Here is a 72089-nt window from a genome sequence, read left to right as displayed (position 1 = left end):
GTGTCTGGATGCACGGACTGTAAACATGTACTTTTGGAGGATGAGGTCACGATGATGCTCAAGGTGACTTCGCCGCCGCCGCACATTCATCGTACAGCTGCTGGTTTGAATCCCTGTGGTTCCGCCGAGCTGGTGATGGATGGAAAAGTTTGAGTCGGCGAAACTAGCTGATCATTTAGTGTCTGGTGCGATGGAAGCGCTCATACATATTTATGGGAAAAAAACAAAACACCAGTGAGCGAGTAAATGTATTTTTAATTATCATGATGTCGCTGTTGATGAACGGTTCATCCTAATGAAAACATCTGTTCCACTTATTTCAGGTTTTCTCCTTAATGATTCTGCACATAGAGCATCATTTATTTATTGTTTTTTGCATTTTACTTTAAAAGGAAATTTAGGAAAAAATATTTTTATACCAGAACTTGGACCATAAAAAATAACTACAAATATTAGGGGTGTGAGAGAAAGTTGTATCAATATTTTTCAAGATGTTGTGTCAATATTTATTATCACTATTTTTGTGTATATACAGTGTATAAATATATATATATATATATATATATATATATATATATTTATATTTATATTTTTATTAATTATTTTAAGTGTGTTAGAATAAGAAAAATGTAATTTTTTTCAATGAACAATTAACATTGTTCATTTATGTGTCGCAATTAAGCTTCACAATATGTTTTCAGAATACTGTATTTATCAGCACTGTATCTGCTAATAATGATATCCTGGCGATGACTGAGGACGAGAGGATACAGTGGACTCCAGCCAGCAGCTTTTAAAGCTGATGTTTTGACATATTTTGGTATCAAAACAAATGAAATCAGTTACGACTTTGTCAAGAGTCATGTGTGTGTGTAAATTCTGCAACACCAGAGTCAAGTACTCGAACAATACTACAAATATATTCCTGTTCCGACAGTATCACAATATATCGTATCTTCGCTCTTGTATTGTGATACGTATCATGAGATCCTTAACAATACAAAACTGTAATAAATATTATTCTAAGTGAGTAAGCTTTATTTGTAATCGTGTGTATTTACCTGCTAAGCGGTAAGTGCTAAGTCCCATAATGCACTACAATAGTTTAAGGTCTTAAGGGTTCAATGTCCCATTGAATTGGAATTATTATCCTTAACTAGTCTAAAAGAAAGAATGGAAAATAATCAGGTCTGTCCCTTTTGAATATGAATTTAAATTATTGTCTTAAGGCTATTTGTACACCTTAACTAGGTGTTTCCCGGTAACAATTAAACTATATTTACATGTTAAACTACATTAGCATCTTTAGCGTAAGCTGCATTAGCTACCATTTAACTATCACATAGACGTTATTAGCATTCTAGCGTGAGTTCTTGCTAGCACCTAATGGAAAATAACTTCGTAAGAAAGTTGATACAGTTTCTAAGTCAGTTTAAGGTTTAATAAAACTTAAAATTGGATCACAGAATGGGATCATTTCAGTTCCATATTGGAGACTGACATATCTATTTGTGTTTGGATTTCCTCTAAACAAAAGTTATTGCTATATACGTCTCCAGAGGTGACGCTAGCGGAGGTGGAAGACAAGTGCTCGGATTGTCTTCTGCCGCTTTATTTTTTTTTAGTTACCAGACAATGTGTTGCATTTTCCTAGACGCGCGGCTCATTATGTTATTTATAGCCGAGCGCTTCCGGGCGTCACGTGTTTTTTTTTTGTTTTTTTTGCTGCACGGCGAGCGAACGCTGGTGCGTGACACGAGAAATGTCAGGAGTAACGGCGGTGTCGACTGCGACTGGTTTACAGCCCCCAGGAAGCGGTGGTCTTTGGCTGCTAATGAGGACAAATCCGGGGAGTGTATCCTCCGCGTAACCCCTCCCGGGGAAATGATCCCGATACGACCAGAGGTGGATTAAATATCAGTGATGTGTGTGTCAGGAAGGAAACGTGTCTTTGTCATGCAATAAGACAGAATTTTTAATTTCTTAGTGAAGCGTTCTTTGTTGTACACGAGTCTCATTTTCTGTCTTTTTTCGTTGTGTCCCCCAACAGTGTAACCCAGGTGACCTGAGGGCCCTCAAGAAAGGGATGACTTTGTATCACTCCGAGTCCCAACTGTCGTCGCTACCGCAGCGGCAAGAAGCCATGCACATGGTACGTACTTCGACATCCGTCGCCAAAGTGTTTTTTTTCGCTGTTTCACCTTTTGAGAAATCGCAAATAAATAAATATTTGCCGTAAAACGTTTTGATAGGGAGGCATACGAGACTTTTTCGTATTCAAATCGATCCCATAGTTGCCATGGAAACACACATTTCACGTGACGAACCGAGAGAATGTTCTTCGCGTCATACTTGTACGTATAGAAAACCATTTTAAATGAAAATAAGGGAAGTAAATGAGTTTAAAAATATTAAGTACTAGGTATGAAAATGCAAAAGAGCTCACACAGGGAGTTGCAGAACATTTTTGTGTTGTAAAAAGTATATGAAAAGTATACGATAAGAAAGAGGCATAAGCTAATAAAATGAGGATTAAATTAAATCATTTTTTCTTTATAGATTTGCCTAAACCATTTCTACACTTTCATTGAGAGGTTTTTGATGACATTTTTATTTCAAAATTTTACCTAAAACTGCCATGACGTATCTAGTCACATGACCAGTCCAAAAATACATGGCTCAGCTAACGTGGAGAAATTGTTCTTGGCGTCATACTTGAGGGAAAAATAACGTGTAACTCAATGAAAAAAAAGGTGTAAATAAAAGGGGAAAATATGTGTTAAAAAAAATACATTTTCAGGTATTATAAAGCAAAAGACCACACACAAGATTTTATTGAGAGTAGTTTCAGAACATTTTTGTGTAGAAAAAAACCCCAAAAATGATAAAAAAGGAGGTATAATAGAACATTACAATAACATTAGCAAGGACATTTATTGACATAAAAATATAAATATGTTACAGTAAACCTTTTATTTTTGGTTTGCCTAAAACTTTCATGAAGACAATTTCAGAAATGTTTATATTTAAATTCGACCTAAAATTTCTATGGAAACATAGTTTTCACGTGATGTATATAGATCAGACAAAATTTGGACAGAATAAACCTCTTAGCGTCATACTCTGGAAAAATAACAGGCATTAAAAAAAAAAAAAAGTATAAATAAGAGCAGAAAATGTGTTAAAAATATAAATATTAAGTATAATTTATTGAAAGTAAAAAAGTACAAGATTAAAAAGTAGCTATAAGAGAACAAAAAAAACACCATTACAAAGAAAGTTTAATTGCAAAAAAGAAAAGAAAGAGGGAAGACAAGAAGTGACGAGGACCAAACAAGTATAAACTGTAGTTTTAACGGAGATCATACTTTGACCTCACTCGACCTAGCCTTGGAAATTCAGCGTCCCTCAAAGACATGAGAAATAAAGACGTAGAGAAAGTGAAACAGACCCTGAGAAGAAGGAGAAGAGAAAGGAACTCCCTGTGTTCCGTCTTGCTGCCCCGAAGCCTCCTCCCTCCTGCAGTCCTGTCTGAACCTGCTCTCGCTATGAAAGTAATAATCTTCCGAAAATCCCGCTCCACCCCTGACCCTGCCAGTGTCTGCCCAGAAGAGGCCGAGTAATTGTTTTGGGACTGCTTAAGGGGAGGTCAGCGCCGGGCTGTGCCTCCGCTAAACCGTCCCAGTGTGAAACATCGATCCGTTGTTTTAATCAGGGACGCTGCACGCCGACAGAGTTCGCGGCGGGTCTCGCAACCCCGTGAGCTCGCGGGTCAAACCCTGTCTCTTGGTTGGAGGAGGATGTTTAATAACCTGTCCCTGAACTTTGACCCTGTAAGATCGTACAGTAGAGGGAGGATCAACTGCAAATTATATTCTGACGGCGTTTTCCTCTTCTTGGCGCCTCCTAGTGAGGAGGCTCTGACGTTGGTTGTGGATTTATGTGACGACTCCTAAGTGCGTCCATGACTCCACTTAATCATCCCTTCAACGGTACCAGCCGGGTATGCGTCGACTTTAGACATCGACCTTGAGGGAGTTTAAACTGGAGGTTTGTTTGGAAAGTTTCCATTTGGTCCCTCACACTTGGATTTGCAAACATATTCTCATAAAGAGTGTTTGCAAACACTTGGTTTTTCCTCTACAAATGACCAAACCATCATACAATGTAGCCCCCCCGAGTCAGGATTACTGGTCCTCGTCCATCGAGGGCCACTTTCTGAGTAGACCCTCTGAATAAAGGCTCCATATATTCAAGACTACTCTGGTGTCGCGATTGTCATCAACACTTGTACGAAGACTGATGCATTCACATCAAAGTATGCGACAAACTGTTGTGCTACGATACGAGATATTAAAACTTTTGGGGTGCGATGGCTGGCATTTTTTAGCGACTGTACGGTCCCAACTTGAACTTTGGTCAAACCAAATCGGAGCCCATGTTTGACCTTGACCTTCGCAAATTAAGTTAACAAGAAGAAGCAAAATGGAACTCGCCAATCTGATTTAAAGGTCGGCGATGGCGTCAAATCCTTTTTTTTTTGCTTGTTTCTTACTTTTACATTTGATAATCGCATCACATTTTAACTTTCCAAAAACTTTAGACAGAGCCCCAGCAAAAGTATCAAATTTTTTTTTTTAGATGCGACTTGTTTTGTCTCCAAAACCAATGACTTGCGTAAGCATTAGCGATTGGATGTGAACGCCCCCTTAGACCACCTACTTTTTGGGACGTACCTTTTAAATGATACCCCTCAAAACATCCACCATCCACTAGTCCAGGGGTGGGCAATTCTAATTCTTCAAGGGCTACATTAAATTATGTGAATGTTGTTAGGGGCCGTCAAGCAAAAAGAAAGATGAAAAAATCCTTAAAAAAAAAAAAAATGTATGCGTCATTAGGGCCGTGACTTTTATCAAGCTAAATAAGCTGCAGTTGTATTCTTGTATATATAATTTTTTTTCCAAAACATTTCTTTAACTAACTTATAAAAAGGTTTTGAGTGATTAATATATACTCGAAAAATTACACACAAAAAATAAATGAAATTAATAATAAATACAAAATACATCTGTTAATGCATTAGAACCATTTATACATGATCATACTTTGACATTACGAGGGCCGCAAAAATACAGTCAAAGGGCCGCATGTGGCCCCCGGGCCTCACTTTTCCAAGGTCTTATGATTTCATAAAACCCATCGACTCAGCGCAAAGGTTCAACACTTTTTTTTTTACAAGCAATAGTCTGATATCTTTACGCTCCCTGTGCACTAGACCTTAACTCGTCCCCGTGATACGTGCGGCCGATGATGGCTTTGTCGTCGTGACAACTCCGCGGCTCAGCTGCGCGGTGATTGATTAGCCGCACTCCGGCGGAAGACCGAGCTCATCCATGTGTGAGCGAAAAAACTGGGCGAGGAGGGGAAAACGAGTAAAAAGAGGTTGAGAGATGTGGACGGGTCGACGGCAGAACTCCAGTGAACTGAACCCTGCTTCTGTGTCGCGATCCCGATCCAATCGGCTCATCCTTTATTTTCGCCCTCTTTTGTCTCTTTTGTTTCGGGCCCCCGGGTTTCAGGTCAGTGAGTGTGTGTTTGAGAAGAATAGATGGATACATTGAGAAAGGAAATGTCCTCACTCACAGGAGTAAAAAAAAAAGAAAGAAAAACCCAGCTCTGATTCCGTTCATCTTCAAAAACGATTCTGACAGTGTTTTCGTTTTTTGTAGTTGTTTTTTTTTCCTGTAAGTCTCGTGAAGAACAAATCTGTTTCTTCAAGTCTACATTCATATGAAGTGTAAACATCGCCGGGAGCCCCGGCTGTGTCGGAGTCCCTTTCTTCTCCAAGCCAACAGGAAGTGCACATATTTACTTGCGCAAAAACCTGCACAACAGAGCGTCAACGCTTGGCAAACGATCTGACGAAGAGCCGAATATCTTCAGTTCGGTAGCTGCCAACGCAAAAAAAAACAGCTGATTCTGTTGTATCTTTGTAACGACTAACAAACAATGCTATGTTTTTTTTTTGGTGACAAATAAAGCAAGACTAAATAATTGATCCCCTATAGCTACTTTCCATAGAGCAAACACATCTTCCCTGCTCTCAATAATCACTATTCGGTCATTGCAAGATTGAGCGGTGTTGTGTCTCAAATCGCGCACTTCTCTAATTGCACTTCTTTACAGTACACTGTAAAGAAGTGCACTTACTTGCACAGTACGGCCGTTGGAAGCGTATCGTCGACACTTGACAGCGCTTTTCGCCGATTGAAACGAGTTATTAAGTTGTGTTTCTTTTTTTATTACTGTTGTTTTGTGGTAAAATGTGTGTTTTTTCGAGACATTTACGCCGGTATCTTTTTCGAAGACGCGTCATCCGTGGCGTAGCTTCTGTTTATCGTCACCTACGTCACCAAGATGGCGGCCGTTAAAGGTGGAAAGTGTCCATCGGTCCACACTATTTTTCTGGCCGTTTGAGTGCGCCAATTGAGTTCTTATTGCGCACTACATTTTCGCACACTGCTCATCGGGGTGCACTTGTGCACTCAAAATATTCATTGCAGAAGTGCGCGATCTGGGACACACCCCAAGTAAAATCTTGGATTACCAGAAAAACAATGGCTGCCCAATGATTAGACGAGGGTTTAGAGGTTGATATTTACAATTAGCTCAACAACTACCATTGTTGTAAAATGAGTTTTTTTCTGGACACTAAAGTGACGGGTGATGTTTTTGTTGTAGCTAAGCCTGGTAGGTAATTTTACACAATCCATCGCAACACTTGAAAATGAAAATCAACGTAAAGTATCGTTTCCAGCAGTGGATTGTTTGAACAGCAACACATTTTCAACTGTTGACATGTAAACTAACCTTAAACGTCAGGTTTAAATAAAGGTTAGCAAGGTGGCACTTAGATATAAAAGTTTGCAAAAGTGTGAAACCTTTTTTGCAATTATATTCTACTGTACTGTTTTGTTTTAAAGACATAGTATCTGTCCGTACATTAAAGTCGATAAAGACCATCAACAGGAGGGTCGGAACAAAAAATAAAATCAAATTAAATGGACAATATTCCAATAGGAACTCCAACTGAATGTCTTTGCCTCTTATGACTGGGGCAGTTCTTCATACAGAACTAAGAACTATTTACTAGCGAAGTAAAAAATGAATTTTCAAAGTAATGTTTATTTAAATCTGAACTAGTCAAATGTATAAAGAAAAAAAGTTTCAGAATGTTACTTATTACATTTAAAGCTTGTCTTTGGTCTGATTCCTACCTATACCTTCGACATGTCATGAGTCCACTCTTGGTCTTCGGACCCTCGGAGGAGACAAGACTGAGTCTGTTTTTTCTTTCAAATCTCTTTTAGAAACACACTTTTTAAAGACTAGCTTTTATGTTTTTGAATGATGAATGATGTTTGTTTGTATCTAATGCACCATGTAACACTGGTGTTTTAAGAGCTAAAATTATTATAATGATTATAAAATTGATTTACGTAACTATAAACAAACAAAATCAGATAAAATCTAAAAAAGTTGTGTTGTATTATGGCAAAATAAATGGAGTCTCCTTGACAGGGACTCCAACCAGCAATAGCAGGGTACGTCATAAACACTCAGCTATGGGCAATATAAGGCTTTGGAAGTAGAATTATTTTTATTTTAACTTATTCTGAAAGGGCTGCGGCTCAATCTGTTCCTTGTAAAGGTAATTGAAATAATAATAATAATAGGTTATTATGCTAACAAACACAGAGACAACAACACACCTTCTTGGCAGAGGTAATAGTTTGTCTTTCTTGTACACAAGATTCAAGAATACTAGGTGTGGAAGGTGTTTCTCTCAGTCTACTGTAGTCCCATTTAGTCGCAGCATATATTTATAAACCGGAAATCCTTCTTTTTAGGCTGTTTTTTTTCTCACAGGAAAGCTGATGATTCCCGAGCCGCTCTATATATTTTTTGGTTGTTATTTTCCCTCCTGACCTCAACGACCCCAACAAAAAGATGAATATACATGCAATATTGTCGGAGTGATGGGCTTAAAATCCTTTTTACACGTGCTTGATATGAATAGATGGTCAGATTTTCAGAGAAAACATCCCCGATTGGGTGTGGATTATTGTTTTATCTGAGGGGGGTGGGATGGATGGATAGATAGATGGATGGAGGGAGGAAAGAATGGAGGAAGGGATGGAGAGGAGGAGGAGGAGGAGGAGGGAGGTATTATGCTGCACGAGCTCATCCTGGCGTCGGAATGAGGCCAGTGGTTGACGGCGAGAGCAGAGTTGAACCTGCTGCTATCAGAGGCAGAGAGCTGTGGCTAATGCACGACTGCGACGCCAGGTTACACAGAATGGTGCTATTGTGTGCAGCGCTCATCTGCACCCCCCCCCCCTAGAAACCCCCCTATCCTTTTGAACAGAGAGCTACTGTCTGGAACAAACCAGGGGGTTGGGGTAGGATGAGTCGACACCACCTCCCCCCAGGTCAGGAGCCTTGGCTTGGCTGCTTCTTTCACAGCAGGTTCCATCAAACTGTGCACAGTCAGTGGCCAAAGCAACTCGTGTCAGGAGGGATAAAAAAACATTTGTTGTGTTCAGGATCTCATGTTTTTTGTTTTTTTTCCTGCCCACAGGGTCGTCTCCCGAACAGCGAGTCCTCCCCGGCCACTGGCTACTTGTCCTGCGTCCAGAAGCCAGAGGCGGTGGTCCATGCCATGAAGGTAGTCCACCTAGATTCAAATGATGGACCGATCGATCGATCGATACACTGTATTTTTGTAAAGTGATAATAAACTGATCAAGATCTAAACTGCGTGACACACGGTAACACGGTTAAAGGGCAACTTATGTGTAGTTTAAGTGTGTCTTAAATAAATCTTTAACCTCTATTGTATCATCAGTATGTGTTTGTTTGTAAAAAAAAACTCTCTTTTAATTCAAATAATTACATTAAAAAATTATCTTAAGCCCCGCCCACTGAAAACACTTTGTTCTGGAGGTGAAATATTGTTCACCATAGCCACGCCCACTATACTCTTATTGGTCACTGCATGTAATTAATCTCCGCCTCCAAGGGACTTGTTTTAGAAACAAGGCGGGGCGTGATTACAGCTAGCTGGAGGAGGAGTGAATCCATTATTATGTCATAATGGGCTGTGCTCTTGTAACCTCTCGTGCGCTGAGATTACAGACTTTATAAAGTAATAATTTCAAAACATGGTCATGATGAGGGACTTACTGTATTTTTGAGAGGAAGACATTAACATTTAAAACATGTGAGTGAGTCAGGAGATAAAATAACAAATACATTTAGACAAAGATCTTCAAATTCATAGTGAAACCACGCAAAAATCCATAAAACATACACAGAAATAACAACAAAATATAAGACAAAGGAAGACAACAAGAAATCCTGGGGTAAAAATTCTTAATTATTTTATTGAAACATCCAAGAAACTTGTTCTTAGGTCAAAATATAAATCATTAAAAGATATGTTATAAGACGATGAAATATAAAATGACAAATTATTTTTATCAGAGGTATATGAGGTGTATCAGTGGCAAAAAATACCATTATTATGGAAAAAAAAAAAAGGTACAACACTTTTTCACATGAGGAATGTTGGCACATTTTTAAAATAAGTTATTTAAAATTAAAAGCTAAATAAAAGTATTTTATACTTGATAAAAAGATAATAAAAATAATTAAAATGAGGGACATAAATAGAAATGAATGTTAAGAATAAAATGTATTTATAGAATTATTTACATTTATTATGTCGTATAAAACATGACATAAAAAGGACAGTTAATAAATTTAAATAAACTGATTTAGTTTGTTCAACACTGTGATAAGTGGGTTCTGGATTTGACAGAAAGTGAATCCGTTTCTCGTCAGGTGCTCGAGGTCCATGAGAATCTGGACAAACAAGCGCCCGAGGACTACGAAGATGATCTGAGTGAGAAAGAAAAGGCCATCGTGCGAGAGATGTGCAACGTAAGTATATGTTTCCACATCATTCTTTCTTTAAATAGATATTATTTTTGTCATCTTATCATATATAAATAGAGTTATTTTTTGTATAATATTGTTTGTCAAAAGATATTATATATATTATAACACAGCCTTTTTTTTCCTTAAATTCTACTTGGGAAGTTTATTAAAAAAGGAAATCTTCAAGTGTAGAAACAGCATTATATTTTATATATATATATTTATACAAATAACTATTTATTAATATGATTAATAGAATGTGTTTCTATATAGTCAAATACAGGGACAACTTAAATTAATGTTTATTTAATTTAGTGTGTGAATCTCAAGTTTAGTTTTAGTTTAAACAACATTATATAAAATAATTTAAAAGAACTTCCCAGTGAATCCCATGAGCTACAGTAACAAGGGGGAAAACTCTGTTTTATCCGGCAGAAACCTTGAGCAGAACCAGACTGAAGTGTCCCAAACTCCCGTTTCTTACCTTATAAAGTAAAACCTGTATATAAAATGGTTCTAAGATGAGAGTGGAGGAATACAATGACAGAAAAATAAAGATATTAAAGTGGTGCTAAAATGAATTTTAATTTATTTGCCATGACCACATAAACTCACAGCAATAATAATAAATCATAATAACATATAAATGAGTCGTAACAAACCTGGTATTTTGCTAAACATTCCCACAAACTTCCACATAAAACAGAGGTTTTTTCTTGGTGGTCAGTTTTATATTTGACTTAAGTTTTATAGTCGACTGAACCTCGGGCCGTACTGTCCACCTCTGGTTTATCCCGGTGATCCATTATCACGTCGTCGTCTCACTTCCCTGTCGAGCAGATAAAAGTTTCTCATTACACGGAGATGCTTAAACTGCAGCGTCCTGAAAATAAACACGGATGATGATTCTCCGGAACATTCTGTCCTGGGTGGGATTCTTTTTTTTTCCAGTGAAATCAGGTCACTTCATGAGCCGCTCTAATGAGGTCCCCCTCGCTCTAGACTCATTTGGTTTGCGGACCGCCACAAACTCCTCTCTTATCGGTGCCGTCCATCTCGCCCTCCTCCCTCCGTCCTGCTGCCACAAAGCTCTGGGAGAGAAGAGGAAGAAGCTCGGGGTTGAGCTGTCAGAGCAATTAAAGTGGAGCCGGGGCAGGAAAAGAGCAGTGTTTCTGTGGTGCTGAAAAGGGCTCCGGGAATAATAAAAAAAAAGAAAGGGGTTGATGATTAGAGTGAGGGACGCGAGGCCTAGGTATGTGACCGACCCAGGAATCTAGGGGAGCGCAACAATTGCACCTCTGTGGTGGCCAGGAGGTCCCCCGGGGGCCCCCTTTTTCTAAAGAGATCCCGGCACTGAGGGGAAGAAACAAACTTCAACAGCACTCGTGTTCACTTCGGGCCACGATGGTCACATGATCTAAGGGAAATTTTTCATGTTTTTGATTTTACTCTTATATTGAAGTATATCAGTGGCATCAAATTATTGAATAGTTCAAAATATAAAATGTTAAGCATTAACGTATATTTATTTTTTAATGATTAAAGTATTTGAATTCAGAAAATAAACGTTATATATTCTATTTATTTATTTTTTGTAGCCGATAAATTCAATATAACTCTTTTTTTTTTTCAATATAACTTTTTAATATTGAATTTATCAGCTACATATTAAAATATATTTAATTAAAATACTTTATCTTTTTGTCATTGGAATGACAATATCAAACTCAATGTGTAAAAAAATATTAATTAAATTAACTCAATATTAAATTCAAATTTTTATTTCAATACGTACAAAAAATGCAACTCAACCTCTTAATGAACAAATTATTGTCTTATTCCATAAAACAAATACAACCTTAAAATTTAAAAATTATGAATACCTAAAAAAAACAAGAAAGCAAAAAGTTTTTTTTTTTTAAATAGCAACATTCTTGTTTTGACAAAAGAAAGATGCAAAATGTAACGATGGACTGATTTATGAAGCATCGTCCTCATTTTCTCAGCTCAATAGGTGGCGCTGTAGTGGGAGTTTCATTTTTAAAAAGTAGGTCAAAGCCATAGGTGATACAGCGAAGAGTGTCATCTAGTAGGCTTAGATATCAGAGATAGTGTTTCGGCAGCCCATTACAATTACTACAAATAATAAACAAAAAACACGTTTTTGCTCAACATTATTGCATTATACTTATATATCCATATATATATATCAATACTTTTTAAGCATTTGAAAATGATGAATCATTGATGGATGTGAGCTCAGTAGTGCCGCAGGTGACAGTATCATTATGGAATTTACTATCAACACAATAGGCGAAGAAGAGTTGTTTGCGCTCATTCTTTAAATTGTCATAAGAATGTAATTTAAATCTTTTTTATAAGTTGTTGTTTTTAGCTAATTTTCCCTAAAACTTCATGGCGGAGGTAATAAATAAAATAAAATACAGTAATTGCAGGAATTCATTTGTAAATGCTTCAGTACCAACAAATATACAAATAGATAAAATAGCTTGGGTTTGAAGTGCAAACGAATGAAATAAAAGGCGACGCCAAGAAAGTGGAAACATTTTAGAAATTTGATAGTGTTTTTTAAAGCTCTTTTGCTAGTTTTTAACCGAGCTAGTGGCATGCGCGGTATTTTACAGCCACACAAGTTCGTTCAATATCTTCCTAAATCCTGATGTAACCTCAGAATTCCTCCGAAATTGGATCATCAGTTCCTTATTCCCATTGTTCAAACAGTTGATGGAATCTTTTTTTTGAGTTATTTTGTGAAAAGACAGGTTCAGTTAAACAAGACTGTTATTACACATCTTCTTATGTTCGTGGATGTTTTTTTGGCATGTATTTGTCTAAACTTGAAACGTTCCTTCTGTCGTCAGGTGGTGTGGAGGAAGCTCGGCGACGCCGCCGGATCAAAGCTGTCCATCAGGCAGCATCTCTCTGGGAACCAGTTCAAAGGGCCGCTGTAGCGCGACAACCACATCCACTGTAGCTGCAGCGTTTCGCCTGGAAACACCTCAAGCTCCCTCCATCCTCGTCCTCCAAGAACACACCCCCCTGGAGGCTTCACGTAGTCCGCACCGCCATCCGTGTGCGTCCGGTTTTTAACGGAGAATCGGCAGCTAGTTTTACTGATATGCCACTTCTTTTCTGTTTTGTTTTTTCTTTGGAAATCTACACAGTGAAGCCACACTATGCTAAAACCACAACATGGCTTCAAGCACAGGACGAGAATTGCGATGTGGACGGACTGGAGGTGGTCTCTGAAGATTAGAAGCGCCTGTAGTGACCCTAACTCCTGTCACACGTGTCACCCTACTAACACCCAGCAGTCAATATATAGCGTTCTGAGGTGTTAGCAAAGCCCGCTACATGCTACATGACGTTTTAAAACCAAATCAATCGCACTAGCTGTTACTAGTGATGAAGCTTCGTGAAGCGTCGTCCTAAATTTCTGGAGCCCAATAGATCCAACAGCGCCCCCTACTTATAATGAAGCTTCATGAAGCATTGTTCTCAACATCGTAGTCCACTAGATGGTACTTTTCTGCTTTAAGTTATAGCCAACAGCGCTATCTACTGGTGAGGCTTCATGAAGCATCGTTTCCAATTCCAGAAGACTTTATGCAACTATTTCAGAGAAACATTACATTTTCTTTAGGGCAACAGCGACCCATTTTCAGAAACGATGGATCAATGAAGCTTCATGAAGCATCGTCCTTAATTCCAGAGCCCCCTCGTCTTCTGTCCTCTTTCTAAAGAAACATACCTTTTTATTTTATTTATTTTTTTAAAGAAAAACATCACCGCTTACTCGATCCATGAGTGATCATTAAAACATAGATGAAGCTTCATGAAGCATCATCCTTCCGGAGCCTGATGGCAGGTTGCACTTACTCGTCCAATCAATAATAACTAGGGATGGATCGATGAAGCTTCATAGAACATTTTCCCTGATGGTACTCTTTGATGTATATCTTAGACTTTGAGAAATATACCTAAACAAAAACTTTGATAATTTTTAAGCCAATAACGCCACCTTCTCTACCCATCAATAAAAACTAGTAATGGATTGATGAAGCTTCATGAAGCATCGTTCTCAATGGCTACTAGAAAGTCATGTTTGCAATACAACCTTTTGGCTTAAGAATTATTTTAATGAAACCTCCCATTGTTTTAAAGCTGATAACGCCATCTAATGGGCTCAGATAATGAAGACTCAGCTTCATGAGGCTTCACGAAGCTTCACAAAGCTTTAAGATGCCACAATGCACCAGTTTCTCCCATCTGTCGTTTCTGGCTTTCAAGAATTCTTTCAATAAAACTTTCCCATCATTTTAAAGCCGATAACACCATCTTTCGAGGTTGGTTAATGAAGACCCGGCATCATGAGGCTTCACGAGCTTCATGAAGCTTTAAGAAGCCACAATGCAACAGTTTCTTCCGTCTGTCGTTTCTGGCTCTCAGGAATTATTTAAATAAAACCTATCATTATAAAGTCTACAACACTATCTTTCGAGGTTGGTTAAAGAAGACACGGCTTCATGAGGCTTCATGAAGCTTCAAGAAGCCATAACGCACCGTTTTTTTGCCGTCTGTCGTTTCTGGCTTTCAGGATTTCTTTTAATAAAACCTCCCATTATTTTAAAGCTGACAATGCCATCTACCGGGCTCAGTTGATGAAACTTCATGAAGCTTCATGAAGCTTCAAGAAGCCACAACACACCAGCTCTTTTCATCTGTGATTGACAGGCTGTCATGTAGCATGCGGCGGGCTGCCGTGAATCCCACTGTGACCTAGCACCTTCTGCTCATAAAGTTTATGAAAAGTCTAGAGATCACTGTTGAAAACTCGTGTATATTCTGTACAAACCATAGCACTACTTCATTGTTGATTTACTATCATGTCTTTTTTGTACTCTTAGCGTGGCCACGTGATCAAACATTTTAGCGATCGGACCCTGTGCGGGAGGTCCTGTCCTTTTTCTTTTTTTTTTCTTTCTTTCTTTCCCCCATTAACTTCTCTGTAAACTGGATATATATCAAGACCACTCTGAATTAGTGAGTTTACTGTTCTTAACTGTATGCTGTGTGCATGCTCGACAATCATTCTCTCAGGTTCGGAGGGCTACAGCTTTACCTTTTCCCCCCAACGTTTGTGTGCGAGCGCTTGGAGAGATGAATGCTCCTCAGTCGGCTGTAGCATCGACCTGTGACTCCTCTTTCTCGAACACACAGTCCAACTCCGCTCGAAAAAAAACACACTTGCTGAACCGTAGACTTGTTACATTTTTTTTTTTTAGATCCACTCCTCTGTATATGAAGTATTTTTTTTTATCTCTACCTTTTTAGTTTTCAGCACGTGTGTCGACGCGGCACATTGCTTTTTTGTTAGAATGTAAGAGAAAAGTCTTCCTCTAGATGTCTCATGAAAAACAAAACAAACTTTAAAAAAAAAAAACAGTTGATGTCAGAACAGTTTGTCCAAGTATTTATTCTTCATCTCTACCCATAAATGTTCCAAATTAGAACATAAGCGAGGTGGCCATCTCTCACCAAATTAAATGTCTTTTAAAAAGTGTCCTTTTTTTCTAGGAACTGATTGGAAGCCATGTCACAGTTTTTTGATGACTTTTTAAAATCTATTTGATTTACAAAAAAAACAATAATATCGTGCCACGTTTCTCTGCATGGTGTTTTGATTTGGAACCCGATTTGTTTGTTTTTTTTCCAAGTGTTTTACTGCAGAATCCTAAAATCTACAGTATTAATAATTCCCTGTAGAATTTAGCACGTCTGTACCTTTATAATGTGTTTCACTTGCAGATTATTGTTGGCAAGTAAGACAAATAGGCCACTTTTAGAAAGAAAATACAATAAAGCTGATTTTATCGACGACTTGTTGTTTCTCGTGTGGGTTTTGTGATCGGGGGGATGCTGCCCCCTTTTGGTGGAAGAGTGAAGCGACGGATAAGTCGTGTTTTTAAAACGTGCAAATAATTCTATTCATCAAAACATTTACTAGAAGTGAATTCTAAAAATAATATACTTGTACTTCCCAAACCTGCCCCGTTTGGAAATTTTACAAGGCTTTTCTACTTGTAAATTAAAAAACATTAGAAGAGTAACAGGAAATTTCAGGCTTCAATCTGAGATTTTATATCAAATTGATTCTTTCAGTGCATCCTGGAAGTATTTGTAGCGGCTTGATTTTTACCTCCAGACCTGAAGATAGATGGATAATTTCGTATACCAAAATGATTCATTAAAAAAAAGGGATAGTTTTGAATGACATTTGTTCAAAATAAAGAGTAAGATATTGTATTGCTGAGAAACCCTGGGTGTTGTATTAGATAAAGACATGTCTCTTGTTCAACACTGCAGAAAACTGACCAGAAACTGTTTTCTTCAACTGAGAAAAATCTCTAAACTTAGGAAAATGTTGTCACAACATGATCTGGAGCTTATAATCCATGCACTTGTGTCTTTTCGTCTGGACTATTGCAACTGTTTATTTTCATGTCTAAACAAGAAGGAGCTTTCTCGCCTGCCTACAAAACTCTGCAGCGAGAATTCTGACCCGCTCTAGTAGAAGAACTCACATTTCTCCGATCCTTAAAACTCTTCACTGGCTGCCAGTTTCTTTCAGGATCAACTTTAAAATTCTGGTTCTTACTTTCAGAGCTATTCATGGTCAGGCTCCTCCTTACATCACTGATCTGATCCAGCCTTACACCCCAGCTCGGGCTCTGAGGTCTGTGGATCAGAATCTACTGATGGTTCCTGAACACGCTTCTGGACCAGAGGAGAGAAATCTTTCCTGGCTGTTGCTCCTAAGCTTTGAAACAATCTTCCTCTCCCTCTGTGTTTAATGGATCTACTTTTCCCTGATTTTCTAGAACTCCTGTTGTGTTCAGTTTTATCTTTACCTTTAAAGTATATATTTTATTGAGTATTATTTTGGTTGTTTAAGCGCTTTGTGACCCTGGTCTGGAAAAGCGCTATATTAAGAAAAAAATTACTTACAAGAGCATGGAAAGATTTCTGTGGATGTTCATGGAGTTCATTGAGTGAATGAAACCTATTTTAGATTTTCAAGTTTGTGATTGCGCAGCAGAATATTATGGACCAGTCTTAAAAACTAAACCAAAAAACTTTCACGTTTGGTAGATTTTATATTAAAAAAAACAAACAACAAAATACAAGAAATTCTTGTTTTTTTTTTATAAAGCAAGTTACAGGAATGAAAACTTCACATGATTCTCTGCTTTAAAATGAAGGTATAAACTAGAAAAAGATGGGGTGACAAAAAAAAAGAAGTCTGCAGGAAGAGTAAAATGGTCTCTACAAGTCTTTGTGATGAGTGAAAAAAACAACTGAAGAAGTTCCTGGTTTTCCACCTTCAGGAATGAACCGGGACTTTAGGGAGACGTCGCGCTCCTGCGGCAACTTTTTTAGTTTTTGTGCCGATGGCGGCCTCATCTCATCCACCCGCCGCGGTTCAAGGGCATTCCGGGCGGGGGCAGAGGCACCTGGGACTGCCCCGGCGGTGGCCCCGGGGGAGGGGGGTACCCGCCGGGAGGAAGACCTATTCCCGGAGGAGGCACGTGTCCCGGTGGCATCCGGGGTGGCGGCGGAGGGTAGTTGTTGTAGCCCGGGGGCGGGTACGCCGGAGCCAAGCTCGGTGGCGGGTACGCGGATGGAGGAGGGGGTCCGGGAGGCGGGGCGTTCGGGGGGTAGACGTGGTGATAGGGAGGCATGGGGGGTGCGTAGGTGGGAGGCATCTGCGCGTACGTCGGCCCTTCCGTCTTCATCATGGACTGCAGGCTCTGGTAGCCCTCGCCGGACATGTAGGAGCTGGTGGTGGACATGATGTAGTTGGAGGGCGGCGGCGGAGGCGGGCGATGCGGGAGAGGGGGCGGCTGGTGGGGGGGCGGTGCGTGTGGAGGCGGGGGGGCGACCTCCACCGGTTCTGCTTCTGTGGGCGGAGCCGGCGCCGCAGGTTTACGCTCTGTCGAGAGAGAAAAAATAAAGAGTTAAAGAGCTGAGCCAGGACGACGGGTTCCTACCGCAGACGGACCCCCGGTTACCCCCCCCCCAACTCATGATCGGGCTCAAGCGCTAATCAGATTGGTCTGGGAGTTGTCGGAATAAGTCCAGACGAGCGGCTGGTTACATAAGCGGAATCGTAGACTTTGGGTTGTTTATCGGAGCGTAGACCCCACCCCCGGCGGGGGGTCCCGGCGGCTCGTTAGGTGGCGCACGCCAACTGACAGCAGGGCGTCGAGACGGCGCTCAACATAGTTTAAGGATGCAAGCAGTGACGCAACAAACACGGTTGTTAGCAAGAGAAACACTATCTTATGCAACATCTTTGACTAGAGCGGAGGCTAAAATCATCACCTTTAATTCAAGCATTAAAAACGGGGCTAAACGAATGGAAATCTTCATTGTTTTAGCATTTGTTTTGCAAAACAAAAGCAACATTTAGATTGTAAATTGAACGCTAAACCTTAGCTTGTCTAGTAAAAGCATTATTTTAATTCCAAAACAATAAAGACGGAAAGAACTAGGACAAAATACAGTGGTCTCACAGATACACATAGGCTCCTCGTCATCGTTCACACTCTTACAAAAAGATGATAAACTAAAACAAAAAACCACATATCTTAGTTAGAGCCACAAAAACAGCGAATACCCATGATGCCTTTCTACACATTGATGTATCGAGTGACATGGTCGCTACAACACCCTTTTTAAATTCCAAGTCTCTGTTGCTATGTCAAAAGGGATCAATTAGCCATGATTGGTTGGCTGGGCGGCAAAGCATTACGGGAAATGTTCAGGTTTCTGTAACCGAGAGGGTTGTTGAGAGGGGCGGCACCTCAGAATCAGAACGTTTTATAGCCAGACATGCAAAGTTAAATTTGAATGTTCGAGTAAAAGGTTTTTCATTCAAGTTTAGAAAATTGTTAATCACTAATTTGTGGATTTTATCTAATTTCGTGAGACCACTTAAGAGGTTCACTCACCTTGAGGAGGCTGTGAGGTGGGCAGCGGGGGCAGAGGGCTCTCCAACCGAGGAATCTTTGAACCAACTTGTTCTGGAAACAAAAGGACAAAAAAAAATGAACTCAAAAACATGTTTAAATAACATTTTCAAAAGATTCAAATATACCTGGAGCTTTTGGTTCTTCAGTTTTCGGAGAGGCCTGCAACACGGATGAAGATCCATTAAAAAAAAAAACATTTACTAGGTCAGGTTGTTAAAAAAAAAGAACCTCACATGCGAGCGCTTCAACTGGCGTGCAGGGCTGCCCCCTGGTGGTGAGGTCTTTTTAGGCGGCGGCGGCGGAGGAGGGTTGGCGATCTGAGGCGGCGCCTGAGGCATGGGGGGCGCGGGAGGGAGCGGCACCGACGCCCGCTCCTTCTCCTGGATCTGCTGAGGGATGGGCTTGTTGCCGTGAGAGTACAGGTCGAGGATCTGGTGGCAGATATCTGGAAGAAAAAAAAAAAAAAGTATATTTTTCAGGATCTTTTTTTTTTACGATCAGGAAAGTCTCGATTACCTTCCAGCAGCTCCACCGGGACGTCCTGGACAAACTGCTCCCACCAGCGGCGAGACGACTGCTTGGACGTCCACTCTTGGATGTCGAACTTGCAGAGACGGCCGGCGAGATACATGACGGCCACGGCGATGATCTCGGGCTCCCACTGCAGGGACAGCATGGTGCACAGGCTGGAGGAGGAGCAGAGAGACGAGGTCAGATTCCCCCCCGAAAACCTTTGAGCAAAAACAACTTTCTGACGTCATCCCGAAGTGCAGACAACCAGATTTTTTTTTTTAAAAGGACTCATGGGAACAAGAGTTTTCATGGCCGCCCCTAAGGTGTGACACTCGAGTCTCTGTTCGCTGATCTGAACACGTTTGTCGTCGTCACGCCACGTCACCCGTTCTCCCGCCGGAACCCGCTTTGAAGCTTCTGCCCACGTCAAAGCCACGGGTTCGGCAACCGGTTGCGTCGCGCCTGGTGCTCGTTGGGAGTCGTGATCCTCTTCATAATTCAACTTCTCTGATGGGATTTGCGAATTTGACGGCGGTTAAATCCCAAGATCAAGTGTTCTTCTCCGGCTGTCGCCCATGACTCGGAGGCTCGATGACGCACGAGTTCAGATGATGTTCATAAAAGGGCCTTATTGTTAGCGGTGACGCTTCATTACCAGTGTTATGTTGTTTAGAGGTCAGTAGGTGGCGCCTTTAGTTTAAAAATGATGTGATGCTTCATTAGAACAGTTGTTCAAAACCAAGGGCAGAGACCGCCATCTAGTGGAAACTGACAACAACGACACTGTTTCATGAAGCTTCATCAGACCATCACTACTTATCGTGTGACCATTCGTGGCCTTCAGTGTCTCACCTGTCGTTGACAAAGGTCCAGGCCATCTGCAGCACCTTGCAGACTTTGTTCTTCTCTCCTTCAGAGACAAAATGTGACAATTTTCAAGCACGATCGTTCGTCGCCGGCAGCTTTTTTTTTTTTTTAAAGCGTCCTCACCTTTGAGCTGCTTCACGTAGCGCAGCAGGAACATGTAGGGGTGCTCCACCTGCAGGTCGAACTTGATGGTCTGCAGCAGGATCCGCTCCAGAACCATCACTTCTTCCTGTTGATAAGAGACAACGATGCCGTTCGGATGAGACAGAAACTCATTTTTAAATCATGTTAATGTAAACATAGAAGCTTCCATCAATAATATAACAAGTTGTCTCAATTAGTCAAAGCTTTTATTGCTCCTCGTCTCGGCCTGACCTCAATACTTTGTCTTCAGATATGATTATATTATTGTTATTCACAGAAAAATTAACTTTAAGTAAGAACAGAAAAAACAACTTTTTTTTAAGGAAATAATTAAGAAGGGTTGAGTATTTTAACTAGAAAATAAACCTACATTAATAACCCAATATAAATTGTGGTAAAAGAAAAATGCTATAAGGTATCATGTGAAAGAAGTAAAATACAGCAATAAAAGCTGGTCTGGAAAAGCGCTATATAAATACAAATTACTTACTTACATGTAAAAAAAAAAAGGTGAATATAATCTAGGTGGCATTTAAGAAAGTAAGGCAGAAATACAAATACAAAACACACACGAAAAAGCAATTATGTCGGAATGAAGAAAAAGTAATGCAAGAAATATATAATTTATATATGATGAAAAGTATTCATGAATATAAAATAATTAATAAATCTTTACTGAATGTGCAGATACTTAGACCAACATGCAAGCTAGCTTACCTCGCAAAATTAGCTAGCAAAATTGCTAGCTAACAAGCTAAAAACACAGAAAGACAGACAGCGAGATGTATTTGCTAATTATTTAAAGTTTATTTTTTATACAGATAATTTCATAGCAGACCTAGACAAAGCATGGCTAATATGGCCCTCATCACATAAAAATAGTACTGTGTTTTCCACTGTTTTATTGTCTTAATTACATTTCATTATCTACAATTAAGACCTCTTTATATTAATTTCCGTTTTTGGTAATGTATACATTATTTTCCTGTTTGTGCAAAAATCTTTTAGACAAATATTTACCATTATAATAGAACATAATCATTTATTTATATGGACAAGCTTAAAATAGATACTGAAGTATATGGTATATCGATAGATAGAAAGAAAGAACTGAAATAGCCTCCTGTTCCTTTTTTAATTTTAAATCACACTTTTTGATTAATTATTGGCAGCATTTGATTGTTTATCTGAAGAAATTCAGGATGACAGCAACTTCCAACGTTCCTATTAATTATCTGGCGCTTTGGGAGGTTGATCGAGTCAGTAACGTGTTAATAATAATTGATATTGTTAACAATTATTTCAATAGGCTGTAAAGGAACATGTTTTAAAGCTTGATCGCTTCAATAGGATAACAAAAATGTTATTTTTTTTACCTTTGGATCATCTCCAAACTGGGCAAACTGCACATCGTTCAAAAGGCTGCGAGCCGTTTTGATGATGTCTTTACATTTCTTCGGGGTTTCCTCCACTTTTCCGGCCAGGAATAGACAACACGCCCCAGTCACCTGTTGACGCAAAGCCGCATTAATACACCATAGATTAATATAAAAAGTTAAAAACTTACATATCTGGGGAACTGCTTGAAGGAATGAAACATGTAGAAGCGATGGAAGTAGATGATGCCGGTTGCCAACGTATCATAATGTCTGCTGAAAGTCAAGGTCATACCAGATCACAAACTTTCACCATTACGACTGCAGATAAGAGTAAATATCTCCGATTCAAGGATACAGGCCAAGTCGGGTCCCGACGTCAAATATAAACCGTGCGCCTTCTCTCCTGTAGCGGGCCTCCGTGCCGGGGTCCAGGCCTTCGGACTGAGAAGGCGTGTGGGCCAAGTCTTTCTTGTCCCAGTACCAGCAGGGCTTGATGTGGTCTAGAACTGCCTGGCCGCTCATCGTCAGGTTGGATTCCTTCATTGGCAGATAAGAGGGAGTCGTAGATGGTCCTGCTGCATTGGACTGAAGGGAAAGAAAACAGATGTTGAAGGTATTACGTAAATCATGACTACATAATAACACAGGTATTACTTTAAAACAACGGGATATTACAACTCATGAAACAATGGAATACATTGTAATGTAACTTATAATTCTCGACAGGCATGTCATTGGTCCTCTAACATACACAGCAACCCATTTTGTCTTATAACTTTTCTATATATTTTAAGATTATACAAAATATTTAAGGAACCAGAGTGCAACATACTGAAGGTCATAGGTAACAAAAATAAGTTAGAGAACATTTTTTTTTTTTTTTACAGCAAGTTGTATAATTCGCGTGCACTGTGTTAGCCGCAGCCGTTAGCTTGTGGTTTAAAAAGGTGCTCAGTCTGTATTTTTAAAGGTTAAATCCTCACCTTTATCATCGAGTCCTGTGCGTGTGAGTCTCAAGGGCACGCAGGCGAACTAATACAACTGAGTTGATTTAAAAAGAAGCGATAGAAACGAGTGGATCAGCGATTCACCCATTGTAGAACAGGCACCGCCATTTTGGAAATACGTGAACGGGAAACAAACCCCGTGACGTCACCACGCCCATTCAGTGCCAAACTATATTTGATTTTTGGAAAAACATAGTTTCTTACTAATAAATGTAGAATTAATTAGAATATTATTAAGGAAACTGTGTATGTCAATTATTTAAAAGTAAACACGAACATATTCCCCAAAAAATGTTTTAATTCCCATAAACAAAACAAAAAATACTTTGTGGATTTAGAGGTTTTTATTTTGAGAAGTATTATTGTTAATGCAAATCCAAAATTCAAAGACCAATTTTGTATCGACACCAAGATAAACATTATCAGCATCTTACGCATTTTTAAATCATACTCAGCAAATATCACGTTATCAACAAAATAATAAACAATATTAAAGGTTTAATTTGCGAATTCAAAAAGTATATTCAAAGAATTTAATTAATCAAGAGTGGAAAAAGAGCGAATTATTCATTTGATTTACTCACTTATTTACTGCACAGCAACTTGTAATATTTCCGTCGCTTTGTTTTTTTTTGTGTGGATTTGTTCTGTTGTTGGAAAACCTTTTTTGTGATCGAATTTAAATGTGTCTTTTATTATTATTTATTTTTTTGCTAATATCTTTCATCGTGTGGTCATTTGTTCGGATCTGGTCAAGGTATACATCTCCTTTTGCATATAACCAATTAATGTTTGTCTTTTTTCTATATTTAATTGAAAAAAATAAACTTATTTCCAGCATATTGTCAGACTATTTCCTAAAATAAATAAAAACTACTACATATAAACACAGTACCTTTATTTTTACCAAAAATATTGACTGTGTTTCTAGGATAATCCAGTAGATGGCGACAGAGAATCAGCAATGATACCTGAAACAATCACCTGTTGTGAGATTATTGAATCATTATTTTTTTAAATCGTCTGTCACAGCTGGTACTTTAATATTGTATGTTCGTGTTTGACAGCGACTTGATAGAGAATATTCCATGTTGTAATAGAGGCGCTTTTATGAAGGACGCGGCTGATTGTGGCTTCAATAATTCCTTATTATCATTTTAAAAAGATGATCTGAAGTATGCCCAGGTAGTGTGGATGAAGATGACCTTAAAATAATCTGAATTTGATGGATCAAATGTGTAGGAATATTGGATGATATTCTGATATTCTTCCCTGATTGGAGTAGCCTCAGCAAAAGGGTTTAAACATACAGTTCATTTAATATTACTAATAATTACAATAATTATTATTACAACAAAAATAAACAGTAGAATAATAAAAGTCCAAAACTTTCACTAGATTATTTTATTATAAAGCACCATTTCTAGACATTCCATCGGAGGAGTTAAGTTTAGGTAATGGTTTGTCTAGTAAAGAATGAATGAGGAAAAAGTGGAACAAAAGCACAAAAGGAAGCGATTGTTCGCCACACTGCGGTTAAAGTAGGAGCCGAGCCATGAAGAAAGGCCAATCACTGTTAACTTCCTTCCATCACACTAAGAAGATCCAGATTATAAATTCAAATTAGAACCCTCGGGCAGGTGGTGGGTGTGTTCCTTTGAGAGGCAAGAAGACTCAGAATGTTGCTTCTTCTACACTCGAAAAAAAAAAAAAAAGCAGCAGCCTAGGAAGTCTGGGCATCTGCTTGGAACGTCACCTGACCTACTTGGGGGGTTTCTTAATGTTGCTAATAATTTACAATCTTTCGCCCCTTTATAGCGTGATAAAGACATCCTTGTATGTTGTTAAAATGGCTGTTTTGTATCACCTCGCTCGTCACTTCTCCCCGGGCTGCGGGTGGGGTGTTTGATAAAAAATGGACGTCGACTACCTTTTTTTTAAAGACGCCACGGCTGAACGGAATTCTAACGACTTGTTTATCGTCAGGATTTTGCAGCTAACGGTTTGAACACAATGCAGTTTTTTACAGTTGAAGTGGTAAATAAAGGGGTCGGTTAATTGACCGAAGAGCTCGTCTCTCTCTCTTTTCTATTTCAGTCACACTTTAGAGGTGACGGCTCTTAAAACATTGTCATTCTGTTTTGATCTGCACAAACGTACGAATCCCGTCTGTTTTTTTTTTTATTGCTGGGAGCGCGGGAGGGGAACACTGTCACTCTTGTGCTAGTCAAAACACAAACTCTCTCTCACACACACTGCAGTAAATCAGCTTATGAATAATATATGCGTGTACCTTCTTTATTAATATTAAACATTGCATAATGAAGCGCCGACTATAAGCAAATCCCACAGCAATATTATCACGGGCTGTCCTGGAGTGGACCTCTCATTGTTTATGTCAGTCACATCACATCGCGGTTAGACACATCAAAACAAAAGCTTTTAAAGGCGCCGTCGTCTCGGCCTGACCTCGATACTTTGTCTGCGGATATCGCGCGGAAATGCTGCTAATTGACAGGAAAGTGATCAAGTATATTTGATATTCTTCTTTAAGAAGGACTGTAAATAAATAAAAAGGGAGAAAAGAAAGAAAGGTTGGAAACATCACATCAATAAACAGAATGAAATACAAGGTATCATGTGACCTGAAAGTTAATATGATTTTTTGGCGGGATTTAAGTACGCGAGGCAGAAATAAATACAAAACACACACAAAAAAGGCAATTTTTTATAAATTTATGAAGAAATAAAATGCAGTGTTTTGATGTATGATGAAAAAATATTGAAATATTTAATGAAATATTAGAAAAACCTCACTAAATGTGCAGATCTATAGACCTGGTTACTAGCTAGACCTGAAAGCTAGCGAGCGAGCTAGCTCATAGGCTAGCTAAATGCTATATAGAATGTAAATATAGAAAGGATGGAATGGATGGATGGATGGATGGATTGGCAAAAGGCAGAAATACAGAGTAAGATATTTATTTGTAATACAAAAAATATTGACATATTTAATGAAATAGTTGAAAAAACTTCACTTAATGTGCACATACCTAGACCTGGCAGCTAGCGACATGAAAGCTAGCGAGGTAGCTAGCTAATTAGGATGATGGATAGATGGATGGATGGATGGATGGATGGATGGATGGATGGATGGATGGATGGATGGATGGATGGATGGATGGATGGATGGATGGATGGATGGATGGATGGATGGATGGATGGATGGATGGATGGATAGATGGGTGGATGGATGGATGGATGGATGGATGGATGGATGGATGGATGGATGGATGGATGGATGGATGGATGGATGGATAGATGGATGGATGGATGGATGGATGGATGGATGGATGGATGGATGGATGGATGGATTGATTGATTGATGGAGGGATAGATAGATAGATAGATAGATAGATAGATAGATAGATAGATAGATAGATAGATAGATAGATAGATAGATAGATAGATAGATAGATAGATAGATAGATAGATAGATAGATAGATAGATAGATAGATAGATAGATAGATAGATAGATAGATAGATAGATAGATAGATAGATAGATAGATAGATAGATACATACATACATACATACATACATACATACATATATACATAGATAGATAGATAGATAGATAGATAGATAGATAGATAGATAGATAGATAGATAGATAGATAGATAGATACATAGATAGATACATAGATAGATACATAGACAGACAGACAGACAAAAGGCAGAAATACAGACCATGATATTCATTTTTAATAACCTCGAGGAAGTAAAAATGTAATTTATTTAATCGACTCCGATCTGACCAGTGAGCGACCAAGAAAAAAGTTTCGACACAAATCCTCCGATGTTAAATTGATGAGAAAAGCATTAAAAACCAGTCGCGGCGACATGTTCCATGTCTGGGTTCGTACCGGTGGTACCATTCCTCGGATGACAACCTTCCTATTACTCGTGGACTAAACTTCCTGCTCAGCCTGTCTTGTCTTTCGGGTCATGCCCTGCGGTGGATTCAGGTGTCTCCCATTCAAACGTTAGCACTTACCACGGCAACCGTTGGCGTCGTCTCCTCAGGGGGCGACACTCTTGGACTTAAAACCTTTCCTGTGTCCACGAGTTGTGGGTTTATATTTGCGCGAAGGCTGGCCCTCTGCAAACCCAGCTCTGCCCGGCAGCCAGCAAGATACAAGCTATAATGGAGAGATTGATGTATTATTGAACACCCATGGGTGAGTATCAGGGAGCCGCTCGCAGGGAAGGCAAGCGAGTGTGTGAACTCGGGATAATGTTTTCCTTCAACATCCGCCCGTGTCCATGATTGCCGTTGCAGAAAAAAAAAAAAGAAAAAAGAAGACATTTCATGTGATATATGACAAATTTATGCGCTCAAGTCAAAGCAATATGCTCGACAACATGCTCGGGCTCTGGTTGAAGGGAACCAGCCGCCGTGCTGTGTTTTCCATGCACAGTCTGCCGAGGTTATGTAGACTTGAGCCAGAGCCGAGATGACATTTCAATTATATAAATAATTACTGCCCTGGAAGTCCCCAAGGCCTGCCCCCGAGCAATCAAACTTCTAATGCTCTTAAAATTGCTCGCCATCTTTTATTAATGGCCGACTATAAAATGTGTTGCTCTGGCTGCTTACTCCTCTGCTGATCCGCCTTGAAACAGTGTCCACTCGACATACATCTGGATTCGGACTTTTTATATTAAATAAACAAAAACAACCTGGATGGTTTTAAAGTTTCCGGTTTTGCGATTCATCTTTAAAAAAAAGAAGCTACAACTATATCATCATTAAGGGGCTTAACTATTGTGAGTTGTGTGTGTGTGTGTGTGTGTGTGTGTGTGTGTGTGTGTGTGTGTGTGTGTCAGGGTGGATAGTTCCACTGCAACCATAGCATCATTTTAGTTAGAAAAACAACATGTTCCTTAGCCAGAGTGTAGATAAGACCTTACACTGGAACCGCAGATGATGGATGGTTATTTAAAAAAATGTTGAAGTGTAAAGTTTTTTTTAGGGGAAAAATAAAATGTAAATTAATATATCCACGAAAAAAATAGGCTGATTTTTTTCATTAGGTTTTCTAATTTGACAATTTACAAAATCAACATCAATTTTTGCTTTAAAAGAAATGTGTGATGTATACAAAAACACTTATATGTTGTTACCAACAAAATACATCATAAGGAAAAGGTGTCATTTTTATCTGAATAATTATTATTGATAAAAGATATTATGTGCAAAAAAGTGTACATGTAAAAGAAAAAAAAAACACAAAAAGTGTGACAACAAGACAAAGACATACTGTATATAAAATGCCAATTAAAAAATAATTTAAAGTTTAATTAAAAAAGATAGATACGTTCATATATGGATGAATTAAAAGAAAAATAGGGAAATAAATAAAAATGAAAAATCTTAAAATTTCTATGAACAGATGTGGATACTGACAATCAGATATTACTTAATATAAAATGCAAATGAGATAAGTCCAACACAATTCATTGAAATCCTCAAAAAGAAAATTAAAATGTTTTTTTTTATGAATCTACATTTAAACAGATAAATGACGACTCCAGGCACAGATTCAAACGCTAATACTTCTTGAACTATAACTTGTTATCGCTGTTAAATACACAAGAGTCACAGTGAGAGGCTTGTCGAGGACCCTCTTGCAAAAAAACCCAAATAATAATGGAGTCACTTATTATTAGGGTGAACTTCTTATTTCCGCCAATAGAGGCTGCTGTTGCCTCACAACGTGCCCTGAATCCGCTTCACAACAAAGATGCAACTTCACCTCGAGCTCACATCGGAAGAAGTAAGTGTCGCCAACCTTGGACCTTTATTTGACTTGTGTTTTATTTAAAGCTTTTTATTTAATGTTGAGCTTTTGGTGATGCGGACGACGCAATAACTTGCGTAGAAATCCTATACTAAGGTAAAATGTCAAAGGTCAAAAGCCATGTTTTTTAAATAAATGGCTTTATTTCAACCTCCTTTTCCAGTGGACACTCTAAGACAACTTTTTTTTTTTATCATATTCTCATTTCATTATTATTGAGGACACCTGTTGTGAATTTTAGGCAATCACTGAGCTCACAAAGCAACAGCTGCTTCTTCCTTACACACCCACAGACAAGTGACTTTTCAGACCTGCCTGCGCTTCCCAAACAAATGTTATCTGTGTGTTTATCTGAGGGAGAAGAGCGTCTTAAAACAAACAAAACAAACAAAACAAAAGTAACTCCACAATGGACTCTTTAAGGTTAAACTATTCTACACAAATCATCGCTGCAACAATAAATCATATAAATATTAAGTTACTTAAATATACACATCATAACTTTTATAGACATTTTTCATTTATTTTATAATCCTCATTTGGATATTATTAAATTGTCAAATTATTTATTGACCTATAACTTTCCTTCTCTAAGCATTTTAAGTGACATCACTAAAGGAAACAGTGTCTTTGTAACATATGAGTGTGACGAGGATGCAGGACAGGCAGAAATGAATACTTTTATTTACTTGTTCTATTAAAACATAAATAGTATGGCATCTATACTATGATATTAATGATCAATTTGGCTAAAAATTGAGTAAATATTTGAATTAACTCGTGATGTCAATAAACAAGAGTAAATTCACTTTTTAAATAACTTTAAAAACACACATTATGTCATTTAAAACACTTCGATTAAGCTTTTAAATCTTTTTTTCCAGAGCTCATACTCACAAATCACCTTTTTTTTAACAATTGCCCAATTTATCGTAATAAATCGTGACGTCACCATTCATAATTCAATACTTTTTGTCCTTTTTTATCACAATTAAAATACACTTAATAAATGGAAATTCGCAGAAAAAACTACCACAAACCTGATCAATTTAAAGTAACTTTTTTTAAATTTTTATGCCAAACAGTTTCTGAGAGACACACACAGTGAGAGCTGAACATGACACACACGTACACACACACACGCACACACACACACACACACACACTCTGAGGTTCTCCCTGGCGTCGTGTGAGTCAACGAGGCTCACTTACACTGCAGGAAAAGTAAAGGGAAAAAAAAAAACAAAAAAAAAAAACGTTGGACCTCTGCTTGTTGGACGAGGCGGAGGAAGAGGAGGGAGGGAGGTGTCTTGTCTAACCCCCCTCTCTCTCTCTCTCTCACCCCCCCCCCTCTCTCTCTCTCTCTCTCTCTCTCTCTCTCTCTCCCCCCGCGTGTGTGTCTCTCTCCATCAGCCGCGGCCACCAAAAAGCCAAGAGTTGCCGTTTGCGCGCACCGGTGCCAAAACACGCAGGAGGAGTCCGTGCCAAAGGGTCATTTCTTAGCGCGCCACTGCTGACATTGGAAGGACTGTAAAGGGGGGTTCGGATCCGAGAGTCAAACTGCGACCCACTTGCTCCTTCTGACGTTAGAATTAAAAAAAGAAGAGAGAGAGAGACGAGAGGGGGAGACTAGGAGCGCATCACCGGCGGAGCAGCGGGTAAAAGGTGGGCAGGATTGACTCAAAAACATTTTTTTTTATCCATCCAATCCCCCCTTTTTAGTCTTATTCTCCTAAAAAAAACAACTCCTTCTTCAATCCAGGTGTTGCGCAGAAGGACATCACTGGACACTTTCGCTTTGGTCAAAGTTGGGAGTTTTTTGTTGTTTTTTTATTAAGAAAAGAAAAAATAATTAGAGGAGACCCCCCCACCACCCCACACACCCCGACATCCGAGAGAAAGACCAGGACCGACACCAACCACGGTACAAGCCGACCTCAAGTGCCGTTCACCGGGCGATGCCAGAGTAGATGCCGGGGCAATGTCCCGCCGCAAGCAGGTGAACCCGCAGCACTTATCGTTGACGCACCGGGAGAGTGTCCACGGTAAGAAACACACTTTCTGTCAAATCTTGTCTTGTATCTGTATATTAGAAGAATTAAACACGGGGGGGAAAGGTCGAGATAAATGGTTGAAATTGACTTTCAGATTTTATTTCACTTTTTTTTTTTAAAAGACACGTGTTTTAATTTAATGTCAATTCAATAATGTGGAAATACAGTATTTAAATGCTTAAAATACACACATTTTATCCACATAATTTCCCTTTTGCACTAACCTCCTCTTTTTACCCAAAATACAAATTGCTGTATATCCTAACAACTCTTTTACCTTGAACTCCTTATCACATTTAATACCAACAAAAAAAAAAGTTAGGCAATTTATAATCCTTGTTTTAAAAAATTGTGTCCCTCTTTTTTTCTGTTATCTTTCAATATTTCTGGGGGGACAGAGGAAGGTGATGGAAATGATCCCATAATCCAATTTCAAATCAATTAGATCAATTCAACCTTCATCTCCCTTACGTCCTAAATCCAATTTTCATAGAGGCCTCTAATTCACAGCAGAAGTTTCATGATGTAATCTATGCCCAATATGCTTGTTGTTAAAAAAAAAAAAGAAGAAGAAGAAGCTTGTTTTGCACCCCTCCGCCCCCCCACCACCACCTTCCATTCAACACTCCCCCTTATTACTCTTTTAAAGGGAAGCTGCTTTTCTCTTTGTCTTTCCTGCATCTTTTTGCGAAATTAGACAAATATCGGCCTCTGACCGACCTTTTTTTCGGGGGGTGGTGGGTGGGGGGGGGGGGTTTGGATTCATGGAAGCTACAGTTGCTCCTGAGGCGCTTGTGTGCATGTGTGTTTAACCTGAGCCTAACAGTGGAGCTGTTTGCATATTTTTTTTATTATCAGGGGAACGTGTTCAAATTTGGTCTTAACTGTTAAATACGTTCCCTCCTTCGCTCCCAGCCATAGGTCACTCAGTTTGACGCTTTTTTTTGTTTTGTTTTTAAAAAAAAAAAAGGTAAATGAACTGGCAATTAAATGAAAAGAAAACAAAGTTGTTAATAAAAAGTCCCTGCTTGTCATTGTTGTCCGGTAAGACAAAGAGTCACTAGTAACTGGGCCATCTGCAAGGGCCCTGAATCTGGTCCTACCTGTTCTCTTGCACGATACTGTCTCATGCTTGTTGAACCCTCGAGCAAAGATAATGACCTGCGAAGTTCAATTTCATGGACTGGACTTGCAGGTATTTTTTTCTTCTTGTCTTGGTTCGTAGCCAAAAAAAGGGATCTGCAAATATATTGCAAGATTAATATGTTTAACCTAATGGTGTGTGAGAACAATGCATGCGAGTGTGTACACAGCACGTGTTTACTGTACGTCCTCGTTTTTTTTTTTTCTCGAAAAAAAAAAGAAGGTGATTATGCACCGAAAACCCTTTTGACCCCCTGTGGGCTGTTTCCACGAAGCTGCAGGACTCGAGGATCACACCTGAGGGGCTGGAGGATCTGAGACTGGGAACCAGACTTATCATTTGAATGAGTCAACACCTCCGGTAGATTATTACAGATCATTTCAGCCGAAGGGGGGGGAAAAACAAAACAAAGCAGGTGCTTGTTTTATTATTAATATTTGTCATATACTCGCTCGTCGAGAGGTCGGCCCGCCCTCGTGAAAAACTTTTAAGTATCGCCTGTCAGGAGGTGCTCGGGTGATGAGACCAAGTCGCTGCAAGTCGCCCCGGCCGTACATCACACGCCATCCCATCATATCGTGGGGGTTATCCAGTGTAACCGAAGGCGGCGTCGTGCCCTGCAGACAAGGGCCTGTGGGTTCGAGCTGCCCTCGCACAGGTACCTGGAAACCTGAATATCAGCATATTTTCCTCCTTTTAGCTTCAAGGCTGGGGTTGAATGTACAGTCTCTCACACTCCGGAGAGGCGCCGTGGTTGACCTTTAGAGTTGAAATGATCTTCATTATCTGAAGAGACAAAAAAAAAAACCCATTTATCACTATAAAAATCTCACATGATCCGCACTTCAAACAGCAGCCTTTTCATAATATTAATAATAATTGAACTTAATTATAGTTTGGCAACTAATGGCGGGATAAAGGTGTCTATTGTGTGTTGGACGAACAATTGTGTTGACACCTTTAATTACGTCTTATTATTAGAGATTATTTTTGAAGTTGACCTCGAAAACAAATGTTTGACACACGAAACGCACAATTGTGTCTTGACTATTTGAACCACATTTTCAAGATGCTTTTTTTGTGTCAAAATGTAGATCCAAGAGATAAATTGTGTGTTTATTTAAGAATCTAACTTTTGTTTCCGAGGTTAATATTTTTAGGAGGTATGTTTTAGTTTATTTGTGTCAAAGTGTGGATTGTTGAGAGAATATTTGTACATTTTAACTCAAAATCCAACCCTATAAACCAACTTTTTTTTTCTCCCATTCTCTCCAATCAATCAATTGAAACGTCAGTTATTTTTCTTTTGTCATCACAGGCCGAGTGTTTCTGCGACGATAACCCTTTGTGATAACTGTTTACTCTCAGAAAAAAAAGGCGTGCTACTTGTGAAGCAGTTAGTTTTTTTTTTTGTTGTTTTTTTTTTCTCTCCCTCGACTTTATGTGCACCATATGGCTGTCAGGCGCTGGTGCGAAACCCACCCAACGCTCTGCAACACTACAGTAAATATTCATACATGCATTGTGGTAAATCTCTCTGGAGATGATTGGCGAGTGATTTATGATTGGCTGTGAGGCTCGGATTTCATTTCAAACATTATCAAACTAAAAAAAAAAAAAAAAAAAGAAAAAGTCTTGCCGAAAAGCTGCCGAAGCTTATTCTTGATCTGGAATATTATTATTTCCATTATCCGAAATCTGCAAAAAACAGTGATGTGGGATTTGATTCTTATCTCCCCTTCCGAAAAAAAAAAAAATGTCACGGTGGGATTTCTTAGGTTGAGGTTCAGGCTCGTATCTTCGCTCACTTTTCTGGCTGTTAATGTGAGATTTATGACAAGAAATGCGGCAGATTAAACGCTGATAAAAAAGAAAAAGAAGAAAAAGGAGGTGCAGCTCGTGGCTCTGCTGTGGCGGTGCAAGGGCTGAAGCGAGGGCCGTTTGTTGTTTGAATTTTTTGATTGCAACCATCTGCAACGTCGCTGGTGTCATTTGTTTTCAATGACAGCGAGGATCCTCTCGAAAAAAAACAAAAAAAAATCTTCCCCCTGTGGGCTTTAAACTCCACTGTATCTATAGCTTCATGGAAGACAAAGAGACAAGTCTGGACTCATTCAGCATGACAGCATAAACACAACTTTCTTTTTTTTAAATTTTTTATTATGACCGAAGGAGGTCCAAAAGCAGCTGCTTTTTCGACAACCCGAGAAATTAAGAATATTAATTCCATGTTAGTTTAATCTAACAGGAGAGAACATGTCAAGCCATACTTTGGATTTTTCAGCAGCTTCACCTGAGGCTCAGTTTGATCCGAGCACACGAGGACGTACACAATCATTTGATAGATTTATAGCTACAATTAAAAGTCAGTGGATGTGAAAGGGCAGCACTTTTTTTTTTTTCCTTTTTTATTCCAGACGTGTCAAACCAATCCGCTCATCCCCCCCCTTCACCAACTTTCATTTCAGAATTATAAACGGACACACTTTTTTTTTTTACCCGTTTAATTGACACCTTTCTGGCTGGAATCACAGTATCATGTGCGAGCATCTGTGCAGCAGTGAGAGTCGTTCACACACTGATCGCTCCTCATCACACTGATAGGGGGTGCTCTAAGGCTGTCTGTCTTCACTCACACTTGATAAGAGCCTTGTACATAGGAGGACCATGGTGTGTGTGTGTGTGTGTCACAGAGAGGAACATGTTTTTTTTTTTTGTGTGTGTGTGTGTTGCTCCCATTTCCCTGCTCAACATTTGCTTCTAATTTATTCCAATCGCTCTTTATCTGCACTGTAAGCCATCTCGACTATTACATGCAGATCAGTTGTATAGTTATTATTCAAATGATCCTCCTTTTTTTTCTCTTCTATACCATCTTTTTTTCCCCCCTCCTCCATCTCATCATGCATTACCTACTTTCATATACTTGCACATCTTTTGGACTTTTTCCCCCCTCAAAATATCTATTTAAATCTTATTGAAGTTATTATAAATCCAGTAGCAAATACTGTTGTTATACCAACAAATGAAGAATAAAACAAAAGAAAATACATATATTTTAAGACATATATACATATCAGAACGACTAAAACGGCAACTAAATAAAACTATTGTCGAAAATGATACACACACAATTATGAAAATGCATAAAATATCTATTTAAATCTTTTTTTTATTGAAGTTATTATACATCGAGTAGCAAATACTGTTGTAATACCAACAAATGAAGTATAAAACAAAAGAAAATACATATATTTTAAGACATATATACGTATAAGAACGACTAAAACGGCAACTAAATAAAACTATTGTCGAAAATGACACACACACAATAATGAAAATGCATAAAATATCTATTTAAATCTTTTTTTTTTTATTGAAGTTATTATAAATCCCGTAGCAAATACTGTTGTAATACCAACAAATAAAGAATAAAACAAAAGAAAACAAGTATATTTGAAGACGTATGTACGTATAAGAACGACTAAAACGGCAACTAAATAAAAACTATTGTCGAAAATGATACACACACAATTATGAAAATGTATTAATACAGTAAAAAGAGTATAAATAGTATTAAGAAGGATAAATAAACTACTTTAAATGTTTAATTCATGACCCTTTGACCCCTACTTGTTCCTTTATCCCCCTATCAATTTGACTGACGCGATCATTTAATATAACAAAATAAACTTTTCTTTTACATGATAACATTGAAAAATATACAGCGAGTTGTTTCTTTTATATACATTATTAATTAATATATTAGGTATTTGCGACTGCTGCTGACGATGATGAAAACTATTCGCATGTAATGCATTCATTTATGAAAGAAATATATTGATTTAATATGGAATTTGAAAGTCAGAAAAATTAGTTTTATTAAAAAGAACAATATATGGGTTTAGCAATATTATTTTATTTTAATATTGTTATTTAATTGCGTTTTAAAAGAGAACAAATAGATTCTGAAGGCGTCATATCTTCGCTCGACACCTTCACTAATCAGTCGTTGACGTCTTCTTCGTCTTCTTCTCTCTCGTCCGTCCATGTTGTCTCTCTTTTTTTTCTCTCGTTGTTTGATTTCCCTGCAGCAGCAGCTCCTACCGAGTTCCTCCTTTCGCATGTGTTTTTCTTCGCACAGTTGCGCCCCAGGACAGGAGAGTGTTTAAGGGACGGGGTGCGGCTTTGAGAAGATGTCCTAGCGATATTTATCAATGACAGTGCCAAGGCCCCGGCAGTGTTTACCGTCTTCGGCCCCTCAGGCTCCGTTACTCAACCATAGGTCTAGAAAAAAACCGCCTCAGAGAGAGAGAGAAGAGAAGTCGTCAAAAAAAAAAAAAGGGTCTGTCAGTTTTTTCTTCTTCTGTTTGAGGGCGACGCCATCTTCTCCACCTGCGTCAGAAAAAGCTTGGGCCTAGCGAGCGTAGAACCCTACTTTATCGTCGCACATGCATGCGATGCGAAGCGCTATGGAACGTCGCTTCATGAATTTATGTTGGCGAGCTGTGAACTGCAGGTAAATATGTGTTTGTGTTCCGTCTATGCTGCGAGAGATTATGAGATGGAAATGATCTGGCAGGCGGCCAGGAACCCATCGCCATTTGGAGACGAGATATTTTGGCGTCAGATCATCACTCCGGGGTGAAACGACTGGACTGGGATGGGTGTGAAGGCGAAGCTGGGGGTTGCATTTATGAAGGGGTTGAAAAGAAATGAAGGACGAAAAAAAACAGTCGTAGAAATAGATCAAACCAGTGATAATAAATCATGATTATATAATTATATATATATATATATATATGATGTCAGTTAATTTTTAAATGTGAATCCATGTTTACGTATGAACCACTTAAGATGCTAACTATGACAATAACAAAAACAAATTAAGTTTTACTTTTTACTCAATTGAGCTCCTTTGAAAATCAAATTAATTTACTCTTTGACAATATTAAATTAATCCACAGTAATAGAATAATAAATACTTCTTTCTCTTAAAAGGACGTCCATAAACGGTTCAGTTATAAATTGAATCCATGTTTACATTGAGCACTTTAGATGCTTCTGCACATAAACTGTAACAATAACAAAATAAATGACATTTAAAAAATCAATTGACCCAATTAATCTTCTTTAGAATCAAATAAATATACCATTTGGCAATATTAACTACATCTACAGTCGTAGAAATACTTCAAACCAGTAATTATAAATACATCTTGCTTTTAAAATGACGTCTTATTTTTAAATTTGAATCCATGGTTACATCAAGCATTTAAGATGCTACATATGACAATAACTAAGTGAAGTTTTAAATTTACTGAATTGAGCTTCTTTAAAATAAATATAACTCTTTGTCAATATTACATAAATCTACAGTCGCAGAAATACCTGATCATAAATACGTGTTGCTCTTAAAACAACGTCCATAAACGGTTCATTTTTAAATTTGAAACCATGTTAACATTAAGTACTTTAGATGCTATAGCACATAAACTACAACGATAACAAACTAAAAATACATTTAAAAATCAATTTGCTAAATTAATCTTCTTTAAAATCAAATAAACATGTTTACATCAAGCATAGAAGATACTTTTGCACAACAAAAAATAAAGTTTTAAATCAATTTACTCAATGGATCTACTTTCAGAAAGTTATACTAGTTATATAAATATTTAAATATATTTATTATTTATCAAAAATACACTTTAACACTTTATGTACAGTCAAATAAAAAAAAAAAAATTGGTTTAACTCCAGATTCAATAAATAATAAATGGCTTATTTTTTATTAACATTTTTTTTTGTTATTTGACTAAGAGATAAAGTGATACATTTCCTTCTACTTATAGATAATCTATGAATATATATATATATATATATATATATTTACATTGTTGTTTAGCCAGAGAAGTGCCTTCAGACACGAGAGAAGATCTTTACTCTGATAATTCCCCACAAAGATACATAACTGGAATAAGACTTTAAGAAGGCGAAGGAGCAGCCACTGGGTTTTCTCTTCCCAGCCATCAACACCTCTCCCTGGGTACCTGCTCCTACAGACCCCCCCTCTCTTCCCTGTGGTCTCTGGAGCTTCAGGTTTCCTCGGAAAGGCGACCCTTTTTTTTCATACCGGTGCATCAGGGTAGTAGCGTTGAGAATAATGTCCATGAGGGATCGACGTTAAGCTGAGGGACTGGATCTCGCCATAGGGGAGGAAGAGAGAGAAAAGGGGGGAGAGCGCGAGAGAGAGGGAGAGAGAGGGGGGTGAGAATGTCTAATGGTTATTAATGACCGTGTCAGATGTGTGAAGAATGAGATTTACTCTTTTAACAGGACCCGAGGTTCTGCTTTATAGATTTTCCGTCTACTGAGAATACTGTGTCGGAACTCACCTGTTCTCTCCACCAAGAAGAGTCGTCTCTCTCTCTCTCGACACACACACACACTCACACACACACTCTTACACACACACACAGTAGAGAAAAAGTGGCCACTAGAAGATTTTCTGAACAAGATCCCACGTGGTGAATGATAAAAAAAATAAAAAAAAGGCAGCCGTGCGACTGTGACAGCCAGGGTTGAGAAAAGGCCGTCACAGGAAACCCACAGCGAGATGAATCGCTTCCTGGTCTCCGCAACACAAACACACCCCGAGTCCCACCTACACAGATCGCGCTCGGATAAACCCCCTCGAGCAGGTGGTTGTCTTGCTAAACATTTAGTTTTTCCCTCTTAACGCCATGAGGCGGATGTCGAAGAGATGATCGTCTCCAGCGGTAGGACGATGGTAGTTTGAGTTTTTTTTTTAAATCTAATGTTGTTTTCTCTTCTTTCCTTTTTCTTTTTTTCGTTTCGCAGCAGAAGCCAATCATGAATCAGGGGTGGGATCTCCGTCGCCGACGCCGTCCAACCACAGCCCCCGGAGGGCGCTGCCCGGCGAGCACGACCTGCTGACCTGCGGTCAGTGCCAGGCCAACTTCCCGCTGGGCGATATTTTGGTTTTCATCGAGCACAAGAGGCGCATGTGTCATGGGCCCCCCAGCGGACTGGGGGTCTTCAGCAAGCCGGGGGAGCACGGCGGCTCCACCTGCCTGTCCATCTCGCCCCGGGTGAGGGCCCTGGACCTGGAGAGGGGCGCCATCCCGGTGGAGGTGGGCATCCAGGTGACCCCGGGAGGAGAGGAGGACATGGACAGGAGGCTTACGCCGGCCAAGGGAATCTGCCCCAAACAAGAAAGAGGAGGAGGTACGTGGACCGGAACTCTTTACTCTCTTTACTTCTTCACACGACACTTTTTATTCCTGCTCAAAGTACCACAACACCAGCTACTTTTAGACACTCTTGACGGAACAAACACTAAGTGAAAGTCGTTTTCTGCATCTAGTGCACATTTTTATGGTCTTTTATTTTTATTTTCAAAAAGATAAACTACTTATAAGTGTTTAAATTTTCAATCTTCAAATGAGAATTCAGATTTAATTTCCACTTATTCCTCTTGTTTTCTATATTAGCTTTGAATGCTATATTAGCTTAGCACGGAGATGCTGCTTATTCTTAATTATATTAATTTAACATGGAGCTTAATATTCAATTTAATAGCATGGAAGCTAAATAGTACATTTATTAAGAAACTTTTTTCTTCTTTAACCTTAAGTTTGTTTGTCTATAAACACTTTTTCGTTATTTTTCATTCGTTCTTAACAACTGCTGTTCAATAGGTTTCGGAATAGGATGTTGTCATGGTTACATATTAAACATAATTTCTAAAACATTAACCCCTAACTTGTGTTGAAACCAACACAAATGAAAATAAGTACGAGATTTTATTGCCTACTTCTACTTCTGTGTTCGGTTTGAATGCTACATTAGCTTAGCATTGAGCTGCTGCAAACATCTCTGAATATAAGTTTCTGACTTTTGTGTTAATGTAGCACAACATATACATTTACAAGTTAAACTTCAGAGTGCAAGAGAAACTTTTACCTTCTTTTATAAAGAGACTTTATATTCAATTGAAACATATCATTGATACCTCTTTTCTTCTATCTTTGGTTTGAATGCTACATTAGCTTAGCATTGCTGATCTGCTGCAAACAACTTTGAATATAACTTAATGAAATGAGTATTAATATGGAGCATAAATTCATAGCAAGAGAAGTTCAACATCAGAGAGGAAGAGCAACAGTTTTTTCTTCTATCATATGGTTTTACAAAAATGTTGTTTACTTTATTTTCCATTCATTTTTATCAACCGTCATTGAATATCATGTTGTCACGGTAACATATTTTGAAAACCTTACATATCTCATATTTCATTGAAATCTCTAAACATTGTTTAAAACCAACACAGTAAATCAGAAAAGAAAAAGAAGAGTTTAAGAAATAAACAATAATTATTGTCTTTGATTTAAATGCTACATTAGCTTAGCGTTAAATTGCAAACGTCCCCCCCAAAAAATGAGTTAATGACATTTGTACAATTATTTAGCAAAATATACATTTAGATCAATAGAAGTTGAACTTCAGATGGATGGAGAAACTTTTTTTCCTTTTGTAAAAGTTAGTTTTTTCTTGTGGAATCTCTTTGTTTTTTCTCATCATCCATCGTTAGACTAATATGACGTTAAGTTTCCCTCATAAATCCAACACAATTCTTATGGAAACATGTGTATATTCTTGTGTGTTTCCATCATCCTTCCCACAATGTAATCACTAAAGAATGCTACATGTAGCGCAGTTTTTGATAGTTTCATTAGTTGTTTTTTTTTCTTCTCTCTTTCTGAGTAAAACATCACGTACACACGCCAAACAAACATGGCACGCCTGAAGGACTTCAGCTGAAACCAATCAGAAAGAAGCGTATAGAAGTGTGTGTGTGTGTGTGTGCAAGTTTTTTTTTTTGTGTGTGTGTGTGTCACATGCATCCCCCGTTTTGTTAGGAAATCCTGCAGCATGCTATAAAAGGAGGTTAAGAAAACTGATTAAAATTCATCTGGGGTGAGGAGAAGGGGATTAATAAAGCAGCAAGGCCGATCATCTGGCAATTGGAGGGTGGGAGGTGGGAAGGGGGTCTGCCAGGGCTGCGGGGAAAAGTTATCAGAGGAGACAGTTGCCATCACAGCCAGGAGCAGTACGGGATTACACACACACACACACACACACACACACACACACACACACACACACACACACACACGCACACACACAGATTGTAGATGACGAGAGGGAGGGACGACGACGACGACTCTGCCGCGGAAACTTTGGAATACTTTTAAAAGGGATTAGCAAGTTGTCAGGGATACGGGAATATAAAGAAAAATATATAAGGTTACACCACTGCACTTTTTTTTTTGCAGGTGTTTAGCTCATAAAAGTGAAATAAAAATCTGCATAAATCGTCCAATTTAATCGTTTTATTCACGATATAATTGCTTGGTTTTGTTTAAAATTGACAAGGAAGTCGACGGATTTTGCTGTAAATGAGCCTCGGAAAATGGAAATAAATGCTAAAAGTCAAGTTGAACACGATTTTATTTTTTGTGTGTCCGACGTGTGCGTTTGTGTGGTCGCCATATTGTTGCACGTTTTTTTATTCATCGCAAATTCAGCATGACGGCTCACTTTCAGATGTCGGTGGAAAAAGTTTTTAAATAAACAAAAATGTAAATGAAAAGTCTAATAGGATTTGATAGATAGAAATGATCTTTATCTCGTGGAAGTAATGAAATAAATAGTTGGCTTCAATCGCGGAGATAAGATTTAGTAAGAACTAGTGACGCAACCGCTCACCAACGCCACCGCTTCTATCTTGTCGCGCACTCTCCGCGGCGTCCATAATGAGCCATAAACGTGTCCATTAGGCCGGGGGGTCGGCGGATCACTTTTTTTTTCTTTTTTTTTTGTTGACAAAGCCGGGTTGATTGACTCGGAGCCGCAGTCAGTCAGACAGACAGACAAGTCGTTCTTATCGCCGGGAGAAGAGACATGAAAGCACTCGGAGCTCCAAATGAGAGAGCAGGAGAGCTTTGTTAAACACATTAGATTCCCACTCAAGGCAGTCTCAAGCTTCAACCAAATTAGATTTCATTATTAGCTCTAATTAAGTCCAATGTGTTAGAAGCAGCTGCAGCACACACACACACACACACTCTCTCGCACACACACACACCAGAAATATTATCACAAATGGTTGTAAGCGGTATGATAAGCTAGCAAATATAACATTGTCTGAGATTTGCACCAAAAGGTGACGAGTCTGTGAAAGTGAAGACAAGTCGACGAACGTGTGAACGGAGCGACTGCGACGGCACTTCCTGTGTGACCTCCTTACAGGAACTACGTGCCTGAAAACTTTCATCCACGTCAAACAACTACGCCGCTGATCGTTTGAATTGAATTGAATTAAAAACGCTTTTATGACCAGAAAAGTGACGACAGATCGACTATATTTGAACCTCTTTTATTTTTAGAGTTGATGAACCGCACACTCACTTCCTGTTAGAACACAAGCTGGTTATAAAGTTTTATTTAAAATTGATAATATAAACAAACAAATAAAAGATTTTAGTTTAACTTAAACAAGGGAAAAACACAAGTGTTTTAAGAAGTGTTTTTCCTGATGGACTAGATCAAAGGTCGGCGACCTTTATTTTGTAAAGAGCCTCTTAAGAAAAGTTTCCTGCCATCTTAAAACTCACTCAAAATCAGAAACTCAAGCTTACATAGTTAATAGTCTCATAAAATCTATTATAAAATGATAATAAACGCCAAAACATTACATATAATAAAAAATTTATTAAGCCAAAAAAATAGTGTTTATTTAAATGTCAGTGCAGGAACTCACTATAGTCATAAAAATGTCAATTGAAAAAGTTAAATAAATATAAAATAAATGGATAACATTTGTTCAAATTCTTGTCATTTAAAAAAAAAAATCGAAATGTTTCCTCTGTAGGTTACGAAGGAGCCACATGTGGTTATAGATAATTTAAAAACATTATTAAATAAATCAACTAATGGACCGGATACAGTTCCTACAGTGGGCCGGATGTGGCCTGCGGGCCTCTCTTCAAAACAGGATGTGACACGTTTATTTGCGAAAGCGTACGAAAAACTAGTGATTTAAGATAGTCCACCAAAAAAAAACAACCCCAAACACAAATAGCCCCCCCCCCCCTCCCCCCTTAGGTACTCTCACGCTCATGAAGAAAACATGTAAACACAACAGATAAGTGTCGATGGAAGCACTTTGAAGACATATGTGAGCTGTTGTCCTACGTTGTGTGTGTTTGTGTGTTTGTGTGCTGCATCCATAAGACATGAAAAAGTGTCACGGTGCAAGCGAGAGGTTGTCACTAAAAAGGGGGGTCTAAGACGACCCTGGCCCGGCTTTGAACCTCTCCCAGGACGCCCCCCCACCCCCCATCACTTCGAGACAGCGACGACATGAGGGAGAAGTCGCTGCTACACAACAACCTCTGTGTGTGTGTGTCTGGCTCTCTTTCACACACACACGTAGAGAGTGTGTTGAAATCAGATGGTGAATATTTCACAAGTGGATCTGAGCGACCGCGAACATCCTCCATCATCTCGTCTCTAATGCTCGTCTCGGTGCAGCGCAGCAGGCAGGAAGCATCTCGGTTTGAATCCGACCTGAAAATGGTCAGAAGTCGAAAAAAATCTGTCGCACTTGCAAGAGTCTTGCACGAGAAACAAAAAGAAGTCAAGAGTCAGCGAAGAAGACGAGCCAACAAAAAAAACGTACACAACAACCTTTTTAAATGAAGCGGAGAGTCGTCGGAGAAGCTGCAGCGTCGAACGGTGTTTTTTAAAAAAATAATAAAAATAATTAGATGATTACAAATTCTCCGTCGTGGCTCACGCCCAAGATTCTTTCATTATTTAATCTCTCTGATTTAAGAGCTTTTCGTTTCTCTGTTGTTCAAGTGGTTTGAAAAAAAAAAAGACAACTGATGACACACTTTATTTTGAAAAAAAAAGGCTTTAAAAGAATGAACACATTTCTTTCATGAATTAGAAGAAAAAAGAACTATAGTCCGATTTAATTTTCAATGTTTTTGTGTAGTTTTCGTCTCGTTTTTTGTAAATAAATCTAAAGTATGTTTTCTAATGACTTATTCCTCATAAATAACTATTTATTTAGCAGAGAAATCCCTTTAAATACAATGTTTTAAGGTCTTTACTTAAGTCAAACCTGTCCCTGTCTTAAGATAAGCATTTAAAGATAGTTAAAAATACATTATAACGTATTAAAATAAGCTAAAGTTAAAGGTGTCGCTTCTTAAAAAAGTTTCAATATTGAAATTAAGACTTAGATACCATTAATAACACTTAATAAGACTGTGTTTGCTTTAAATATTGCTTTAAATGAACCAAAATAAAAGAGTGTTCGGTGACTTCGTCAAACAGGAAGTGAAAGATCATGGATTTGTGTCACAAAAGGGATAGATTTATTTTTGTGGTTAATAAGTGGATTTATAATGATAACAAGAACAGTTTTTGGGGGTCATAGCGTTAATAAAAGTACGAAGGTTCGTCGACATTACCGATCGACATCTCGACAACCGACCTTTATCGTGGCGAGAGAAAACAAACTTCAAAAAACTTTCCTCCAACCGACTCCGAGATGCAATTTCGACAACTCGTTCGGAGCGTTTGATTAAAAAAAAAAAAAGAAAAAGCGACGACGTGTTGATGGAGTGTGAAAATACGGAAGAACAGTCTCATAATCCTCCTGAGGATTTGCGGTAAAAATATCGGGGGGCGAAGATTACCGAACCCGATCATCCGAAAAACCACCAAAGTGATTATTGGTAACAGGATTAGGGTTCGAGAAACACTTTTTTTTTCAAACGACAAAGAGGTCAAATCAGTAATGCAGAGACACTTGTGTCACCATCTCCTCCATCCATCCCTTCTTTTTTTTTTTTTTTTCCTCCTCTCTCTCGCCCCACCACCCAATGCTCCTTTAATCACCTGGCTTGCTCTCATTTCCATATTAAATAGGCTTTAATCATGAAAAGCAATCAGGCTTTTGCATATTCATACCTTCCCCTCTACGCCCGCTTCCCTGTCTCGCTCCAGTGCCAAGCAGCCAGTAATCAGTAGGCAGGCGGCGTCGTGCCATCGCCCCGGCCCATCGCATGAAAACACACACACTACGTGAGTTAGAAATAACTTCACATGCTACTTATCTCCTACTCGGAGGGGGAGATAGAGCGAGAGAGAGGGTGAGAGAGCGAGAGAGAGAGAGAGAGAGAGAGAGGAGGGCTGCAGATAAAAAAAAAAAAAAAAAAGATGGCGAGACTGATCCCTGATTTGAGCGGCGAATATTTGTACAGAGGCTCAAGGAAAAGTCGATTTGCATAATGACTTTGTAGTTTTGCATTAATCACATTTGCATATGAAAATGCGTTAATTACTCCTGATGATTTTTTTTTTTTTTTCCGCTCAAAAACTTACTCCATTTGATGTCCAAGCTCTGGGGTTGTGATTAGGGGTGACTCGGTGGCAGTTGAGAAGGTGGCGGCGGTGTGTGTGTGTGTTTAAGACAGTGTGTGTGTGTGTGTGTTTTTTTTTAACGCCAGTGTTTTTGAATGCGTGCCAGGGAATTTATCCTGCCACTGCTGTTGGGCATGTGTGCCTATTTTCAATTTTTGGCGCCGGTGTGTGTTTCCCATTTTCTGCGAGTAGCTAATGTTTCCATATTTCTCTGGAGGTAAATGGAGGGAACGCTGCTTCCAATTAAAAACACACTTTTTTTCTCTTTTTTTTTGGTTGTTGTCGTCGTCAAAGACACACAAAGCTGCACCTGGAGCCGACGCCGGCGTCGCTATTGATACGAGCGATGATTATATGAGTTTAAATAACTTAAGTGCGGAAATCTTTTGATGACGAAGATGATGTTGACGAAGGACTTTTTAACTTAAAGATACGGATCAATTTTCATCTTAATCTGATAATGCCTTGTACCTTGTAAGTAAGTAAGTAAGTAAGTAATATTTATTTATATAGCGCTTTTCCAGACCAGGGTCACAAAGCGCTTAAACAAACAAAACAATACTCAAAAAAGTATATACTTTAAAGATCAAGATAATACTGTGATATTAATTAATCATGATCTGCGATTAATCGATCTAAATAATATCAACTAAAATGATCAGTGAAAATTTCGGTGTTTAAATTAATTATTGTGGGAGATAAAAAATAAATAAATGATGAAAAAGTTTTATTTTTTAGTTGATGTAGTTGAATTCTGCTGTATTTGTATTGATGCAACTTTTTGTTTCCACCACTAGGGGTGAAAATAGGATCGTTGATGAAACTAAAATAAAACGTCAGGTCTTTAAAAAGTAAAGAAACTGTTGTATTGTGATTTAAAAAAAAGATAATGCGATCATAAACCAAAGATGTAATTAATTAATCGCAATTAATCGCATTATTTGACACCGTAAGAGTTTTTCAGCGACACTTCTCTCTTTTTCTCCTTCTCTTTTTCATTGTTTTTACAACGACAACTCAAACACCTACACCAAAAATCATTTAACAAAAAAGTAAACTTGCAAACCGATATAGTTAAGTTAGATATTTAATATTTGATGTCGCTTTTAATGACTGTAATCAATTAATCGGAATTAATTGCATCAGAAATTCTAACATTTAAAAAAATATTAGGATTAGTCACATCAATATACGATCCAGGAGATGAAAAACGTTAAAAATATTTGCACTGATTATGTGATTATGTTACATGACTTTATTTACTTTTTGCCACTTAGACATTAACACACTTTAACAGCAATTTTAACTGTAATTAATTAATCGTAATTACATATTACATATTATATATTATTAACTTCAAACATGTCTGAAAATATTTGGATACGTCACATTCAAACACCAACCATTGGATGAAAAACTTAAACAATAGTTTTACTCTTTTTGCCAATTCCACCAAGTGTATGCTAACTAGCTAGCATTAGCTTCTCCAAAAAAATGTATTCAATGCAATGAACCTATTTTACAAAAAAAGCCACTACCGCAGACAGAATGGGTAAAGTAAACGATAAAGAATAAGATTAATGTGAAAAATAGGGCACTAATATGACTTAAATTAATTAATCGCAATTAATCGCATACCACTTATTGTGAGAACTTTAAACATTTTTGAAAATATTAGGATACTTCGCGTTAAAACACCAACCATTTGAGTGAAAATGTTGTTTAATTATGTGTTTACTTACAAGTGTATGCTAGCTAGCTAGCATTAGCTCCCCCACCCCCCAAAATGAGGCACATATTTAGGCAATGAAATTAAGTGCAGGCCAAAAAAAAAAAAAAGTTAATGATCAAAAAGTTTATCATTCCCGAGCTCAGGTTTACATGTATGTGTGTGAAAATCCCGGGGCGTGCACGTTCCTGCCCGTGTATGGGCCCCTCATGTTTTTTTGGGGCCTATAACAATGTACCTCAGACAGGACCACCCCAGGGGCCCGTCTGCTCTGCTGGTGTCTGTCTGCGTGCTCGGTGCAGCAGGGTCAACTAGGTCTGCGAGAGAGAGAGGGGCTGCTAAAGTAGTCCAGCTGCACACACACACACACACACACACTTACCAACACACACCTGACGCTTCCATGTCGAGCAGACCGAGGGGGTTTGCAGGTAGAAAAAGTTGGCAGGAAAAAGGGTGATAAGAATGCAGGAATGCATCGATTGAGTCACATCTCACAATCAGGGCCTCCATCTCCCACCGACACACACACTTGTGCGTTAACGCACACACACACACTCATACACACACACACACACGCGGCTTAAAGGCTCCCACATGAAGGCATCAAACGCTCCACAGCCAGCTTTATGGCACTCATATGGCAGCCGATTTGATATTTTCCTACCACAGCGGGGGAATAAAACTCGCCACTAATTTGGAGTGCGAGCGCCACCGCTAACTTTCAGCATGTGCAGACGGACTGTGTCTTCCAGATGTGTGGACTCTTTGCTCCTTAACAGCCTTACTTAAGAGGCATTAGAAACCTCACACCCCATCCTTTCGCCCGGGCGCTCTTTTCTCTGCAGAGTGATGATGGAGCTTCGCTATTCAACACAAACATGGCTGCCGAAGTGCTGATGTGCACTTCACGGTCCCGCGGCAACAGACCGACCCCCCCCAAAAAAAAAAAAAAGTTGTCAGTGGGATTTCGGCGAATGTGTTTATGTGCTTTTGGTATAAATAGCTGTGCATCAAGGTGGCTGCCACTGCTCGGTACTTCTCATCTTGTTTTACGCCTGACGATGATGGAGAGGTTGCTGGTTCAAATCTTTTTTTTTCACCTTACTAAGTATTCTAGTGAGAAATTGATTGATTATTGGCATCAAACAAAAGAGAACACTTTACTTATTGATACAATTACAAGCTGGTTTTCGTCTTATTAAATGTAAGATTAAAATAAATTCAGTCACTTAATGTATTAACAAGGGGATTTTCAGCAATGAAGTAAAAAGTAGTACAATTAAAAAATCGTATTTATTTTAAGATCTGATTTTGACCTTTGACCTTTTATTTTATATCACAAAATAACTTTTTTTTAGCAAAACGTTCGGCTTTATTAACCGGAAAACCTAGTCGGTGTTTGAAAAGAAGTTGTGTTTTAAACTTAAATTACTAGAAGCAGAAAAAAAGGAAAATACAATCATTACATTCTTTTACTTTTTTGGATTGAATGTAATCGCATACAAAAAGGAAAGATGCTGGAGAAGTTGCTGGTTCAAATTGTGAGTGCTGCAGATATTGTTTTAAAAAGTTACTAAACCAGTGTTCTAGTAAGAACTTTATCCATTAATCAAATACAATATTGAGTTGAGTTTTCATTTCACAAAAATACTTTATTATAAATGCAAACTTTTAACATCTTTTCATATTTCAAAACATTTTCTTTAGCTACACATTTGATATTATAACCACTGACCATTGTTTTCTGGTTAATAAGAAGTTGAGATTTGAACTTGATTTACTAGCAAAAAAAGATTTAATTTTAAGTATTTCAATACATTTTTAGACTATAAAATGTCCCTATTTTTGTGTGGAGCAAAACAAATAGATATTATTGTTGTTGTAAACAAGTTTTAATTCAAAAATTTTCAAGATGTACGATCTTAAGACTATATCTTATTTGTAACATAAACTTGTTCGGTCGGGAAACACAAACAATATTCATGGTAAGAAGAAATATTGTGCAGATTTGACTCAGTGATAGAACAAAGTTAACTCTCCAAAAAAGCTTTTCCTTGACTTGTTTATACAGTATATTATCTTAACTATTTTACTCAATGAAGAAAAAAACCTTTTAAATTAAACAAATGATTGACAATTGAGCATCTTTTTCCTTACGTCTGTTATCTTAAAATGACTCTTGTCAAGTCTCCGTCAGCTTCTGATTCATGGATAATGAATGAAATAGATTAAAAAAAAAGAAGTATTTCTGTGTACAGACGGCGAAGGAGGAGAACCTGCTCGGCAGCATGTACATGAGGATTAGCATGATAGCGAGTGTGAAGTCGACGTAACCTACATACGCCTCTTTTTTTTTTTTTTCCCCGAGTGAACGTGGTGTGAGTTTTGCACCAGTTCTTGGAATGAAAAAGAAAGGATGATTTCACCTGTGTGTGCGGGGGGGTCGGGGGAGCGAGCACCATTACCAAGATGGAGCTTTTTAGTCGCACCGCGGTTGTTATTGTCGTTGTGTTCCTCTTATCTTATTAGAATCTCACTCTGATTGGCTGAGAGAGACGGAGACTAAATTGAGGAGACGGCGTTTATGGATGTATTTTCCTTTTTTTTTTTGTATATATATATTTTTTTTATAGGTTGCCTCACCGCAAGAGATATTCAGAGCCTTTTTCATGGTACACTTACAATCCCCCCTTCTTTTCATCCACTTACTTGTCTTTGGCAATTATTCCGGGACAGAACTTGAGACGCGAACACGTGGCGAACAAAAGCCTGCCTTCATGTTCGCTTTGTCGCTAAAATATAAATCAAACCGCTCGCAGAAAATACAACTGAAATCCTTGACAGTTTCACCGCGTTCTTGCGGTAATTAATGCAAAGTGTATACTTTTATGGGCGACACTTTAGAGTCGGAAACATATATACATAGAACTATTAAAAAGCTGCTTATTTAAAAGTGTATTACCAGATAATTAACCACTTATTAACCATCATAAACTCACACCCTGTTCATTGTGACTATATTCTACCCTTAATAACGTGATAATAAGGAGGTATTAACTGATTATTAACAGGAAATAAATAAGTTATTAAAGATTAACTTTGGTGAAAACTAGCTTTACTGTATTAACCCCTTATTAGTACCAGGAGAAAAGGAATTCACTATTAATAATACTGTCTCTTTTGAAGGGAAAAATCACAAAAATATATAAATAAAGTACTAATATCATCCTAAATACTAAAAAAAAAACAGTATTTATGTATTTGCAATTTTAAATATATGTTCTCTATTATAAGGTGGCAACATTTTCCTACTTAAGTCACAGGTTTTCGTACTAGTTATAAAGTTTAAAATGTATTTTTCTACTGGGGAAAACAATGAAGTATTACCGAAAATATTCACATAACTATCTTTGAGTAGTTAGGAAGCTATTAATACTAATACACTTTTGTTTCGTTTTTTACTTTTAAAGAAAAATTATTATCAGGAGTCTTCTCTCATGGTACTTACAGCTAATAAGGAGTAAATAGAGAAGTTAGTTTTCACCAAAGTTAATCTTTAATAACTTATTTATTACCTGTTAATAACCAGTAATAACCAGTTGTACATTGTTATCCGCTTGGGTAGAATATACTCACAATGAACAAGGGGTGAGTTAGTACTTTATTAATGGGTAATAAGTGCCTAATTACCTGTAATACACGTATAAACAAGTAGCTTACTAATACGTGTTCCCGATTCCAAAGTGTTACTATTTTTGGTACACAAAAAAACGGCAGTAAAAGTAGAAAATCCGCTCAATCAATCGACGGTGTAACTTTTTAAACCTCTCGGTAATCATCTAAACCAGCGGTACACACTTTTTCAATAAAAAACCCCCAGAAGGTTAATATTAAAAATAAAAAAAAAGAAATTGAATCTACATTCTGCATACCAAATTGGACACACTTGTCCTTAAAAAAAATGTTTTAGCAGTTGAAAGGCCAACATCTTTATTCATTCTAAATATCTTTTTTTTTTTTTTTCTATCCTCAAAACTTGAAGTGCAGTCCATGAAAGAAAGGGAGGGAAACATCTGCTCCGGGGGATGAAAGAAGGGCTTGCACTGTCATGTCCATAGATGGCATGTAGACAGGGGAGTTAACTGTTCGGGGTTAAGGGGGCTCTACTCTCCTTGTATACCGGCGTAATTTTCTCCCGAAAAAAAAGCCCTCCTTCTCCCTGTGTCTTGTGTGTCTTGAGCCAAAATGAAATAAAGCCCGAGATGTTATCAGGGTGATTGGTGCCAGCGGAGCTTGTCTGGGCCTGTGGTCTGGCAGGGCAGCGCTGGCCCGTACCAGCGCTTGTATATATACACACCAGTGTGTGTTTGTGTGGGAGTGTGTGTGTGTGTGTGTGTGTCCTAAAGGCAGTGGATAGATGAAAGCTTTTTCTTTAACCATAAGCAATGCAGGAGCCGTGCCAGGAGTAGGAAATGTATCGGCGTGATAACAGCCAGAAAGACAGCGGGAATAAGAAGAAAAAAAAGAAAAAGGGAGCGAAGGAAAAAAGACAGAGAGAAAGAAAGAGAAAGAGAGAGGACACAGAAAACCCACCAGGGAGGCTGGAGGCGAAAACACGGCTCCCATCAAACACACATTTGTGTCACTTCATAAATATGTGTTGGGTGTGTGTGTGTGTGTGTGTGTGTGTGTGTGTGTTGAGAGATGAACCTTCACGTCGAAAGGAGAAAAGGAAGACTCACCTGACGACACGGAGGAGAAATACCTGTAAATGTGCTGGAGGCTGTGACTGGACCAGCTCACCTCTCTTGTCTTCTTACACTCGTCATAAAAAAACCCACTGTTGCAGTGCATCTTGGGACTTTTTACAGAGTGTAAACGGCTGGAAAACTGATAATAGATGTGACACTGGATTGTGGGCCACGTTCTTCTACATTGTGACCTAGATGTGGCCAACAGGTCAGAAGTTTGACCGGATTAAATACTGTAGTTTCTGTGGGTGTACATAAGACAAGATCCTGAGGGATCAATAAAGTTGATCTATCTATCTATATATCTAAATAAGTGTATTGAAAAGCAGTGACCGGTTGGTGAAGCCTCATGAAACATCTGGTGAAGTATCAATGATACACCGTCTTCATTTCAAAAAGCCACTAGATGGCACTCTCTCCTTTAAAATATTTGTCTCTGATCTACTCATTCTATGAAACCTGACTTGATTTCAAGATGAGAGTGCCATCTAGTGGCCAAAATAAAGACACTGTATCGTGAAACCTCACCAGCGGTTTCATCAACCAATCACAAGTGTGTACCAATGTATAAGTATTTTATAAAATGTTTTTTTTTTCCGTTACAAATCATGTTATTTTATATATACATATATTTACTGTATATGTATAGAAATATGTTTAAAAGCTTGCTGAGAAAATATTAGTTTCAAATGTTTTTTGAAAACGTTAAGAAAAGGTTATTACTAATAATGCTAATTAAAAATGCTAATACAGTGAGTACGATGGACAGAAAACGGAAGGGTAGACGAAAAGAAAAAAGAGAAAGCTATGTACTAAATAAAATAATTAAAAAACTTTAAAACTCATGTGGGCCACAAGGATGTCGGCAAGGGACCTCAAATGGCCCCTGGGCCACACTTTTCCTTTAACTTTTTTTCATCAAACTACTTGTCCCAGCTTGTCAGGGTCACATGCATGAGCATTTTAACTCAAATGTGTTAGCATTTATCGGCATCAGTAGTAACAGTGTAACTCTGAGAATCAGTTCAGGGTCTTCTTGTACTTGAACGGCTCCTGTGGCCGTTTTTTTTATTTTATTTTTATTGTGCCTTAAACGTGATTAAAAAGAAAAAAAAATGTCTCCACTATAAAGTAGCAGGAATTAGATGCTGCAGAGTTTTTTGTGAATGAGATCATGGACGTTAAGACTTCGCAGTAGAAGCGGACTTCATGCCTGCAAGCATGTGAGGGGCAAGTTTTATAGCAGGCTGATTGGGTTGGAAGGGCCTGTGTGCTGCGTTCAGGGCCATGGTGGTATTTTTCCTGTGGGCTGCTAGTTAAGTGGGACTGGCTGCTTTGGCTCCGATGGGCGAAGCCAGCTGGGGACTATTACCCTTCTTTAAAAAAAAAAAAAAGAAAAGCGAAGCAAAAATGCAGTGAGAAGCGGTTGACAAGCACAGAAACATAAATATGAATAATGTAACACAAAAAGGAAAAAGAGTCAAATATCATTATTGCCTCCATTCTTTGCAGCCTTTTTTTTTTTTATTTGATATTGTCATGTATGCTCAGCAAACAAAAGGCAGAGCAGTAGACTTGTGACAGCCCGATATTTGCAGAGCGACAGGTTGAGCGGATGAGCCATTGATCTTTTTAATTTATTCAAATCTGTCCTTTTTGACTGTTAAAGAAGAAGAAAAAAAAAAACTCACCATGAAAGAAAGAGCTGTGAAGTGTTCGCTGAAGACTCTTATGTTGATGATAAGTCACAGAGTTTTAACTTGAATGTGTTATCTTAATGCATACAGGAATTGCGTGCATCCAATGATGCGATTAATTCGCGATTAATTTGTTGATCTCTATCTAAACAGTTTCTGTTTGCTTTTTTATTGAAATCATTTTTTGTTTGTTGTTCTTCTGCTTGAGTTGTCTGGGTTATAAAAGGTTTCCAAACATTCAAAAACATGTATGAATTCCTTATAAATGGGTGTATGCGATTAATTTAGATTAATTTGGTTAAATGCATAAATCTAATTGTTGACCTCAAACTAATAATTTTCTGTGAACTGTTTTCTCAGCTATTTTTTAGTCTTTTTATTGTTGTGCTTGCGTTGTCAGGGTTAAAAAAGGTTTCCCAACATTTAAAAACATGTTTAAATTTGTTTTAAAGGGGGTGTATGCGATTAATTGCGATTAACACTGTGAAATATGTTAATCTAATTGTCAACCTCCAACTGGACAGTGCTTTTTTCTGAACTATTTTTTGGTGTCTTGTTATTCTTCTGCTCAAGTTTTCGGGTTAAACATTTTTACCAATATTTAAAAACGTGTTTTAATTCCTCGTAAATGGGTGTATGCGATTAATTGCGATTAATTAATTACAGACAATTATTATTAGTATATTTTTTTATGGCGTGAACCACAATATTTTTTTGTATTTTCTTGAAAACAAGTCAGTCATTGAAGTGGTTATAATTGTTCTGATGAATCTTATAATTAATTTTTTTAAGTTTTATTTTTCATTTTCTAATGATCAAGACAAAAGTACTCAGAGATATTCACCCCTGCTGGTGGAAACGAAGGGTTGCAGGCAACTCAAACACTGCAGAATTAATCTGTTACAAGTTAAATACAATAAATGACTTAATTAAGACACTTTCTTTTTTGTTTTTTAATCAATCTCATGATCTACCGGAAACATGAAAATAGAAAAACGACTCAAGTAGAGGCCAATCATTTTGGTGCGATTAAAAATAGATTAATTAGATTAATTAACGACAGATCATGATTAATTGATCCCTCACTAATGATGCAAAAACTCTATTAACAGATAAAGACGCAAGATATAAAACCTGGTTAAAGCGACTTTAGACCGTCTCCATTAGCGCTAAGGTGGCGTCATACCTTTGTTCTCAGAAGCCACAATAAAACAGAAAACCATTCCTTCAATAATAATAATAAAAAAAAAATGTAATAACCCTGGAATGGAGAATTAACGTGTCGCTCACACGTTACAGTCAATTTCCTATGTGTCGCCGGCGAATAGGAAATTGACTCCGTGGACAAGGTGACGTTTACCCCGAAGCTGATGCACAAACAGATGATCTTTTTTTGAAAATATATTCAAGGTATATTTATTATTCTTTAATTTTCACCACCACTACCCTCCACGCCACCACGCCTCCTCCCCGCCTTCATCTTCCACACGACCGGGACGGACTGAAGTGTCGTCCATTTGTCAGCGTCACATGACAGAAGGTAACCCTCATACCCCGAGACGCTGGTGCAGAACGCCCGCTAAGTGGGGCGCTCCTCGCACACACTTTCGAGACGCCACACCTGATCGTAGGCCTTGTAAAGGATGAAAGAGAACAAAAAAAAAAAAAAGTGTAGAAAGAGAGATTTTGTCAACACTTTTCTGACACATTGTTTTCATCCAAATCGGAATTTTTTTAATCTCTCACCCTAAAAAATCTTCCCATGAGATCTGTTTTGCGTTTATATGGATGAGTCAAAAAAGTTGGGGATTCCCAGGATTTTTTTTTGACACTATCTATTCACCCTGGGTAACCTTTTTTTTTCGGGTGTAACCTCTTTCCCCTCGTCCGAGGTTCACCTCCGTCCTCTCCGAAAACAAGCGTATCATCAAGTTTCCACAGATACCTGATCCCTTATTGTGGACCAGATCCCAGGAGGTATCATTTGCTAGGTGGAGCTCCTATAGTTCAGGTGAAAACAACCCCCCCCCCCCCCCTGAAAAAAATGTTTATAAACCTTTTTTTTAATACGAATCTTCTGCCTCATGCCGGACGCCCCGAAACATGCGGGGGCTCGAGCACGCCGACTTCACGTGCACGCTCACAGATGTGGATGGTTAGCCGGCTGAAGCTGGTTCCAGTTAGCGTGGAGCCAGTCACACTGTGTGAGAGCCGAACCTCCTGCCTGCTACTGCCACCCTCCACGCTCTCCCAGGGCACGCACACGCATTCTCAAGGCGCAATTTTCGTATCAAAATAATCTTCTTTTTTTTTTGCTTTTGGGTTTTTTCATATGCATAAGACGAGGTTCACAGGAGTTCGATGTCGGCCAAAGACTGAAAACTCTCATATTGTTCGGATTTCTTTGAAGGGTCGTAATAAAATTAAATATAATAATATGATTTAACTAAGAAACGAAACCTTTTGAGGCACATTTAACTTAATTTTATCTTAAATAAAGCAGTGTGTATATGACTAGAACGAAGAAACAATAATGGACTTGATGAAGAAAGTTTTTTCTTAAATGTTTGATCTTCTACAATAACTACCCTACATTTTCTTTTATTATATATCAATTAATCTATATCTATAAGTCAGTACACGATTGTTATGTCACCAAAAAAAAAGAGAAGGAAACTGTCGTTTTTTTAAGGGTAAAAATGAAATAATAATATCAGATATTCACGTTTTTATCATGGAAAGAAAAATGTAAGTTGAATTAAAAAAGATAAATAAAATTAGGTTAAAATAAAATGAATATTTGACCCAAGAAACAACAACTTTTAAGGCACATTAATGATAATTTTATCTAAAATAAATACAAACAGAATGTAAATGACTAGAACTTCATCATGTAAAAACAATACACATTTTTAAAAATATTTTTATCTGCTACAATCATGACTTAAAATAACCAAAAAAAAGTTATTTATACGTTCATATGTATCTTTACACGGATAATATAAGGAATGATCCAATTAATCAATAACAGATTGTTATGAATTAATCTAGAAAACATGTTTTATCTTTTGACAAAACAACTAATAATTACTCAAAAATGTATTTATTTGAATTAGACACAAAAACGTTGCAAAAAGATCATAAATAGATCAACAATAATAATATAAAAGTATCACTTATATATATGTTTTGATTAATAAAAAAACAAAAACATATCTCACCTTTTAAAAATGTCTAATTTTAACTTTTAAGGTAGATTTATCTTCCGTTTATTAATCTGAAATGAGTCGTCAAACGTGACGACCTGTGCTTTTATTTTGACGCACACGTTGTCATTCATCACTGATTCTATCATTCTTTCAATCTTATTAATCGCTCCGAGTCCCATTGAATCCTGTCCGTCAAAAAAAGCAATAACTTTGGATCCATTTTCTTAAGCAAATCGCGATCGAGGGGGGATTCACGGGAAGTTTTTTTCCTGACCGTGGATTCCAGGGGGTTTGACCTCTGAGCCAGAGACTAAACGCAGTTGATCCCTGTGACCCCGAAATTAGCCCCCTCCGTGACAAACAAGCCATCAGGGGTAATGAGAGTGGAGTGAAGGGAGGAGGGATGAGGAGGAGGAGAGGAGCTGCAAGAGGGGCAAACGGGGCGAGGTGAGGAGGTTGGAGCCCTTCGGGGACCCCGAGATCACAGCCATGCTAATGAGGAGCTGCAGAGGTGTCAGCAGACCCTCTGACAGGTGCACACACCAGGACCCCCGGTCGAGTGTGTGTGTGAGTGTGTGAGGGGAGGCTTCAGGGGAAGGTCCCATCGGTCTCGCCTCCGGGCGGCTTTGTTCTCGCGAGCAAATCTGTCGCTGTAACATCCTGTCGTCCTTGATGGAATCTTGCAGGAGCACGACGGACCTTAACCTCGGGAATGCTGCGGCGGCTCCCAGACCTGCTCCCGGGAAACCATTTCCCGGGGAAGTTTACCCTCGATAGAATCCGAAGGGGTTTATTTTAAATTCAAATCTTGTTTTTCATCACAGGTTTCTATATTTGGAAGCTTGTTTTCCGCAGGAAAAGTCGCCGATAGTAACTTAACTTTAACGTGAATAGAAACTATTCATCTTTCATTTATTCATCTTTATCTTTTAGTGTAAAACTTTTCATTCAGTCCATCAGAAAGTTCTCAGTCAGCAAGAAGGAATCGCTTCAAATACACACGTAATGTTTCACATTTAATTTATTTTAGAAGACAGACTGAACTTTTTTTCACACCCCGTTAAAAATCATCCTAAAGTTGGATTTAAAATGTGATTCATCTCAGGATTAAGAATGCACAGCAGGGGGCCGCGGTGCCAATCGAGGAAGATTTAAAGTCTGGCCAATTGGAGAAATCATTATAGCAACTATTTATACTTTTGGAAAGTGCTAAGAAGAAGAGAAACGGAAGTAAAAATCCAAATTATTTTAAAAAACATTAGAGATTTCGAGTCACTGTCTTGTTAAATATCCCTTTTTAACTTCTTGATTGAAATGAAATACATGGCGTAGAAAGAAGAGGAAAAGTAAAGAAATAAAAATGGAAAACATGTTAACAAAAAAAAAGTCTATTTAAATACTAAATCCCCAAAATAAAAACAGTGGAAGGGAGAACAGAGTACATTCACATGGATTATAGATTTTGAAATTGCTTAAAGTATAAATACTTATAAAATATGGTTTATATTTAATTGAAATTGGTCATATTTAAATGTTCTTTAGCGCCCCCTTACTATTAGAAAAAGGCATTGAAATTCAGGAAATCTCTTTTACTGAGTATGTTATAAATTTGGTTCCAATTGAATCAAAATTGGACTTTCCCACAAATTCCACGTTCCCATTTTCAACCAGTTTTGACAGGTTTATAAGACGTTAATAAACAGGAAGCTCCTCTGAGGAATCACTTTAAGTAACACACGAATCGATGGCAAAGGATTCAATCCTCGAATTGTTGGCGAAAAGCTTCAACGACTCCTTCGAAACCCCAACGACCACTTTGTCGAGCATTTGTTTTTTTGTGTTGTTTTTCTTTTGCGATGTTCTCGCGGACACTCATTACCGTCCAGACACTGTTTCCCTGGCAGCCGAGGGACTTCTGGCTGTGCCGCTGAATCGGTGGATTCCGAGCATTTTTTTTTCTTCTTCTGTGGTCGTATTAAAAGTCCCTGTGGATGAAAAGCGTCTGATAAAGGGCCCAAGATGTAACCTAAATGGAGGGAGCTCAAGAATCTAAATCAAACCCAGGCCGAAAGGGATGGCATATGTGAATTCTTAAATTAAACACAAATCCACATGTCTGCACCATACGCCTGGTGTCTACTTCAACCCCCCCCCCCTCCTCACACACCTCCCTCCTCCATCCATTATCCCCCCCCACCTCCACCCTCCCCTAAAGCTCACACCAATTTTTCTATGCCGGCCATATGCTAACAGTCAATACTATGGCTCCCCTTCATTCGCATGGCATTTTGTTTGTACTTTTTTTTTTTTTAAGGCAAAATAATGGCTATAAAAGGCAATCTGGAAAGAATAAAATCTGATGTAAAGCTCAGATCTCGGTCCCTGAAGACTGGGTTAATTGGCCCGGTGGTTTAAAAAAAAAAAAAAAAAACAACCCAGGAGAGAAGGAGAGCATTATTACCGGCCCACCTCGGCTTGGTTCATGTGCCAATGTTTTAATAACTTCCTCCAGGGCTCTTGGCCCTTAGCTCTTGTTTTGTTGCACAGGACGGAGAGAGGTGGCCTGCCAAAGAGGCTGTTGTGTCTGCATCGCGTCTTTTTCCTCCTTTGGGGCAAAACCGATGGTATTTTCTCAAGTGGAATATCACGGCGTCGTCGGCGTATCGAGTGACCCAAACCCCTTAACGTATCTCATACCTGTCCTACAGTCAAGAGTAAATCGGGGGGAATAAGCTCTAGCATCTGTGGAGATGCAAGCGTTGTAACTGGTAGTTGACCTCGGTGGTCGGCGGCGAATCATGCGAACGACTTTAATTACAGCCGAGTGAGTCATGACACCGTCGATTTTTTTGTTCAGCAGTTATTGGCAGGAACGGCTATGAAAAAAAAGCAAAGTACTTTGACATGTGTGTTCTTCATCACTTGCGTAGTTAAAAAAGATACGCACTTTTTTTCTGTGATGCGTCTAATCCGCCTTGAGGTCACGACTGGGCTATAAACGGGAGTTATCGCTAAGACGTCTAGTTTTTGGCCAAATAAAATACAACTTAAAGGTAACCAAGCAACATGTTTGACATTTACAGAGGACTGTTAACAAGGATCACACACATAGAACCTCACATCAAATGTTAAACTGTACAAAAAAAAGGAAGGGAAAGAGAAAAAAAAAGATATATTTACAATAGAAAATAAAGCTAAGGTTGAAAAGTGTGTGCAATATACTTTTACATTTAATAATATTTAAAAAGATTTGTATTTGACAAAACAATGCTGAACAAACTGTGTCAATATATACAATGAAAGGCACTTTATTTTAACAAATATTACTTTATTTTGATGGTCATTAAAAGGACCAACATCAGCGCTCGAGGTATGAAAAAAGTAGTAAATATAAACAAAAGTGTTTGTTTCTCATGGTCATTAAAAAAAATGTTTCTCATTCGGGCCAAGAATATTCTGCCAAGCTTACTTTGCTCAGGTCTACAAACACTAACCTAAAGATAAAACTTGAATTAACCTTAAGCTGCAACTTAATAAATACCCTTTAAATAGGAAGTACAGAACAGTTTTGAATGACTATAAAATAAGATATGATTTCCTTTGTCATGTGGAAATTCCACAATAAAATGGAAATAAAAAAAATATGAGCTATAAAACCCTGTATCTAAACAATAAATGGTGTTTATATAAACAGATATATGCAGTTTTAAATGTATGTTTGTAGAAAGGACTGATGTTTTATCCATAAAAAGATAATATAGAGGCCACACTATAGCTAGCATCGATCCATAATCCACTTCAACATGTTAACCCTTGTGTTATATCTGGGTCAAGGTGACCCGTAGGCCCAGTTTGTAGTAACCCCTCAAGTAGAACCAAAAAACAGATTTGTTTTCAGGCCCAGAGACAGTGTAAAAATGACACCGAAACTAACCAGACGCGACAAAGACCCGGCGTTCATAGAAGGACGAAACCAACATTAAAAAAAACGCAAGATCTCTGTCAAAAGTTCTTCTCCCCAATTAATACGGAACACATGCTTTATCGGTTTCCCCCCCTTTTCCAGCACCTCCCCCCTCGCTCTCTTGTTTGGGAAGTTGATGACATTTGTCTTTGGACGTCATTAAGCAGCAGTCATCAGCTGCCACTCTATTAGCTGCCACGCTTCCTTTAGCAGCATATGGCCGACCATGTAAGATATGACAAGATGCAAATGTGTTGCTGATGGTGGAGTGGGTCTGGGGCGCAGGGGTATGGGGGGGGAGGTGGGGTGCTGATGGGACGGGTGGGGGTGGGGGGGTAATTGATTGATGGCGCCGTCTTTGAAATATATATATATATATATATTTCTTTGAATAAAAAGTAATCTAAAATGATCATTTCTAATGATACCATTTAGAATTCTGATTGATCCTTATTGGTTGACAAGGTTATTGAGCTCAGTCGTCGATGCGCCCTCCTTATCCCCCGGGGAGGATGTAAATACTCCATCTTCGTCCGAGTGTGTGTGTGTGTGTCGGAGCATGTCTGGCCCCTTAAAGTCCCTCCACCTCCACTCTTACCCCTCTTCTTTTTTTTCTTCTTCCCTCGCTCTCTCCCTCTTCTTCCCGTCCAAGCTGTTAAGCTGTCCAGCTCTCCCCCTGCCAAGCGACCGTGTGAAGCCCAGCCAAACTAAACACAGGCAGGCAGCCCGCCACTCGCCTCGCACACGCCCACACACACACACACACACACATATATATATATAACGCACGTGTGTCCGCGAAACATGCGCTTCACATGTGCCCCGCGTACACACTCCAGGCAGCAGCACCAAGTCGGGGGGACCGTGTCCCACGCCAAAAAAAAAAAAAAAGCGAAAAAAAAGTGAAAGTAACGCCGGCAACAGATACGCAGTAATAGCAGAGGAAAACAGACAGAATCAGTAAATGAGTCCCTCATTAACTTTTTCTGACCCTCCCTCCCGAGAGGGCTGGGGGGGGGGGGGCAAAGCAATCACGCCGCCAAATCGGCTTCCTGTGTTAGACCCTCGTCCAACATCAGCTTTCGCTCGTCTGTCGGCGTTGTAAAAAGTGACTTTTAAATGGGCCGAGACGGTAGGAAGTAAAATAATATTGGAATAATAATAAAGATGGCGGCTTTCGGTAGCGCCTGATTGGTGTGTAAACACACGAGTTCACACGTGTGTTTTGCTTTCTTTCGGCTGATTGTTTTCCACATTCAAATCTACTGGCAACATGGTTTTGAAAGCCAACAGATTCCTTTGGTAGATGGTGATTTTCTGATTGAAACATTCATTCTTGGCACGTCAGGGTCACGGTAGATTTCGTTACCAAATACATCACCATTCTCCGTCTTCTTTAGCCGAAAACGCTATCCATTCTAACCGAAAGTCATCTGGGGGGAAAAAAAAAAAAAGTGGGTTTTATCATAAGACGGCACGCGACCATTAAAGGGGCCTTAACTTAGTAAGTCGGGTCACTGTTGCCGATGAAGGATGAAGAACGGAATGAGAGTAAACACGATGCGGCGAAGACGCTTCTTCGCTGCCAGACCGTGTTGAATTAGATGGATTTCCACACGCTGGCGGACACCGCCGTGCCACGTTGACTGATAGGTTCATTTGGCATTATTAAGTCACGCCATTCAAAGGGGTAATTTGTCAGTGAGTGACACCCGAGTGTGAGCGTGTGAGCGTGTGCGCTTGTGTGTGTGTTGCCATCACTTCACTGTACCTATTACACTAATGATGTAGAGCTTTGTTTAAAAGGGATGCCGTGTTAAGACAGGAAAGGTCTCAGCCGCTTACATCTCCGTCATCTCCTTTGTCACTCTGTTCTCTTTTCTTCTCGCAACCCCCCCTACCTTTTCCCAAAGTGACAAGACTTTTTTTTTTTCGATGGCTGCGCCTCCTGCCTCCGTATGGAAATGACGGAGTGGAAGAGATGGATCTGTATATTAAAGCCAAGCTGACATTAAAAATTAGCATAATGTGTCACGGCCTTAGGGCAGTACCTGCCATCTGCATTAGCCCCGTAGACACCCGCCCACACCACTGAACAACAACAACTCCTGTTATTAGATTGTCTTAAAGGTTAATATTTGCAAGAGAAGTAGACCCACTTTATTTGCTGTCGTATGATTTGGACAGTATTACAGGTGTGACACTAAACTACACAATGCAAACACTGGACTAAAATGTTGTTTTTTTTGTCTCTCACCCACAGATAAAGATGAGCCATCCAGCTACATCTGCACCAGCTGTAAGCAGACCTTCAACAGCGCCTGGTTCCTGCTCCAGCATGCCCAGCACATCCATGGCATCCGCATCTACCTGGACAACCACCCGGCAAACTGCTCCCTCACCCCCCGTATGGCGCTTCCGCCGCCACCAGGTGCCGAAGCCCTGGCGAGATCTCCTCTCCCAACCTTCCTGGGTGACAACCCGTATCACCTTCTTCGCATGGCTGCACCGCTGCTCAGGGAACACCCCCCTCCCCCTGGATTCATGGAAACCCGGCTGCCAGCGACGCCGCCATTTGTCAGCCCTCCACCTCCGCCCAGGCCTCCTCTGGATCGGCTGGGCCCAGAAGAGATGGGGCTGCTTTCTCAGCACCCTAGTGCCTTTGAGAGGGTGATGAGGATGGCCCCCATTGAGCCCCCGTCGATGGACTTTTCCCGACGTCTGAGGGAATTAGCAGGCAACACGACCAACAATGGGGGACCCACACCCCCACTGTCTCCGAACCGCGTGCCACCCATGCACCGCCTGCTCAGTCCGACGCTCTTCCAGCCTGGCTCCAAGCCCCCGTCTTTTCTCACGTACGCCCCCCAGCCACCCACTCCACAGGGAGGACATGGTTCTACAAGCCCTCCTGATGGCCAGGGTCAGAACCAGACCTTGGGGAAAGCCAAATCATGTGAGTTTTGCGGAAAGATATTCAAGTTTCAGAGCAACTTGATTGTCCATAGGCGCAGTCATACTGGTGAGAGGCCATACAAATGCCATTTATGTGATCATGCCTGCTCACAGGCCAGCAAGCTGAAGAGGCACATGAAAACACATATGCACAACAAGTCCGGGTCGTTAGGCGGCTCTCCGGACCAGGGTAATAGAGGCGAAGGGGTGGACAGCGAAGAGAAGAGCAGGGAAGGAGAATCACGGGGTATCGGAGCAGAGAATGAGGAGGAGGAAGAGGAGGAGGAGGAGGAAGAGGAGGAGGAAGAGGAGGAGGAGGAAGAGTTGAGGAATGGTCGCCCAGATTCAAATTTAAGCGACGACTCCCAGGAGTTTAATAGGAATAGAGAAAACGGGGCTCAGCAGTCACCGCAGGAGAAGCATCACAGTGGGGATAGGATCAATGACAGTGGGGGGGTGGGCATCATGCACCCTTACAACCACCTGGACAATCATCTTAGAATCAACCCCAACAAGAGAGGCATGGACCGTCAGCCGAACGGAGACGGGGCTGACCGGATTAGCTTAGACCTAGAGAGACAAACAGACAGAGGGCAGATTAGAGAGCGAGAGAGAGACGAGAGGGACGAGCACAGGCCTATGATGAATGGCAGGATCACTGTGTCCGAAGCAGAGTCCTTTCCTGGGTTGTTCCAGCGGCGGCCCACCCCTATTACAATCTCAAGCCCTTCCAACAACAAGAGGATCAAGATAGAGAAGGAGCAGCTAGACCTTCCCACGACCATACCTCTAATCTCTCCTGAAAATGTCTATTCTCAGCTCCTGGCCGGCTACGCTGCTTCACGCCACTTCATTAGAGAACCCTTCTTAGGATTCACCGATTCGCGCCAGTCTCCCTTTGCTACCTCCTCGGAGCACTCCTCTTCCGAGACAGGCAGCCTCAGATTCTCCACTCCACCCGGCGAGCTGCTGGAGGCGGGCAGCGCTTCGGGGCGTAGCGGTAGTAGCACCCCTCATCTCCTGCGGGGGCCCGGCCCCGGAAGACCACCGAGCTCTAAGGACAGAAGAAATGACACGTGTGAGTACTGCGGCAAGATTTTCAAGAACTGCAGCAACTTGACGGTGCATCGCCGCAGCCATACCGGGGAGCGGCCCTACAAGTGCGACCTGTGCAGTTACGCCTGCGCTCAGAGCTCCAAGCTGACGCGCCACATGAAGACCCACGGGCAGTTCGGCAAGGAGGTGTACCGCTGCGACATTTGTCACATGCCCTTCAGCGTCTACAGCACTCTGGAAAAACACATGAAGAAGTGGCACGGTGAACACTTGATGGCCAGCGAGGTCAAACTGGAGCAAGCGGACAGAGGTTGAACCAGCAGCGAAGATGTACCACCTGTATACACACCCCGCCCCGCCCCCCCAAAAACACACAGACTCCCACATGACTACTTCTTCAGCTGCGACGCATGGCTGGATAAGCTCTCTCCAAGAAATCAAAAAAACTGATTGACTTCAACTTTTTTTTTTTTCTTGTCAAAAAAACAAAACAACTGACACCTGGGAAAAATAAAAGAAACAGGAAACGATTAATGAGGACTTGGACGCCTAATTTGGTGTTTCTTGGAAAAACTCTCCAATTCGATCAGTTAGGAATCCATGGAGCCTTTCTACTGTGCAATAATTTCTGTATTTATTGGATTTTTGTAATGATATTTGGCATGTGCTGATACATCTTTGTGGGATTTCATATGGAGTTTAAAATGTACTCAAAATATTTTCCTTTTTTTTTTTTTTTATTGAGATAACTGGAAGTCGCCCTTAAAATATTCTTTTTTTTTCCCTCAAAGGAAGATTAATATCCGTGAGTAAAATTTGTGTGGATTTAAAAGTGATAATTTTCTTTTTTCTATATTAAATGCAGCAGCGGACTACAATCCCTTCACTCGTATAGGCCTAAAGCACTGAATGTCAACTTGACAATAAAACATCATTGTTGTGATTTTAAATCCAACACTATCCGGTAGACCTGATGGGTTAATTCTTAATTTATTTTCTGTCCTATCAAACAGAGATTTTTTTTTCTTTTTTTTTTTCGGAATTATTATTATTATCAAGATACAGTGACTGTATGGTTGTCCCGGTTTCTACCGGGACATAAATAAAAGTTGCACTTAAAGGAGATACCGTTAGCTAAAGCTCAGTACATTCCCTGATGTAGGAATTCGAAAACATCATATTTAATATGTTGAGTAAGTTAAGACTACTTGTGATTAATGTGAGGAAAGACAAAAGTGCTTTTTCCTATGGTTTTGTAAATATATTCTTTTTTTTGTTGTTTTTTTTTCGTTTCGAACACATGTCAAAGCAAACCCCTGGTCGGTACAGCGAAGATCTCCAGTCGAGCGAACCGTCGGTTTTGTTAAACAAGAGATACTTCAAGAGAATCAATCTCCGTCTAATGCCTGGCGAGACGACCACCACTGACCCCAGATGACTTCCTGTGTCCCCGTACGATTTGTAAAATGGTTCGAAAATGAAATTCATGACAATATGTGTTAGAGCGTGTATCCCCCCCCCCCCCTGCCGTCCCTCTAAGCTCCGCTCCGACGTCGTCTTTTTCACAGTTCACTAACTCAGATTCATGCATTAGAGCGGCTTTTAAAATAAAGCCCGTTCATTCGCCTCACAAAGTGATACGGATTTAAGTTCCAGTTACAGATTTTTTTTGCGAAACAGTGTGCATGTTCGTGACTTTTGGGGATTAGGACTTTTTCTTTTTTATTTTCTGCATCGCTCATCCTGAGATGAATCTGCCGGAGAAAGAGAGCGATATGAGTTATGATAATTTTGAGCACAGCTGCACAAGGGTATATGCCTGGACGACCTTGTGTAAGGGCTATTCTCATGGTGCGAAAAAAAAAAAAGAAAGAAAGATTGAAATGGAGAAATAAAGAAATGTGAGACAGAAATGGAGGGAGGGAGAGCAAGACCTTGACCAGAGAGAAGAGTCATTCAAATGAAATTGGAAGCATATGAGGTGTTTTTTTTTTTTGTTTCAACCCAAATGCACATCGAAGTAGCCACATCCTATAACGGACCATTCCGAGTGAGACAGTCTTGAGTGGGGAAGGAGACAGCGAATCCACATGAAAGGAGATGGCGAGTACATCTTTCATTTTCAAACCGCAAATCATCTTCACGTGAAAGTTTGACCTGCTGCTATTTGGCCGTTCAGAGCACTTGGTCTGCTTCCTTTTTCCCCCTTTTTTTTTGTTGTTGATGATCCCACAGGCTATGTTCACATCAAGATGGAACTAGAAGTCTTTTTTTCTCCTCAAGAGCAAAAATCTCAATTAGAATTTGACCATTTAAATCTTGTTTCTTTTGTCCTTAAAAGCCAGCGTGGCCGGATTTATTAGTGGTTAAAAAAAAAAAAATGTGATCGTAGCCTTATTACCTCCAAACCCTTCGTCTTTTCAGGTCGACCATTTGTATTTCGATGTTAAAATCACAAAAAAGGAATTTCCTGATCGAGGCAGAAATGAGCCATTCAACTTTGAAATGTATGACATTCAATTGTGTTGGAAAATCACTCATGGATTTCAGTCTGACAGTATGTTTACAGTGTTGAAGTCTGCCATGAAAAATTACTATATGTGAGTGTTAATAAGAAAAGTATTGTTTCCTTTCTTTTAAAAACGCCATAGCGTATGCAGGTGGAGGGATTTTATCTTCATGTATTATTGTATGCATTTTGTTTTTAACAGAAACACGGCAGGTTATTATTTTTCTAACAGATGTGGTGCCATTATTGAGAATCTGTGTCTTCTCTTTCGTTGTGTTTAAAGTGTCCTGTTGTCATTTTGGTTGAACTGCGCTTGTGTGGATGTAAAAATCTCTTTATGAAAAGGAGACTGAGAACATCCTTTAAGAAGACTTTTAAAAAGCATTGGGAATGCTTTTTTTTTCTTCCCGAATCAATTCTATGAGATGTTCAAGGACATCTTGGTTTGTTTTTTTTGTCGCTGTTTTTTTTTTCCTCATGGTTGGTTGAAGTTCTTGTGATGGCTCTTACAACTGTCATTTTTTTTAACAAAAAAAAAAAAAATCTCTTATTTCACTATTCACAACTTTCACTTATGCTCTTTGTACAAAAATAGTTTTCCTTGTTCTTTTTTTAAGGGGGGAGGGGTGCATCGTTGTGAAAAAAAAAGTGACTTCAGAACAGTACATGTCTGCTGTTTTGAACATATATGTATTTTTGTAATGTGTTGAAAAATCAATACAAGAAAGCCAACACTTCAATAAATGTTGCAACTGCTCTATGATTAAAGCTCCCTTTCATTGTGGATTATTCTTTTATGGTTTCTTTTATCCAGCAGCACAATAAGAACGTGTTTTTACACCACTTAACTGGTGATGGTATAGCGCTGTGAATACACATAAGGGTGTTTAGTTACATACAATGAAACATTATTAAATATTTTCTTGGGAAATTATAAGTTAATCCATTTATAACGCAGAGTTTTCTTCAGTATTTTATCTAGTTTCAAATAAAACAGATCTAATGTAGTATTAGGATTACTCTATGAAATAATTAACCATTACAGGGTTAAAGGTAATCCTTAACTATTCAACAACCAAAACAAACAACATATATATTTAAGGGAAGTTGACCTTGGCTCCTGCATGGGTTTGACTGATTTCAAGTCTTTTAGATAAACATGTGTAGGATCGTCATGAAACTTAAATCATTTTTACATAAGGAAAACATTGTATTTAAATAAAGACATTATTAAAGGCATATATTTCAATTATGAAATAAATGAAAATGTGGTTAAATAGTAGATTTTTCAAAACAATATGATCCCTATATTATGTAGGACTCTTTGGATATCGTGTTATTTACTCAATTTGGCAAATTTAATTAAAACTTCCCCAATTTATTAAACATTTTCCATTTCTGACACATTTAAACTAGTTACTCAAGTAACCATGTGTTTAAAATAGATTTCAAAACTCTCTTACAATATGAATTTATGTCAGAAAAACTACAAGAAAATATATTTATTGTACATGTCAAACCATGATTCTATTCAATGTTGAGTTCTCTGATATTTTCCAAATGTCCCTCCATAATTCCTTCAAAAACAAAAGGCTTTTGACTACATCTGTCATGACCCGATCGAAGATCAAAGTAGTGAAAAATATTGGAATGTTTTACAAATATCTAAAACATGAATGCACTGTATAACTTAAAAATAAAAAAAATAAAAAATCCTCAACAAGATTTGATGAATGTGGCCATACAAGGACTTACTTCTTTCCCAGTGTTCGTTTCACAATAAAATGATTAATACAAACTATGAAATAAACGACAAATTATTCAGACACGAACCAACCACTGACGATTATGTCTATTTGTTCTGGTTTATTTTCCTGTTGTAATGCAAGTCACACCTTAAAACGTATCCTCACACACGCTGGTAAATACCGGTTAATCCACCCCAAAAAAAACGAACAGTAACCCATCAGCGTGTCACTCAGGAATCCAGGCTGGCTGGGAGAAACCATGCCGAAGGTTCTCCGGGCAAGACGAGACACAGGTCGGACGGCCGTGTCCTGAATCCGACAATTACACAACGAGCGTCTGTGCCAGGACACTAATAAATAATAAAGGCGCTTGCGCAATTTCTTATTTTATAGACGACTGTTAATGTGCCTCGCAATAAATTAAAAAAAGTGAGTGACAGATTTGATTCACAGGGAAACAGCGTTCGGAGAATGTTGGCAACGGGCGACGAGATCCGACAGGTGTGAGTCGCGATGTTGGTCCAACTTCAATCAAACTTGTCCTCGCCTCAACCTCCGGGTCATTCGGTAGACGCGAGGCCTCGGTGGCTTTCGAGACGGAGTCGGAGAGGACGCGATGGAATCGGGGCGTCGAAGGGAAGATTCCGCTGGGGCCGGGCTTGTGTGAGAAAGTCGAATCAGGAGGAATTCTTTCCGCGAGCCAGCTCTTACCACACACAACGATCCGTTCGGGGATCTTGTCGCCCCTGCATTATGCATGAAGCCGATTCAAAATCAATCCCTGAGACCGAAATTATTCCTAAAATAATAAAACAGTCAGTTACAGATTGCACGCATGATGATGCTCGGGGAAAGGATCCGATGGTGACTTTTTTTTTTTTTTTTTTCAATGTGTGTTTGCGCCTGAAGGCCGACATCTGGTTGCCATGTTGATGATTTTGGTCTTCTGGTCAGCAGAAATGTGCACGCTGAGAGGATGTCACATTCCCACAACTCTTATTCCAGTGATGGCAGAACTACTGACACCACGATTGGACCAGCATGACTTATGCATATTGTTACAGGCTCCAGATGGTTCTGATAATTAGAAAACATTCCTTTAATGAAGAGAAGGTCACGGTGTCCAATGATCTCCTGAAGTGTATCTCATTAAAAAAAGAAATAAGAGGATTAGTCAGGAAAGGGAGATGGTTCTCTGTTTGTCGATAAATATTTGCTCTTTCCTTTCGGCTTTTTGCTGTAAACTCCGTGACACTAAAAGGACAACCAGGAACACGAGTGAGCGCTCTTGTCGTGGCATAACCGTCTCTGAGAGGCGTTTTAAAAACCTAATAATTCATTGCTATGATACAATGGATTTCAAGAGCACGAGCAGACTGGCATAAATCAAGTGGGAAGTGACAAAATGCCAAAAAAAAGGGATGAGTAATGTTGCGCTATTTTTGGGTACACAAAGTGTATTTTCTTCATGTTTCAGTGGCTTCGTCTTCTGCTGTTGTATCATCTTGGACTTTTAATGGGAGAAAATGATTGAATGAAGTTTGTGATCGTGGTCAAAGAAGAATTCTAATAGAGAGATAAAAAAAAAAAAAGATTTGATCTGCTAAAAGTGATACATTATTGATTCTTTAACTCGGATTAAGTTAACCATGTTCACTGCTCTTGAATGCATTGAAAACATTATTAACAAGATTCTTAAGTACAGAAATGACTTAAAGGGATAAAGGCACATTTTTATTTTCATTCACTTTCTACTCACCCTCATGTCGACTAAGGGTTGGGAATATTTTTAGAGTAATCTGTTCCTTTTTATGGTTATAAGCAAAAATGTACTGTATGTCTGAGTGACTGGAGCTCATTTGTCGTTCATGCTAATGTAGCGACCAGTTTCTTTGTCCAAAAAGACATACTTAAAAACATTAATATACTAGTATGGAGGTATTTGAATGTTTTTAAGTGTCTTTTTAGACGAAGAAAAGTGATCACTGGTCCTCTACATCTGCATGGATATATATTTTTTATCTACACCTCTAAAAAGGAACAGATTATTCTGAAAATAATCCCAACCCTTAGTCGACACCAGGGTGAGGATAAAACAAGTTCGAATTTTGGGTGAACTACCTTTATACGATTTACTTTTGCGAGAGTTTCGTGCAATTTAGAGTTGACACAGAGGGGGCTTGATTTCACCACCACATCGGCATGCTAAACTGTTTTCCCCAGTTGTTTTCATGGCCTACAATAGTCCACTGACTTAGTGACATCTATTTACCGAAATTCTCGGCAGCAAATTAAACGTGTCACCCATCTGAACCCAACTGCACCAATGTTTTTTAAGCCAATCTGCATTCGCGGGTAAATCTTGCAATTGCAGTACAGTTCTGTAAAAACGAAATCTGCTCCGTAAATGCTATGTTAGAGGATCCATGAAAAAACATTGACGCTATTACGACGCTTCGCTTTGGTGACGTGGTCTCTGGCAAAATTCTTGATAGAGGGGTCGAACTTTTGCACAAATTGAAGTCCATTGGCTTCATTAATATTATACTATTTCCAATATAGTAACACTTAGTTAAACTCTGGCAATTGCGAAGTGGCTATTATCGTATTATCGTGATCTCCAACCGTCGGAAACACCCCGATGACATCTTAAAACAGACAACACCTATAATGAACCTGTGATATTTAACTGCTTACAAATTAAAGTAAACTTTGTAGATTATAATTTCACATGATACACTTAGTCAACATGATACAAATCAACAAACGACTGGTTCAAACATGTGAATTAAAATGCAAATAGTATACATACAACAATAGTATCCTTGGTGTGTGTAGCAGCGTCTGATCAAAGCTATCAATATTTGAAGCTAGTTGTTGAGTGCGACAACAAACAGTTGAATTGAAA

At 39.0% G+C, this 72089-nt stretch overlaps 3 protein-coding genes across 7 annotated transcripts in view; 2 read left to right on the top strand and 1 right to left on the bottom strand.

Moving 5' to 3' along the window:
* The window catches only part of ccdc85cb (coiled-coil domain containing 85C, b), a 63373-nt gene extending 47467 nt beyond the window's left edge, over positions 1-15906 (top strand). For both annotated transcript variants that reach the window (XM_087812718.1, XM_087812719.1), the window contains 4 exons: positions 2051-2152; positions 8645-8731; positions 9910-10008; positions 12888-15906. In XM_087812718.1, the coding sequence (XP_087668844.1) occupies positions 2051-2152; positions 8645-8731; positions 9910-10008; positions 12888-12977 (378 nt within the window). In that variant the 3' untranslated portion in view covers positions 12978-15906. The remainder of the gene's footprint in view (positions 1-2050; positions 2153-8644; positions 8732-9909; positions 10009-12887) is intronic.
* A 1311-nt stretch (positions 15907-17217) lies between these two features.
* ccnk (cyclin K) lies at positions 17218-23084 on the bottom strand. Its single transcript, XM_087812562.1, has 11 exons — positions 22948-23084; positions 22320-22549; positions 22153-22234; positions 21962-22093; positions 20565-20670; positions 20427-20484; positions 19578-19747; positions 19295-19506; positions 19187-19220; positions 19041-19112; positions 17218-18019 (listed from the first exon to the last, which is right to left on the bottom strand). The coding sequence occupies exons 1-11, from the start codon at positions 22954-22956 to the stop codon at positions 17487-17489; spliced, it is 1638 nt and encodes a 545-aa protein (XP_087668688.1). The 5' UTR covers positions 22957-23084; the 3' UTR covers positions 17218-17486.
* Positions 23085-29828: 6744 nt separating this feature from the next.
* Positions 29829-68201, top strand: bcl11bb (BCL11 transcription factor B b). Of its 4 annotated transcripts, XM_087812710.1 has the most exons (4): positions 29831-30500; positions 30598-30880; positions 38898-39284; positions 63177-68201. In XM_087812710.1, exons 2-4 carry the CDS (start codon positions 30817-30819, stop codon positions 65237-65239), a joined length of 2514 nt encoding a protein of 837 aa, XP_087668836.1. In that variant the 5' UTR covers positions 29831-30500; positions 30598-30816; the 3' UTR covers positions 65240-68201. The 4 variants fall into 4 exon arrangements, with proteins under 4 accessions (XP_087668837.1, XP_087668836.1, XP_087668835.1 ...); XM_087812711.1 differs by having other exon boundaries at positions 29829-30880; positions 38901-39284; XM_087812709.1 differs by having other exon boundaries at positions 29831-30880.
* Positions 68202-72089: the final 3888 nt, after the last annotated feature.

Source organism: Callionymus lyra, chromosome 17 (assembly GCF_982586985.1).
Source record: "Callionymus lyra chromosome 17, fCalLyr1.hap1.1, whole genome shotgun sequence".
NCBI classification, from domain to species: Eukaryota; Metazoa; Chordata; class Actinopteri; order Syngnathiformes; family Callionymidae; genus Callionymus; species Callionymus lyra.
Note: the sequence above shows the minus strand (reverse complement) of the source record. Positions and strands in the feature narration are given on the sequence as shown.

What these genes read in the sequence shown, in the direction of transcription:
- ccnk (XM_087812562.1), bottom strand. An exon ending in CCCGGTGGAGCTGCTGGAAG is followed by an intron (nt 19,507 to 19,577) that starts GTAATCGAGACT and finishes TTTTTCTTCCAG; the next exon opens with ATATCTGCCACCAGATCCTC. An exon ending in GCCAGTTGAAGCGCTCGCAT is followed by an intron (nt 19,221 to 19,294) that starts GTGAGGTTCTTT and finishes TCCGTGTTGCAG; the next exon opens with GCCTCTCCGAAAACTGAAGA.
- bcl11bb (XM_087812710.1), top strand. Translation starts at nt 30,817, where the DNA reads ATGTCCCGCCGCAAGCAGGTGAACCCGCAGCACTTATCGTTGACGCAC. An exon ending in GCACCGGGAGAGTGTCCACG is followed by an intron (nt 30,881 to 38,897) that starts GTAAGAAACACA and finishes TTCGTTTCGCAG; the next exon opens with CAGAAGCCAATCATGAATCA. An exon ending in CAAACAAGAAAGAGGAGGAG is followed by an intron (nt 39,285 to 63,176) that starts GTACGTGGACCG and finishes TCTCACCCACAG; the next exon opens with ATAAAGATGAGCCATCCAGC.